We start from the raw sequence: 61575 nt of genomic DNA, 5'->3' as shown, positions 1-61575 counted from the left end.
CAGAGCCCCCCCACACACACACAGAGCCCCCCCCCCACACACACAGAGCCCCCCCCCACACACACAGAGCCCCCCACACACACACAGAGCCCCACACACACACAGAGCCCCCCACACACAGAGCCCCCCACACACAGAGCCCCCCACACAGAGAGCCCCCCACACAGAGAGCCCCCCACACAGAGAGCCCCCCACACACACAGAACCCCCCCACACACACAGAACCCCCCCACACACACAGAACCCCCCACACACACAGAACCCCCCACACACAGAGAGCCCCCCAAACACACAGAGAGCCCCCCAAACACACAGAGAGCCCCCCAAACACACAGAGAGCCCCCCCAAACACACGAAGAGCCCCCCCAAACACACAGAGCCCCCCAAACACACAAAGCCCCCCAAACACACAAAGCCCCCCAAACACACAGAGCCACACACACACACAGAGCCACACACACACACAGAGCCACACACACACACAGAGCCACACACACACACACACCCACCCACACACAGAGCCACAGAGCCACACACACACACACACACACAGAGCCACACAGAGCCACACACACACACACACAGAGCCACACACACACACAGAGCCACACACACAGAGCCACACACACACAGAGCCACACACACACAGAGCCACACACACACAGAGCCACACACACAGAGCCACCCACAGAGCCACACACACACAGAGCCACACACACACACAGAGCCACACACACACAGAGCCACACACACACACAGAGCCACACACACACACAGAGCCACACACACACACAGAGCCACACACACACACAGAGCCACACACACACACAGAGCCACACACACACACAGAGCCACACACACACACAGAGCCACACACACACACAGAGCCACACACACACACACACACACACACAGCCACACACACAGCCACACACACAGCCACACACACACACAGAGCCACACACACACACACAGAGCCACACACACACAGAGCCACACACACACAGAGCCACACACACACAGAGCCACACACACACAGAGCCACACACACACACAGAGCCACACACACACACACACACACACACACACACACACACACACAAAGAGAGCCACACACAGGGAACAGAGGCCAGAAAAAACGATCACAACGAGGGAACAGAGGCCAGAAAAACAGATCACAACGAGGGAACAGAGGGCAGAAAAATAGATCACAACGAGGGAACAGAGCGCAGAAAAACACATCACAACGAGGGAACAGAGCGCAGAAAAACACATCACAACGAGGGAACAGAGGGCAGAAAAACAATCACAATGAGGGAACAGAGGCAAGAAGAGGCCAGAAAAAACTATCACAACGAGAGAACAGAGGGCAGAAAAACAGATCACAACTAGGGAACAGAGGGCAGAAAAACAATGACAATGAGGGAACAGAGGGCAGAAAAACAATCACAACGATTCTTAGCTTTGATAAGGCTTAATATCTTGTCCATTTCTAGCATCCCCTGGTTCCCGGATGCCAGGGCGTAGTCATTGCCTGACACGGTTTCCTCTAATGGCGTGATATTTGCTTTGTGGGTATCGACTCTGGCCTTCACTTGGTCAAGCCTTTCTGTCAGCTGATTGAACTTGGAGTCGATTGTGTATAAGGCTTTTACATGCAGGAGGAGTGTCCATAGGTCATCTTTGATGGATGCTCCGACGTCCTTTTGCATAGCCTGCTCCCACGCCTCTGACGCAGTCTCTCCCTGCCTAGTGTGTCGCTTACTTTCAAACGTTAATTTGGGCTGTTTGCCATCAGTCTTGCCCATATTGATACAGGGGGGAGGGGGGCTCAGCCAGGATACTCCAGAGACTAGTCCAGTGCTCCTAGCGTCAGGGCAGGCAATAGGCCAAGGTCTCCCCCACACACAGTAGGCCACCCCCCCCCCCCTGTCAGCAGCGGTGTGCGACCCAGGCCCAGTCCCCCTGGGCGAAATAGACGGGAGGAGAGGGGGCCCAGAGCAGAGGAAGAGCCTCCCGGCCCACACGAGGACTCAACTCCGGGGGAAGAGGGGTCACAGCAGACAATCGGCAGAGGCCTTCCCAGGTATGGGCCAGCAACTCCGCCGACCACCAGTCGCAGCCCATTTTTACCTTCCTGATGCGGCTCGCAGGGCTGGCCCGCCGCAGGTGGGCAGCGAGTGATGCCGGGGGGCACCGCAGGCCCTAACGCAATGCCCCTCACCGGGCCCAGCGAGGGGCAGGGATCTGGCCTCCACACCCAGGGCCCGGTCAGATCCAAAGTGTGGCCTTCACGGCAGCAGCGTCGCCGCCCTACACCGCCCTCCGCCACCTCACCAGCCCGCTTACCTGGGGGAGAGAGTCAATGGAGTCCCGCTGTCCAAGGCAGGCGCCCCGCGTCCAGCAACTTCCACGCTCACACCGGCTGGTACGCAGGCCCCGCTCCGCTCTCCCAGCCGCAATCTCCGGCGCTCCTTTCCCTCAAGATGTCTCGTCCGTGCAGAGACTCCGGAGCCCGACAGCTCCCTGTGTGTGTGCAAGGCCCGATAGGCCCAAAATTCAGCTCCGGCAGACCGGACCCTCTACTGCGTTGTGGTAAGGGTCTCCAGCCGCCTCAGGCTGCAGCGCCGCACGCTCTCTGGGCCCATAGGTTGATTATTGTACGGGGATGTCCCGGAGAGCAACAGCCCTTTCTCGGTGCGCGAGGTCCGCCAGGCCACAGTTCCACCCTGCAAGCCACCCGCCCTGGGGATGAAGCCGCCGCCAATGTTCCTCCAGAAGTAATCCCGCAGCTCTGGGGAACAGATCCAGTCGATCTTTCTACTCTAGAAGCAATGCTGGGTGGGGGCCCTGCCCTAGGAGGTTGTCATGCCTGTCCCAAAGAGTGGATCGCTTGCTCTTGCTGCTCCGGGAGACCTGCTTCCTGGGGGGGTGACACTTCTGCGCCTCCAACGAGTCCACCCACCTACCCAAACGAGAGGGGACGTCTCGGTTGTTCCTGGGAGGAACAACCGGGAGGTCTGGCCCCAGTAGCAGCAAAGCGAGCTCCGGCAGGAATGCGGACCACGCCATGCACAACACCATGTTTCTCCGAGGTGAAGCAGAAATGCCTCGGAGAAATGCAGCCTCATTTTCGGACTGGGGGGTGTGTTTGTCTTTCTCTCCTCTTCCCATTGGCTGGAATGTAAAATTTCAGCCAATGGGAAGAGGAGAGAAAAACTAAAAAACACACCCCTCAATCCGAAAAAGACGGGGCTTAAACGGAAAGACTCCAGTCTTGTCCAATGGCTGGCCTCCGTTTAGGAAGCCAGCCAATGGAGAAGAGAGGCGGGTTTAAGCCCCATACTCTAAAACATAAAATCTCAGCAGTGAGACTGCGCAAGCGCAGCCTACGCAGGCCGAGACCTAAAAATCAAAAGGCATCCACAGCAAAATCCATGTAAGTAAGTACATGTGGTTGATAATATCAGTTGAAGGATGAGAAACACCAAAAATATTTTCCACCTTGAGTGTCAATCTTTAAGAGGTCTATTCAAGGCAAACTGCACATGTGAAGATGGCTGTCAGTGTACTAATAATGACATTTTACAGGGCACAAAATTCAAACCAAACTCTTTTGGCATTTAATAGGTACTTCCCACCTCAAAGGTACTAAATATATCAAACTCAAAAGAACAAATGTGTGCTTGCTTAAAGATATTCAATGTAACGCACCTGCAGAAATCCAGGCCCGATGCATTTCTTTTTTGTTTCCTGGATTAATCACTTCATTTTTACATAAGATGCCTTTCAGATATTTTCATCACCTCAAACTAGACTCAATTAACCTACATTTCGCAGCATGCCTCAATGGCGTGAAGAAACTAACCCAGATAACTACCACACTACTGTGATTATACTGACTGGCTGCCCATACCAGCCCGCACCCCTCTAGAGCACCTACATCATCTGATCTGTAAAACGTTTACGAATGGCATCCCTTACTATTTATTTGCAGCCATGAAACTATCAGACTAGAGACAAAGAAATGTAAAAAATAAAACACCAAGAAACAGCCCTTCTCCAGTTTTTTACCCAGGATCTGGAATACCATCCCCGTGTACATCAGTATCACCCCAACCTTCTTTCAATCCAGGAATTTACCAAAGAGACACCTTTTCATTACATCCAACTGACTTACAAAACCGCCTATCCCCATCTAATTCCAGCAATATCACTCCTCTACACCCAGCAAACAATCACTATGGAGAAGTGTGGCTCAGGGGTTAGAGGCGGCAGACCTGGAGCTTGAGTTTCGGCCCTGGACCAGGGTTCAATTCCCCGCCTCGGCGGGTCTTGGGCTCAATAATCCCACGGACTCGATAATTCTTGCTCCGGTGCCTTCTCGACTCACGGGTTCACACTCTGCGACTCTGGGCAATAGCTTGCTTAATCTCCACATTGGCCCTTCGCGGCGGGATGCCTGGCTTTCACCTTGTGGATACCCTTCCAGGGCTATCTCACAGGGGAATACCAGGACGGGTTCCCTAAGCAAGCGCGGAGATGCCCCAGGGTAAGTCCTGCGCTATATAAGTTTCATACATTTACACATTTACATTTACATATTTGTACTTCTTAACTTTTGCCTCCAGAATGCTCTGTTGTTCCTGGCTATCTTTGTGCTATACTACAGTGGCAGTAGCCACTGTGCAGTTATATTTCAGTTGTTCTTTCTATTGAAAAGGCATTTCAAATGTTCATATAACTTTCGATGCAGCGGATGAATCGCCACAAAAACTTGTAAGTGCTTAGCATAGTAAACTAAGTTCAAGAAACTAAGTGCCATCTTGCCGATTTTTATTAAACTCCGTTCACGGGAAAACAAATTAAATAGAGGTGAGTGAATCAAAAAAGTTGAATTTCCCTATTATAGCTCTCAAAGGAACTTTTGCTCGCACCCACAGCAAACACAGCTGAACGGATTTGTACCAGCCTTCGCATTAAAGTACAACTGTACTCAGAAAGTGTACTTTAATTGGTTTGGAGACATTTTGTTCAGTAGCGAGGGTTGGACTCTCATGCAGATTGGTGCTGGGCTGGAACAAATGTTAGGCATTGTGGCCAAACGTGCGTGTGTGCGCATTTCACAAAAATCCTAGAAATTCACTGCGGAAACAGAGTTATGGTTTTGGCTCAAATATGGATGGCCTTGATTAAAGTTTTGGTGATACTTATAAGAATTGGGGCATCCCAAAGTCCACACCCCAGCAATGGTTCTGATTGCCCTTTTTCTCAACAGCAGTCTCAAAATATTTGAGACGTCTAACATTCTTACAGTGTGTACCTTTCATCAAACAGTTACGTTCAAATGCTTCCACCTGCAAAGTTTGTGTATATCAGCAATAATAAGTAAAAAAATGTGTACATTTTTCCACCCAAACACCTATACTGCTGAACTACCTATTTGGCATCCCACTCAGTGCATTATTGATTTTACGGCACGTGCAAACACCATAAATATTCAAGAGCTGCAGCAAAGCCAAATGCATCCTTATAGTATCCGCCATTTAAATGAAAATGTCATTAGCAAACAGCAATATTTATTCTCTATAATAAACACCTCCTTACCTCCTAATTTTGACTAACAATGGAACTAGAGCCAGATTAAAAAGGAAAGCGAAACCAAACTTAACAGCCACATTATATACCGCAACCAAACTCCATGGAAAATAAGAATTAGGAGCTCTTGCCTGAGAATACAACGCAAGAAGGAGTCCTAAGAAATAAGAAATAATCCTCAAATGTAAATTTCTAATTAGACACAATTAACAGGGTTGAAGGCTTTCTCAGTGTCTATGTTTATGGAAGTTATTGGTTCCAGTTTCACTCTACATAATGTAATGGTGTGCATACATTTGTGTAGATTATCACTGCTGGGCATCCACGCTGTAAACCTAGCTTGAGAAGGGTTCATCAAAGTTCACATAACTTTTTCCAGTCTAATAGCAAACATATTTGCTAACACCAGTACAGTAACATTAGGCAAATAGACAAGTCTGTAACTTCTTGGCTGATAGTTTCCAAGTTTTTGGCATAAGAGCACTTAACACAACCCCAGTGGGATCTGCAACAGTTTCTTACAGAAGAGAACCATTCGATAGATATACTAAAAGAAGAAAAAAGAAATGCTAGAAACCAATTGAGGCATGGCAATTTACCCTCTTTAAATTATTGATGTCAGCTACAACTTCTTTACAAATAATGAGATCAATCCTTAGTCCATATTTGTCAAACAAGGAAATTCAGTAGTCCCATAAAACGGGAGAATACTTTCAGCCATCAACCACTGATTCTTCAGCATATAAACTGTAATACAGATTAAAGGCTACATCAATGATGTCATCATTCAAAGATATACCCTTCTTCCTTTTGTCCATGTGGATTCCATTTTGCCTACTAAATTAGCCAAGAAGTGTCCACTTCCCTTGCTCTGCCCCTTCAAAATTCTGGACCTAATGTCCATGTGGCCACAATGCTCAAAAGTAAATGAGATAATACATTTTCAAAACAGGTATAAGTCACGTTCTCACTGACAAAATGTGGTTACGTCAGATATATTCAATGACTGATCATTTTTAGGCTGCATCGGACTCCAATCAGAATGTGGAAATATGCAATGCAAGACTCAGATGTTTTTTCAGGACCGTGGGAAAGTAAGTGAATCTCCAAGACATCCTTTATGGTGCTGTGATACATGTTAAAAACCTGCTGACTGGATGTATTTGGTAGATGGGAGCTTGTAAATGAAACTTACCTTTCTAGGAATCCAAGAGCCGCCATCTTTCCTCAATCTTGCATTCTACTACCTCTTATGCACAGATGTACAAAGTATACGCTAGCAACAGTGGGAATCTTAAAGACGTGAAGAGTACAATAAACCAGACTGAGTTTTGTATAGAGCATCTGGTGCACAGATCCATTCGTGAGGAAATTCAGGCTGGGTGAATGGTTAATATGATTTCATATAATGCACTATAGTTGCCATTTCATTATCTGAATATGTAGTCCGGCTAAAAATAAAGTTCATTGACTATTGTTGTGGTTGCACTGAAAGTTGATTTTTTTATTGCTTCTTGTCATTCAAATGTAACATTTTTCTTCAAATTGAGATGCAGTGGGAATGTATAATGCCTCAACATTATAAAGGATTTTAGTGTAATCATATACCCCTATTTGGCTTAAGGTCAGCTGATGTATTACCCAAGGTTTCTGCTGATCTGACCACAGTCTTGCCACAGACCTGAGAGTATGAAGGCACTTTTCTGATCACTGGCAGATGCAGATTAAACCTGCATAATCCAACCTGGATCGAATTAAGGCCAAGATATAAACATCTCCTTTACAGAATGGTATGATGTGGAGGCACATACACAGAGTCTAAGCTTGCGATGTGAGGCATCAATCATGGCGTGGACTTAGGAAAGGATCTGCATCCAATAAAGACAGCATCTTGATACTTGTTTTTAGGCGAAACTGGATGCTTCAATTCAGTGGTGGGTGTGTAATATGAAGGACAGTGAGGTGAGTATTGTACAATTGAAGAAAATGAAGTCAATGTTTATGTTATTTATTAGTTGAGTAATGGAGAAAACTTGAGGCAGGTGTTAGGTCTATGAAGGCAAGGACTAAAAAGAGGCTCTAAAAAGGCACTAACTACTACAAAATCTACTTGTACTGTTAACACTGAGCAGAAAGCTTCAGACAACCCAACTAAGAATAGTTAAAAATAAACAGAAAATCAGGAAACATCACACACTACTTATGGGGGAGGGGGTGATACTAATAATGGGAAACAAATGTAAATAATACTAGTTGGGAGGGGCCTATGTGTAGCCTACCATATTTCTTCCTTTAGTTCCTTTAGATCTTTAAATTACTTACACGACTACTGACAATTGCTGCCCTAGGCACAAAATCACAGGGTGAGAGAGAGGAGGAACTAACACAAAGGCAAGCATAAATGTTTACTCCCAATGTGAGCAAAAAATGCTGTTTTTATTACCTATTCGGCAAGTCTCAAAACTACTTTTATTGAATATATTGTCACAGGGAGCCAATCTGTAAATGTCAATTCTTTTATGTGAACAACACTAATGTTTAAGTACTCTAGAGTGAGCCATTCGAGGAAACAGACCAATATCTATAAGGTAAACGGTCCATGTTAAAACTCAGGACCTTGAATGACAACACCGGGCTATAATTTTACAGCCAACAAATTAGCATTTGAAGGACACCGACACCGAGCTCCAAGAGCACATTAAACAGAACCACTAGACAATCCAGTATTGGCTTCTAGGATAACTAACATGTTGACAGATTTACTAATGATAATTTGTGAGTGTACCGTCCTAATCAAATTCAGAAGTATACAAATTAACACTTGAGACTACATAGCACAAAGACGGATGTGGCCAGACTAAATGAAATGACATTCTGCAGGAGTATTCTGTAAAATTAATCACTGACTCAATAAGTCTCAAACGAACTACTTTTTTAGTTCATTATTGTGCAGAATTACACCGAATGGAAGTCAAACGCACTTGGAACACATTGTCATGTATCTACAATGAGCTAATACCTATCTTGGAACGTATTTATTTAATTTTTTTCACATTAATAGAAGCTACTGCTGATCTATGAGTGGAATTTAAAAAAGTTAATGCATACCCATGTAATCACCGTACGTTCCATAGGCAAAGACTGTTAGAAGCCGGAAGGTGGCAGCGTGATCCCCAGATGCCAGCTGCAAAAAGTCAACAAAAGCATGAAAATTATTCCAGAGCATTGAAAATAATAACAGAGTGGCGCTGGTGTACTGGAATAGCAAACACTGTTAGAATTTAGGAAGGAGTTGCATTGGCCCAGCTATAGGTCTCTCTATAAAAAACCATGGAGCTACAAGTTGGGATTGAGGTGCACAGACTTAAGTCTCGTTTAGTGTGCAATATTGTAAATGAAGGAGTGTTATAGGTCACAACTATGGACTTTTGGCAAACCTGTGTGTTGCTTCTCCACAGTGGGATAGCAGGAAATGTTACAGGCGAGGGTCGAGGTGCTCTAGCAGCAATGTATAGTACTGGAACAGCAGAGCGCCTCCTCACCTCTTTCACATTTTGCATGTCAAGAAGCTCTCCAAAAACATAGACCCCAGGCGCCTCCAAGACCTGCGAGATGAGGGCAGCTAGGGCGGACCCCTTTGCAGACTTGGCCAGCAGAAGGAATTGCTCTTGGTTCGTATTGGTCACCCTCACCTCAGTTGTCATTTCTTCCATCATGCCAAGACTATCAGGAGGAGATGAAAGGAAAGGTTAGACCAATGGGACAAAAATCACACATATGCAGATTAGAACACTTTTAAAAAGTCACAAAATCGAACAGTTCTGTGAACGCAAACCATGTCAAAAGTGAACTAAAGCTGCCACTTGGCAATAAAGATGCTTCAATAACGTATCCGGCAAACTGATTAGAAGGATTGCAACAATAATAATCATTTACTTTCCAAATAAATGTGAAGTGATTTACAATGATATGCTTTCATTTTCATTTAAAGAGAATTGATACTATCTTTCAAGTACAATTGTTAGTACAGGGAGATTTATGCGAGAAGGGAACCAGTTAGGCTGAATATTTCGGTAAACTCCTGAACAGAATTTTATAATAAAGGCAAAAGCCAAACACCATTTAACTGACGAAGTTGTTAAACATTTTTTCCCGCAGTTTTGATGATGCAAGTGTCCTTAGGTGAAGGATATTTAAAATATGGTTACATTACCACCAAACAGTTTCTCGGTGCTAGCAGACAAATCCCTTTCGTTGAATAATACAATTACATTTCTGGACTTGTGTGACAAACGTAAACCGATTTGAAAATAAATATCTGATAGGTAACAACATATTGAGAATGAAAGAATTCAAGTACTTGTCTCACTGTGTCTTCCAGCAGTTATCCTGAATCTTACTGTGCAACGGTGCAGTGTGCGTACACCGGGAAGCATACTGCAGTGCCTGTATGGCATCAGGGGGTGCTCTTAAACTTTCTTTTAAATGGGGGGTGACACACTAAAAAGCCAATCAGCTGCTCCTTTTGTCTGACATTGCTGAGAGGAGTGGTATGCAGTGGCGGCTGGTATTTGAATGCGGTGAGGAGTCGGGTCGTGGGGGTGGGGGGGGGGGGAGGAATGAAATAAAAAAATACACACTTACATGTCTGTCACCCGCCGTCGCCGCCTCCTCCTCCACCTCCTCTCAGTCCTCTTCCCCGCTTTCAGGGCAGGAAGCAGGACGCCCCCGGCTCCAAACCTCCCGATAGCCAATCACAAAGCTGCAGTGCAGCGTTTTATTTGCTCTGAGCGCCATGGATCGCGCTCAGCCAGAGAATGGGAGGCTGGGCATGTTCTCCATGTAGGCTGTAATACCGCCTGCATGGAGCACATGCAAAGTGCGCATGAATGTTTGGCCAGCCCCAGAGGGCCAGCCAAACATTCACTTTAGGGAGTGCAAACCACTTCTCCTCGCATCTGTCAGCAGAGCAGCCCCACCACATCTTGCTCGCAAAGCTGCCGCAAACAAGGGAAAAATAGAATGATAATAACTTAAAGTTATAATCATTTTAATTTTCCTTTAGTGACACTGCTTGAAAACTGTGGGGCGACGCTCCTCCGCCTTAGCGGAGGAGACCCGACTCTTGTCAAGAGATCACAGATGGAACCAGAGCTAGAACCGGAAAAACATAACACTGCAAACCCTCAAATAGAGAGACATTGGAGGCAGGATTAAAAGTGAAAGTCCATGGGGCAGAGCAGCAAGGCGGCGGGGGTCAAACAGGACAGAGTCAGAATGGTTGCATTAAGTGACAGCCAGTCTAACCTCTATGGTCTGCCAGTACATATAATGAAAAACTCGGAGGCGAGGATTTTGCCTTCTTTCTTCACTTTATTCGTGCACAGCCATTCAAAACAACAACATCAAGACTATGATTCCCATGAACCCTAGGGAAATAAGTAGTCAACAAAAACTGTCCAATCAAGCATAGTCCTGGGTCCAACAATCAGGTGCCTCCAGTGTCCACATAGCCTGCTCTCATTGGCCCTTCTTCCTCTTTCTTTGCGAGAAGTCACCCAGTAACCACTCCTCAGGTGTCTTATTTACTCGCATCTGAACCTACGAGGACAAAGATAACATACATTTGCGAACTGAAAATGATGTACGCAGCCATAACACCATAAGGTAGACAATCTAAATCATGAATCCAATGACAAAGCAGTTAGAACTCAAATAGAGAACAGAACCAGCAAATAGTAGCATCATTGGTATTGGCTACAGAGGGAAATTATAGATCCAAAATACTCAAACAGATTTACTTACTGAAGTACGGGGAGGGGTCTCCTCTGGCTAACCCTAGGGCGGGATAATCCTCCGAGTCCTGAATAGAATTGAAACTTTCCGTTACGATAGCTAGGACATTTTTCATTCTAGGTCATGACCGGAGGCGAGGAATATGCTAGTTTAAAGCTTGCTCACAATGAGGTGAGCCATATCGAGCACTGGCTTGAAGTAGAACCTCTCAAAGGTAGAGTCCCAAGACCAGTCAGCCGCGTTCAGAATATCCTCCAAACGGGCACCCAAGCCAAAAGCCTTTGAGGCCATTGCACCGCGAGCAGAAAGTGCTCCAAAATCTCTGAGGCTTATGCCGGCTTCCTGCATGACCCACCTAACCCACCAGGCAATGGTAGGGGAGGAGACAGCCATGAAAGGTTTCCAAAGGGCAATAAGAAGCCGACGCTCCCCCGGAGGTCTGAATTCCTCCGTCATTTCTTCATAAGCCTTTAAGCAACAAACTACACACAACTTTGGAGAATCAGGGAACTATGGATAAGAGATCACTCGTGTGACACTTGGGCCACCTAAGCAACGTGAAAGTCACTCTCGAGGGCGTATATATCCTGGAGGTGATGTCCAGGGCCCTAACATCTGACACCCGTCAACACGAAATCAGGCAAAGTAACATCGCCAGCTTAGCTGACAGTTCTTACCGTGACAAGAACTGATTAGGTTGCCAGGACAAAAACAAATTCAGTACCTGGTTTACATCCCATAGTGCTGAGTAACGAGGTTCAGGAGGCAAAGAGGCGAATGCCCCGAAGAAGTTTGCAGACAAGGGGTGTTCACCGGCAGGGACGTTATTAATCAGCAAGTGTCCCGCTGAAATAGCAGATCGAAAGGTATTGATAGACCTATAAGCCAAGCCAGAAGATGCCAAAAGGGCCATTAAATTCAGAATGTACACATCATCAGCGTCCAAGGGATCCACACCCCGTCGCAGAGACCAACGGGACCTTCTGCCCCATGTGGATCTATAACGTTTCACCGTACTGTCCGCCCATGCCTTAAACATGAGTTCCTCAGCCTTTGCCGAAAAGCCTGGGACTTCCCAGCTACTCCTGTATTCCGCCATGCCACTAGCCGTAACGAGTTCTGCAGGACTAGAGGATGAGGAGAGAGGTGTGGGTCCAGAAGGAGCTCCGGAAACAGGGGGAGAAAGTTGGAGAATCCCAGGAAAGTTCCAGCCCCGGAAACCACACTTGAGATCTCTCACAAGGGGGAGAGACCCACCAACTCCGCCTTCTGCCTCCTGACCGGAGCCGTCAGACGAGAGAGCATTGCAAAGGGGGGAAACGCGTACCCACTCTCCAGGCTTTAATCTTGGAGAAAGGCATCCGTGGCCACTGCTAGGAGATTCGGCCTCCAGCTGAAAAATCAAGGAAGCTGGTGATAGAGTCTCGAGGCAAACAGGTCTATTGAAAACGGACCCCAAATGTCGTTCAGCTCTGAAAAACTGTGGGATCCAACTTCCACTGACTCGAATCCGCAAAGATGTGAGACTGAAAATACGCCACCAAGTTCTCTCGCCTGGGAGGTACTCGGCAGTCACCGACACGTGGTGATCCAGGCAGTATTGCCAAAAACCAGCGGCCAAATCGGAGAGAGCTTTGGACCTTGTGCCTCCCAAGTGATTGATGTAGCGGACTGCGGATATGTTGTCCATCTTCAAAAGCACTGAGGACTGAATGGAATCTCTCGTCCAACAGCGTACTGAGAAGGAGCCTACCAGGAGCTCCAGACAATTGATATGTATTCTGCGTTCGTCTGGAGACAACAATCTTCCTGTGGAAAACTCTCTGCATCTTATTATTATTATTATTAATAGTGTTTTGTTAAGCGCAGACAACCCTGAGGCCTCTTAGCGCTATATTGTCTGAGTCAAGAGAGGGCCAGAGAGCCAAGTTAGATAAAGAGGAGCGTTTTCAAATGTTTCCGGAACTTCAGCAGGTTAGATTCGCCGCGAAGGGTATCAGGCAGGGAGTTCCAAGCCTTGGCGGCATTCCAAGAGAAGGATTGCCTGCCGCATCTGGCTCCCCAACCCACGGAGCTGGCATCTGATTCTATAATGAGGTCTGGAGCTGAGCCGAAAATCGCTCTGCCATTCCACGCTTCCTTGTTTTGAAGACACCAATGTATCCCTTCTCTGGCGTCTTCTGAAAGGACCACTTTGTGAGAGTATGGGATCCCCTTCCAGAGATAGAACGCCTTGAGGCGTTGTAACACGCGATAACGGAGGGGCCCCAGGAAGATCGCTTGAATAGAAGCGGAGAGCAGACCCACTAACCGGGCTAAATTTAGAAGGGAGACCTGACTCTTGGCGAGAGACCGCCGCAGCTCGTGCCGAATCTTCGCCATCTTCCTTGCCGGAAGGCTGAGAGTGGAGGACCTTGAGTCTATCACAAACCCGAGAAACGTCAGACATTGAGAAGGGGAAATCATTGACTTTGCCTCGTTGATGACAAACCCCATGCTCTGGAGGAGATCGACTGTAATCTGCAGATGCTGATGGAGCCAACGAGGACATGCATCCATAAGGAGGAGTTCGTCGAGGTAGACGATCAGCCGAACGCCCTGAGCTCTCAAACACTCTATCGCCGGTTTGAGAACCTTGGTAAAACACCAAGGGGCCGATGATAGGCTGAACGGGAGGGAGAAAAACTCAAAAACTTGATCGTGCGGAACAAACTGGAGGAAATGCTGGTGTGGAGAAAAGATCGGAAACACTAGATAAAGTGTCCTTCAAATCTAGACGGACCATCCAGTCTGCCAGACGCAGGATATCTCAGAGGAGATGGATACCTTCCATCTTGAAGTGGCAGTATACCAGCCACTCGTTGAACTTGCTCAGATTGATCACCGGGCGCTTGCCAGCATCCACCTTGTCCACCAGGAAGAGATTGCTGACGAAACCCTTTGGATGCAGAGAAGTGGGAACGATAGCCCCTTTGGCTAAGAGGGAGGAAACTTCCTCGTCTACCAGGAGAGAGTCCTGAACTGGATCGGGCGTGGTCTGACCCGTTGGCAGCGATTCCCCAGGAACTCTACATGGAAACCCTGAATGGTCTGCGCCCATCCAGAAAGGGGGTCAGGAGAGATGAGGGAACCAGACAACTTTGTTTCCTCTGCCAGGTCTAAAATTTTCGTTAGGGGGCCTAAAACGTCGAGGAGCTTATTCTGACAGGTCTGCCAGGATCAAACAATCCCCTTCTTGGGGTCCCTCATGAATTTCTGCAGGAAAGTCGCCATGTGGGCATCGATTTCTGGGGTAAGGACGACTGTGCCCTCTAAGGAAGGATGAGGGCATTCTGCCCGAGGACAGTTTCGAGCCTCTTTTTCTAAGGGTTTCCTGATACGCAAAGCTACATACTCCGCCACCTTATCCGCCGGGGCCCAATCGGAAGAACGTGGGTGTATTATGTCTTCCGGGTCAAACATATCCGACACATTGGGCTGTACATCAGGTTGAGAAGGGTTGGAAGGGCCAGAAGCGCTAGGGCCATGCGCTGCAGGGTCTTGGGAGAGGAGGGGGAACATCCCCCCCGTGGCAGGGAAGGCTGGGCAGCCAAAAAGGCTTGTCTGAGGCGTTCAATAGCACTGGAGTCCATACCTGCATCGCGAGCCCGCTTGGCAGGAGGAGGAGAGGGATCTTGGGCCGCCATCTATGAAGCAGGAACGAGTGGGGCCAAGGGGGGACTAGTGGTGAGGTATTGAAGAGCTTGATCTATTTTCTGCGTTAGCCACTCTTCCAGTGGAGATATAGCCTCACCCACAGCTCTGTAAATTGAGGGGTCAACCGGCTCGTAGAACTCATCGTCCCACTGGAGGTCGGTCAGGACATTGTCCCCTCCCTGGGAATCATCCTCATATTCAAACTCCATAGTGGAATGAGGGATGTAAGTAGTGATGAGCCTTAATTAAGGGGTCTGGGTGGCAGACCGGACTGTGATGGGCTGGGTGTCAGCCTGTGTGATGGGTGAAAAATCGCAATCAAGGTAAAGGTCAAGGCCCTGGGCACGTGTGTCTGGTGCCTAAAAGAGATACCGAGAGAAAACATCCAACTGGCCTTGTAAGTGCCCACTAAAGGAAGGACAGTAAATACGTGACCTCAATAGGCGTGAAATGAAATAATACAGACTCCGCTGTTAAGTGCCAAGCAGAGCGTGAAAACGCGATCAGCCTCTGAGCTTGTAACGGTCCGATCACGCTGACAAATACACCTTGGAAGAGGCGTTCACCTCCGGCTAGGGCTCGCCGCTACGGAGCGCCACACAAACCCTTCAGGGTTTGAATGAGCGCGCTGTAATGAAACAAAGTAGAGATCTCACACGCCCCGACGGTGGGAGGTCGTGAGCGCACCAGACATGCCGCGTAGCAGGAGAAACCTCCTGCAGCTCCACAACAATGGACGCGGCACTCGTCCACAAAGAAAAAAACAATTAAGAAGGAACAAGCGGGAGCGAAGCCCGCAAAGAAAACCAGAAATGCCACACCGCAGTGAAATAGCCGCAAACAAGCATGCAGACACCACAAAGGTAATAAAACCTGTATCGTAAGGAAACACGCAACAGTCAAGTTAGTGCGACCATGTACAGGAAGAAAACAAGTATTAAACACTAGTATAGCAGTGTACAATAAAGCTAGTATAACTCGTATAGCAGTGTACAATAAAGCTAGTATAACTAGTATAGCATAACCATGAACATTTAACAAGGAAACACAGAAAGCACTTATCTGGGCTGCGCAGCAACGAAGAAAGAGGAAGAAGGACCAGTGAGAGCAGGCTATGTGGATGCTGGAGGGACCTGATTGGTGAACCCAGGACTGTGCTTAAATGGAAAGTTTTTGTTAACTACTTATTTCCCTGGGATTCATGGGAATCGTAATCTTGTTGTTTTGAATGACTGTGCAAGAATAAAGTGAAAAAAGTAGGCATAATCCTTGCCTCCGTTCCAGACATAGAATTTTTATTATAAAATACGTTCCAAAAGAAACTGACAAGTATAAATACAATGTTAAAGCTATATTGGCATACTGTATTTGTGTCATATGGACTACATTTTACAAACCCCACTTAGTTCCACTTTGCCAGCAAGGTGAACAAGAACCAGTGAAGTAGTGTGGCTCACTGGTTAGAGGCGGCAGACCCGAGAGCAGAGGACGGCCCGGGACCAGGGTTCGATTCCCGGCGCGGCAGGTTTCTGGACCAGGGTCAGCGGACTCGATAATTCTCTCGCCTCGGTGCCCACTCTGATCAGCGATCACACTCGGCAACTCTGGGCATTAGCTTGCCTCATCTTCACTAACGGCCCCACCAGACCACCGGGGATGCCTGGTCTCACCCTGGAGATACCCATTAAGGGACCATCTCTCAGGGAAGCCAGGAAGGGTTTCGCAGCGGTCGAAGCGCCTTGGGACCCTCCGGGTAAGTAGTGCGCTATATAAATGCCTATACATTTACATTTAACCAGGGGGCAAATTTACAAAGAATTCATGCAACGCAGATCAACAACCAAAGTTATGTGTAAGGGAGAGGGCAGAACAGCACCATATCCAAGTTATGGAGCTGTTTTTCTCTCTCCCTGAGACAGCTGGCACACTTTAGCTAACATACAAGCTCTAGCACTATAATGTCAAACATAGGTTTTGTACTTCAGTACAAGTTATGATGCTTCAACATAGTTTAACACTTTTCTAACTTCTTACGTGTGCTGTACAGTACAGTATACATGCAAAATTAGAAAAAGTTTTGATTAAAGAAAACCTTTCTCCAATGTTATCCCTGCCTCAAGGTGGTGTACGTTCTTGGTGCTGATTAGAAAAAGTTTTGATTAAAGAAAACCTTTTCCTAATGTTATCCCTGCCTCCAGGTGGTCGAGGTGCTGATGGCTGTTTTCCAATGTCAGTAGATAGGGATTTACATCACAATCCATGGGTGCCTGCATAGCACAGCCCAAGTATAATCCCTGGCAAGAAGCTCTACTTTTTTTTACTCTGGGGGCTACTTTTCAGCGCAACACATAAGTCAATTCCAAATTCAATACTTTGTACAGGTTTGCATCACTTCAGTGAAGAGGTGTAGTGCAGCGGCCAGGGTGCCTGGCTCCGGATCACAGGGTCCACGGTTCGATCCCCGGTGCCAGCGGCAGGTTATCCCAGAACCATGTGAGTATGGGCAATAGCTCGCTTAATCTTCCCGATGGCCCCCCAGCGCCTTGACACCCTCTGGTAATTGTGCGCTTTACAAATACTGGATTTCATTTCACTTCATGTAACCCCAGTGCAAAGTGTTGATAATTGGACCCCAGATGTTGCATTGCTAAGTTAAACTCCAACTAGACTTGGGTATAAATGTAAATGCCGGCATTTGTAGAGCGCACAGCTACCTCCAACTGAAGTGTCCCGGCGCTGTCCGTATACCGCTTAGGAACCCTTCCTTGTTTTTCCCTGCGAAATGTCCACTCCTGGGCACCCCAAGGTTGTTGGGGCCGTTGTGGAGATTAAGCAAGCTATTGCCCAGAGTTGCAGAGTGGGACCCATGATTAGAATAGGAACCGAGGCGAGAATTATTAGGTCCGAGGAAATTGAGCCCAAGACCCGCTGAGACGGGGAATTGAACCCTGGTCCCGGGCCAGACGTCTGCTTCAGGGTCTGCCGCTCTAACCAGTGAGCTACACTTCTCCAAAAGGTATACAAGGTCTTTCCAGGTCAACTGCCTAATCTACAACAGAAAAAATCTTGAAACAAAATACTACTATGTAATATATTATTTGTTATAGTGCCTTGTCGGGGTAATAAGCAATATGTCAATAAATGACACTACGTGCGTCAGGTTCCCACGCCATTCCTGCAGTGGATGGAATGTAATATCTTGATGCTAAACTCAGACAGATGCCTATCACATCCAGAAGAAGGACATGCAGCATGTCACTCCACAAGTTGTAACAAGCACTGGAAATGCAATAGGGCTCGCATTTGCTTGAATTAAAGCTATTGGCGTTGTAAATGACAATGTTGTTTACCCATGTGTACGGGAATGTATGTATGTGGTATGCAGTGGAATTATGTGGGTTGGTTGGAATTGTTAGTTGACCAGCTTTCGGAACAAGGAAGCAGAGTGAGAATAGAGCACTGTCAGTCACAGGAGGCAAGGTGAAGAGCAGCTTTAGGAACAAGGAAGGAGAGTGAGGAAAATAACAGCTTTAGAAACAAGGAAGGAGAGTAAGGAGAAGATCAGGATGAGGCACAAGGGAGCAGAGTGCGGAAAGGAGCAGCATGAAGCATTAGGAAAGAGTGAGGAGGAGAAGAGCAGTGTGACGCACAAGTAAGGAGAGTAATGAGAAGAGCAGCGTGAGGCACAAGGAAGGAGAGTGAGGAGAAGAACAGCGTGAGGCACAAGGAAGAAGAGCAGGAGGAGGCATAAGGAAGGAGAGTAATGAGAAGAGCAGCGTGAGGCACAAGGAAGGAGAGTGAGGAGAAGAACAGCGTGAGGCACAAGGAAGAAGAGCAGGAGGAGGCACAAGGAAGGAGAGTAATGAGAAGAGCAGCATGAGGCACAAGGAAGGAGAGTGAGTACGAGAAGAGCAGCATGATGCACAAGGAAGAAGAGTGAGGAGGAGAAGAGCAGCATGAGGCACAAGGGAGCAGAGTGCGGAAAGGAGCAGCATGAAGCATTAGGAAAGAGTGAGGAGGAGAAGAGCAGTGTGACGCACAAGGAAGGAGAGTGAGTAGGAGAAGAGCAGCGTGAGGAACAAGGAAGAAGAGTGAGGAGGAGAAGAGCAGCATGAGGCACAAGGGAGCAGAGTGCGGAAAGGAGCAGCATGAAGCATTAGGAAAGAGTGAGGAGGAGAAGAGCAGTGTGACGCACAAGTAAGGAGAGTAATGAGAAGAGCAGCGTGAGGCACAAGGAAGGAGAGCAGGAGGAGGAACAAGGAAGGAGAGTAATGAGAAGAGCAGCATGAGGCACAAGGAAGGAGAGTGAGGAGAAGAGCAGCGTGAGGCACAAGGAAGAAGAGTGAAGAGAAGAGCAGGAGGAGGTACAAGGAAAGAGTGAAGAAAGGAGCAGCATGAGGCACAAGGAAGGAAAGTGAGTAGGAGAGCACCAGGAGATACAAGGAGGAGTAAGGAGTAGAGCAGCATGAGGCAGAAGGACAGGGTGAGGAGGAAAAGAGCAGCAAAAGGCACAATGAAAGAGCAGAAAGTGAGCAGCATGAGGCCCAAGGGAGAAGAGTGTGGAGAACAGGGGCGTGAGGCAAAAGGAAGGAGAGTGAGAAGAACAGCAGGAGGCAGAAGGACAGGGTGAGGAGGAAAAGAGCAGCAAAAGGCACAAGGAAAGAGCAGAAAGTGAGTAGCATGAGGCACAAGGAAGAAGAGTGCGGAGTGAGGAGAAGAGGGGCGTGAGGCAAAAGGAAGGAGAGTGAGAAGAGCAGCAGGAGGCAGAAGGACAGGGTGAAGAGGAGAAGAGCAGCATAAGGCACAAGGAAAGAGTGCAGAAAGGAGCAGCCTGAGGCACAAGAAAGGAGAGAGAGGCGGAGAAGACGGCCTGAGGAACAAGGAAGGAGAGTGAGGAGAAGAGCAGCGTAAGGCACAAGGAAGAAGAGTGAGAAGAAGAGCAGCGTGAGGCACAAGGAAGGAGAGTGAGAAGAGCAGCATGAGGCACAAGGAAGGAGAGTGAGAAGAGCAGCATGAGGCACAAGGAAGAAGAGTGACGATAAGAGGGGCGGGAGGCACAAGGAAGGAGCATGAGGAGGAGAAGAGCAGCCTGAGGCACAAGGAAGGAGAGTGAGGAGGAGAAGATGGCCTGAGGCACAAGGAAGGAGAGAGAGGAGGAGAAGAAGACGGCCTGAGGAACAAGGAAGGAGAGTGAGGAGAAGAGCAGCGTGAGGCACAAGGAAGGAGAGTGAGAAGAGCAGCATGAGGCATTAGGACAGAGTGAGGAGGGGAAGAGCAGCGTGAGGCACAAGGAAGGAGTGTGAAGAGAAGAGCAGCGTGAGGCACAAGGGCAGACAGTGAAGAGAAGAGCAGCGTGAGGCACAGGGAAGGAGAGTGAGAAGAGCAGCATGAGGCATTAGGATAGAGTGAGGAGGGGAAGAGCAGCGTGAGGCACAAGGAAGGAGTATGAGGAGGAGAAGAGCAGCGCGAGAAGAGCACATGAGGCACAAGGAAGGAGAGTGAGGAGAAGAGCAGCTTGAGGCAGAAGGACAGAGAGTGAGGAGGAGAGGAACAGCATGAGGCACAAGGAAGGAGAGTGAGAAGAGCAGCGTGAGGCAATAGGACAGAGTGAGGAGGGGAAGAGCAGCGTGAGGCACAAGGAAGGACAGTGAGAAGAGAAGCGTGAGGCACAAGGAAGGAGATTGAGGTGAAGAGAAATATGAGGCACAAGGAACGAGAGTGGAGGAGGAGAAGGGCAGCGTAAGGCACAAGGATGGAGAGCGAGGAGCAGAAGAAGGAAGGAGAGCGATGAGAGAAATGAAGAATTACACACAATCAATCACAGAATTTATATAGCGCACTGCTCACCCGGTAGGGTCTCAAGGCGCTGGGGGAGGGGTCCGTTACTGCTCGAAAATCCAGGTCTTGAGTTGCTTCCTGAAGGTTAGATGATCCTGTGTCAGCCGAAGGTGGATGGGGAAGGAGTTCCATGTCTTGACTGCCAGGTAGGAGAAGGATCTTCCTCCGGCGGTGGCTCTGCGAATGCGTTGATCGTAGCTGGCGGGTGGTCGTGGAGAAAGTCAGGCGGTTGTTGAGGTATTTGGGGCCTAGGTCCTGAGAGACTTGTGTGCGTGGGTGAGGAGTCTGAACGTGATCCTCTTGCTGACAGGGAGCCAGTGTAGGTCTTTCAGGTGGCCGGAGATGTGGTTGTGTCGGGGGATGTCCAGGACGAGTCGTGCGGATGCTTTCTGTATGCGCTGGAGTCTTTTCTGAAGTTTGGCTGTGGTTCCGGCGTAGAGGGTGTTTCCGTAGTCCAGACGGCTGGTGACGAGTGCCTGGGTGACCGTTTTCCTGGTTTCGGCGGGGATCCATCGGAAGATCTTACGGAGCATGCGCAGGGTGTTGAAGCAAGATGATGAGAGGGCGTTGACTTGTCTGGTCATCGAGAGGGAGGAGTCCAGGATGAAGCCCAGGTTACGGGCGTGGTCCGTTGGCTTGGGAGTGGTGCCCAGGGCAGGGGGTCACCAGGAGTCGTCCCAGGCGGAGGGCGATGATCCCAGGATGAGGACTTCCGTCTTGTCTGAGTTCAGTTTCAGGCGATTGTTCATCATCCACTCAGCGACGTCTTTCATCCCTTCGTGTAGGCTGGCTCTGGCGGTGGCGGGGTCATTGGTGAGGGAGAGGATCAGCTGGGTGTCGTCGGTGTAGGAGATGATGTTGAGGTTGTGTTGGCGTGCAATGGCTGCGAGAAGGCTCATGTAGACGTTGAAGAGGGTTGGGCTGAGTGATGATCCTTGGGGTACGCCGCAGATGACTTCGGTGGCCTCGGATCTGAACGGGGGGAGGCGGACTCTCTGGGTTCTTCCGGCGAGGAACGAGATGATCCACTCCTGTGCCTTCTCTTGGATTCCATTGTTGCTGAGGCGCTGTACTAGGGTGCGGTGGCAGACGGTGTCGAACGCCACAGAGGGGTCCAGGACGATGAGGGCCGCTGTTTCCCCGTTGTCGAGCAGGGATCTGATGTCATCGGTGGCTGCGATCAGGGCGGTCTCGGTGCTGTGGTTGTCTCGGAAGCCGGACTGCGAGGGGTCGAGGGATCCGTTTGTCTTGAGGAAGGCGGCGAGCTGTCTGTTGACGGTCTTCTCGATGACTTTGGCAGGGAAAGGGAGGAGCGAGATGGGCGGAAGTTCTTGAGGTCGGTGGGGTCCGCTGTTGGTTTCTTCAGGAGGGCGCTTAGTTCGTCACACAGGAAGCAGAAAGAAAGAGAGCAGTGCTCGCTCAAGAAAGCACAGTGAACAGCCAAAGATGAACAGACCACATACTCGAGAAGGGGATGGAAGGAGTAAAAACACAAGCACTATGAGGAGGGTGGTGGTAATTGTACCATATAGGAACTAGAACGGCTCACTAATTATACGACAGAATACCGGACGAAGTGGGCAGAATTTAGGCTGGGGCTAAAAGGAGACGCTAACTCAAAGAATCGATTATCAAAGAGGGAGCAGAAGATAGGACAGGAGGGGGTCGGAGGGGGCAATTAAGCAAAATCAAATCTGGAGTAGAGCAGAATGGCCAACAGTAGAGGAGGAGCACTAGTCATATCTGAGTAGGAGAAGGGTGAAAGTAAAGATCGCATTATTTTCACTGGAGCACAGTAAGGGGGAACAGGGCATCGGTAATGGTGCAGCAGATGAGAGAGGTTCCGTAGAAGTGTTACGTTCCAACACAAGCCCATCTCCAGCAGGCTGCTGAAATGTGAGTTCGTGAGATTCAAATAAAACTTCCAGACGGACCCCTAGGGCTCACAAGAGAACTTTGCCAGCAAGCTTTGGACTGCTATACGCAGTAATGAGCTCTATGCGTGGTGAACTCATAGTGGTGGTTGTCTCCAAGTGCATTCATAAACAAAGCTTACGTGCTTTCATAAACAAAGCTGAAACCAGTGCCAGTTTCTTAGGCCATGTGGATATTGGAGCATCACAAAAAACAAACACAACAGGCAGGCTGAAGACTCTGGCGCCCATAGACCAGGTGGCTTTTGTTGTTTTCAGGGCCTGTAATTGTTGATTAGCCCAGGATGGCAGCTAATTCTTTCCTGCTGCGCCCATAGAAACAACCCCTCAACACTCCTAGTGTTTGCTGAATGTGTGGCTGTCGACTGCAACAGCAGGTACAAGATGTTTTCACTGCTAGGGGATTGGTTTCCCCTCTAGATTACCAACGTCTAGTACACCTGACACTTCGGGAGATGCAGAGTCATTATTGCGTCGAGAGTCAGCTTGTTAAAGTGCCCCACCTGCCCTTCAGTCCAGAGACCCCATATGGTCCGGCAGATGTCATGGCTGCACACGTAAAAGAGCAGCCAGGCTCAGGCTCCCAGACTCCTCTGTCGACCACCCTGCCAGAGCGGCCCAGCTCGCAGCAGCACAGAGGCACACAACTTCCTGAGCAACAGAGCGGTTCATACCAACAGGTGGCCAAGCACTGTGAAAGTGATCCAGAGCGGGTGCCCAGACATCTTGCTGCCTTACTCCATGCGCACTGAAAGGGAGGGAAAACGCTGTGTTTGTGCTCAGAGACTGGGGGGAGGGCTCCTAAGGCGTAGCAGGAGGGAGGAAAACAATAGAAAAACAAGCATTGGAAATGCAAAGGTCTCGCACCATTAGAGTTAGTGCTTTTTTGAATTGTTTATGGGTTTTTTTTGTAAATGTTTAGCATTTTTGTTTCCTGTAGCCAATGCTAAAGAATTACAAATAAAAAAAAGCCATAAATATTTCTAAAAGCTGTAACTGAAATGGTCTGAGAGGTATTGCACTGTGTGAGGGTGAGGTGTTGAGGGTGAGTGAAGGTGAGCGTGAGGGTGGGTGAGGGTGAGTGAGGGTGAGGTGTGGAGGGTGAGTGAGGGTGAGTGAGGGTGAGGTGTTGAGGGTGAGGGGGGAGTAGTTGATGCTGAGTTAGGGTGAGTGAGAGTGAGTGTGAGTGAGGTGTTGAGGGTGAAAGTTTGAGGGTGAGTATTTTTTTTTTTTTTAAATTGCGAAAATGTATGTCACCACTTATTTATTTTATTTTATGTAGTTTGTACCTAAAGCATCAGAAGTTTGAGGTATTTATTTTATTTTATGTAGTTTGTACCTAAAGCATCAGAAGTTTGAGGTTCCCTTGCTCCCCCTCCCCCGGTTCCTGTCCTTCACCTTTGGATTTAGATCAACCTCATGAGTTTTCACAATGGCCATGTCTCTAATGATGGGCCCCGTGTTTGTGAGGAAGGATGATGATGCCTTCATTTCTAGACAAAATGATGGTAAGTACGGACTCTCTTTCCCTTGCCTCAGGCTCACATAAGAAGGGTGAACAGGGTTCTCCATATCTTTGGTTGAAATATGAATCAAAAAATCAAACATAGTGTAGTATTCCAGACTCCACACACCTGCTCGTGACAGCGTGAATGTCAAAGTTCTATAGAGTGTCGGTTCAGGCAGTCAAAGCACTTGAGAGTCCGAGGCTGGCGGTGCTTGGGCGCTCAGCAGCTCGGGTGGTTTTTCTCTAAAATAAATGATTACATTCATGAACCTGGTTATGTCGGTGTCCTTACCACATAATTTGTGGCTGCGACTTATACAGAAACCTCTCCACGATAGAAATAACACGTACCTGAATGAACATATGCAGCTTTCTTCAGCCGGATAATCATATGATTTCTGCTGATGGTTATCTTGCCCTGCTGACCTGTTCATCATGCAAGTCGCATGGTGTCAGAAGGAGAGACCTGAAGACTTCTGGCATTGATGTAGTATCCGCAGACGTACGGAGCAATTTTTGCCCTCATGCTAATCCTCAACTTATCGGAAGCTGAATACAGTTTGGAGGCGTGTGGAAGGAGTGGCGCACATCGCACCAGTTGACAGTTGTTGAGCGCTGTCGTGCGTGGGTAGATTCAGTGCAGCAGGCGAGGTTTCCCCTGATTAAACCTTATGGGGTGGTCGGGGGGTTCTTGCAGGGCGGAGTATTAGGTCGAAGACGGACGGAGGAGAGGGGAGGGGGGATGAGAAATGCGAACGAGACGGAGGGAAGAGAGGGGAGGGGGGAGGAGAAATGCGACACGGCGGGAAGGGGAGGGGGCGGAGCGGGTTAAATTAAACAAAGAAGACGGACGGAGGAGAGGGGAGGGGGGATGAGAAATGCGACACGGCGGGAAGGGGAGGGGGCGGAGCGGAGCGGGTAAAACAAGACGGACGTGCACGCGCTTTTAAGCTCAATGCGCATGCGCATTGAGCTTAAAAGTCACGGGCACTGCAAGGAATCGCCACGATTCCTTGCAAGTTGGGAAAAGAGTGGATAAGTCCCAATACTCTCGCTTGCTCGATGCGCATGCGCATCGACAGGCGAGACCTAACAAGGATGTTTCAAAAGATCAAACAAGTAGATAAAGAGCGGAGCTCCTGAAACAGGCACAGCGCTGAGTGATAATTTAAAGTATTAAAAATAGAGGTGAGTGAGCCACGTTGTGCAGAACAAAAGAAAGGCGCGTCCGCCATACTTAAAGATAAAGTGCAGCATGCTGTGCTTATCAGACAACAACCAAAGTTGCAACAACAGCTAAATAATTTGTTTAAAGAGTGAGCTGAAACTAAACACAAGCCGATAGTGAAAGGATCCATGTAGCAGGGGCAATCTCCAGGCCGGGAACAAAACTGACAAAAGGTGGGACAAATAGAAACATTCACCAACAACAGCCAAAGGAAACAACCAATTAGAATCACTGGGTGTGTTCAAAGCCCATAGAGTGATTAACGCATGTCTAGGCGTGACTTAAAAATACAAACTACGATTTGTGTCTTGGTCCCTCAAGCTCTGCGTGCAAGAAGTATAGGTCTTTATAGACTGTGTAACAATGTAAGGTGTGTCTAAATATTTAATTACAAAAATAACCTTTTATTTAGCACTGAGTAGCAAACGTTTATATTTACCAAGTTGAATCACTTTAACAACATTGCATTAATAACAGATTAAAAAAAACTATGTTCAAGTTTCTCAGCATATGGTCTACAAGTTACATGTAGCTCTTTAATGGTGGTATCTCAGCAGCAAACGCATTAATGTACTGAGCTATTCTACAAATCTGTGACCTAAATGTTAAATGTACAAACAAGCAAATTTACCGTCTACGCTATTTTACAAGGCTTCTAGACTCTGCACAGAGAATGCACACATGTTGCTCCAGAAAATGAATTAACCATGAAAGTCAACATGACGCAGCAATACCCTGAGACTTTCTGAACTCTTGGCCTTGCTTTTAAGATCTTTCCTTTGGTTCAGGTGACCACTGGTTTACCTATGGAGTGAGATGCCGCTTAGTGCCAGGAATTCCAAGAATGCTACTTCATGGAGCATTGAAAGCAAAATCAGGTCTCAACTGAGAAAATATGTGTAACCACACCCTTTATGAGAATACTTGATTATAGACAGCTATGAAACCATGAAAAGACAATGGGGGAATTAAAAGAAACGGAGTACGGTGACAAAGAACGCCATCAGAACAGAGGAGGTCACAATCCTGAAAACTGCTGGTCTTATCACAAGCAGCAAGGTAGAGATTGTGACAATGTGTCCTAGATATGGAGAAGAGATGTGCCACTTTGGAGGATCAGCATAATAGGTAAGAGAATCAGTGCTCCCCTTCGAAAAAACAACCAGGGACATTGCGGACATAAAATGGCCAATGTGGTCTGCTGGAAGAGGACAGTGTATACCAGAGGACATAAAACGAGGATCATGTCCTCTTGGCAAGGTGTCAGCCTGTCTAGCGGAGGCACAAGTATTATCACAAATAAACTCACTATTCCTTTATGGCAGTAGACTGTGAACTAAACCCAACAGCAATTAAATAAAACTCAAAGGAGCCCACACAGTGGTTGAGATCTACTTACCATTGTCATTTTACGAGTTAAGCCAGCTTTGGACTAACTGTGCCTGTACTGTGAGGATACCCACGTATTCAAAGTGTATTCCAAAGGCAAGGGCTGAAGGATAGGTGGGCAGCAGATGCTAGCAGGATATCATCGTTAATTAGGTTAGCTAATTGCATAAACAGCAACTAGGGAAAGGGGGAAGAACTGTCACCAAGCAAGTCCCTGAAAAGCCAGAAGTACCAGGGAAACATCAGTAACATATCAGGCTAATTAAGCCACACTATGACCAGCCTTTCAGCTGGTAGGCAGTTATGAAAGAGGGGAAGTGGCAGGGGAGATGTTAGTGCAAGGAATGATAGCAACTGAAACATCTGGAGGAGCTTGAGAATAAAGAGGGCTTACTTAAAAAGGGATGTGAGAGTAAGGGGGCAGTAATTGGAGAGAATTACTTAGAAACATTGAATTACACAGTCAAAGGAAACATTGAAAAAGATTTGATGTGTAATAAGTGATGTAGGATTGTGAGTGATACAATAAGAGAGCTTTGAGAATATAGAGTGTGACAAGTGTGCACTGATGGGAAAAACAAACAACAAGAAGGAAGGTAAGCAATGATTGGAAAAAAGAAGTCATGTGAGAGAGGGGCTTGCAAGGAAAATGGGCATTGATGACAGAGGGAGCAAGCAACAGGAAACCAAGGCTCTAACTGGAAAAAGTGGCCAGCAATGTGAAAGAACAGGGTTAAGCAATGCAAGATAAAGGGTGGATCTGCAACATGAGAGAAATGGGGGTCAGCTGTAGAAATGGGGTACCTGATCCCCTCCAACTAAATCTTCAAAGGTGAGCCCCTCCAGTGTTAGACCAGAGGTTTGTGGTCCCTCCTTTGTTCCAGTAGGCATGGGCTACCCCCGCCGAGGTGCCGTGTGATAAACAAGCTAATTATCAGATTCAGATTTCCTCCCCGCCCCTTCTTTTCTGAGGGACTGGGTCATTCACTGTTCATTGCCATTTTGTGTGGGGAGTTACTTTGATACCTCTACTGGGGAACAGGCTAATTAACTTCGCCCACTAAAGCGGACAAAGCCCTGGAATTTGATTATGAGCCAAGGAAAAATTACATATCTCGAAGTCCTATAAGATGCGGATGTGGGTTACTGGTCACTGCACATTCAAACTTTGTGTTCGTTTTACCCCAGTTTAATACCTTGCGGGACCCTGTGAGCCTAAGTGGTGCAAAACTGTACTGCGGGACAGATTTTGCCTATAATGGAAAATACAGTGAAGCGCCAAAGATTTTTCAGTAAGTCCTACACTATGAATGCCCACTCAGATTATAAGGACTACGCCAGGTCAGTACCAATACTTGAGGACTCTTCTAAGACAGGCTACCCATGCCCAGATAATGGACGGCGCATGACGGTAGTCTCACACTTGCCCATACATGTGTGCTCATGTGTAACCAGCCCAATGTTCTTACCTAGCTACGCAGCAGCAGCCTGATCTTAACAGACGAACACTGGCAGCTAACACACACAGTCTAATTACAGTGAATTTACCGTGAGTGAGACTTAATCACAGAAAAAGTCCAAAAACCGGGCAGTTGCTTGTGAAAAAATCCTGGTGGACTAAATAGGTGGAACTCATTTGCTCGTTCAGTGATGTCCGAACAAGACTGACAGCTTTCAAAGACTTGGAACAGTGTAGGACAAAAGACTGGTGCCCTCATCACCAAGATCATTGTCAGTGTGGGATGGAAAAGATGTCAGTATTTTCTTTATCAGGATTTCACTGTTAAGTGAGCTATTCACTTGAATAGCATTAATTCAGCACGGACTGAGGCATTAGTTATGCACTGTTTTGTTGCTTATATGTGCAACTGAATAAAGTTTTTGGGAAGAACATAATAGTTTGATCACCGGGTTCACTATGAATGTCAAAGGAATAGTAATGTGTCAGTCATTTCCTTCAATGATTTTCAGATGTTGCTTTCTCTTAAAGGTAAGATAAAGTTTGCATGACTCTCACAGGACAGGCCTTGTGCATGCTGTTGCATAAACATGAAATGTGAATCATTACCCCAGCAAAATAACACCAACCAGAAGGAAACTCTGCCTCAGGCTAGTTCTCTTCTGTCCATCACATGAAGGTGGATGGAAAAAAATAACCTACGAATTCAGACAAGACAAAGCTTACTGTTACCTCCTAGAGGTAACATCAGAGGACGTCGGTTGGACTTCTTGTATGGGGTTTCTTCCCAAACCAGCTACTTTTGTTCACAATCTAGAGATTCTTATAGACTGTAAACTGTCCTTAAATACGCATCAAGTGACTATATTAAAAACCTGTTTTATCATTTGAAGATGCAATGTCAGATGTTTACTTTTCTTGACTCAGAACTTAAAATTCCGACAGTTGATGCCATTATTCAATCTTAGCTGGATTATACAATATGGTTCTCTTGGCAGCACCAAATAAACATATTTTACAATTGAAACTAATACAGGATAAACCAGCTTAACTCATTTGTAACCACAGCAAATTTGACTCGCTCTGCAATGCTAAAAAAAAGAAAATCTGGGATTGGCTGGCAGCCAATAAGGAGAACAAATTTCAAATCCATTACAATAGTACGTAAAGCCATGTTGGGTCCTTCTCTATCTGTTATGGCCCAAAATTCTACTTGCATGGACCCTAGGGAGCAGTACAATCGGCACAGCAATTTTTGTTAAAGTTCCCCAAAGCGTGCACCACCAGAATTGGGCACAGCGCATTCTCAATTGCTGCAGCAAGATGTTAGAATTCTTTACCATTTAACCTTGGAAGCCTTGCTTCTCGCCCCTAAATTAGAACGGCCTTACAAGCTTTTCTTTTACATTTATAGGTCAACAGGACAATTAATACTTTTTTAACGCCAATAAATCCTTCCCAAGTGCAGGTTGTGCTCTATAAATACTTACTAATACTGATCTGTTACATGACTCAAAAACTTTGCTTGGAGCCTTTCTATATGTTACAGGTTGAACATGGTTTTGAGATTTGCCTCCTGATGCTACATAACATACAATCTTTACAAATGAAAAATAACGTACGACTCCTTTATCTGCAGAACCCATCTGCAGAACAGGGAGGACTGTACACACACATCCCATAACCATGCATGGTCACAGATGCAAAGGCTTAAATGAGCCCACAGCTGACACAGACTCTTTTCACAGCATGTGTTTCTTACACAACCTAAATGGAGGTCTGGATCAAAGTTAGTTTAACGAGCAAAGTAGCAGGCAGTATCATTAACAGCCAACTGAGCCCACCAGCGCCCACTCAAAAAGTAAATACAAATTACTGCTGTAAATAAAATAAAATATTATCAAAAATTCAGCTTGGAAAAGCAATATGGGTGCACATGGGGTCCTATTGCAACATCAACAAACAGGGACGCGACAGCCTTCAACCTGAGACATCACTCATGACCTTAGTTTCAGAGCCAAGACCAGGTGTAACCTGCTCTGTCTCTTGTAGCATGGCGGTAGTAGTGTTTTCCATGGGGCCTGCATGGATCAGCTGTTCCCATCACACAGATGCCACAGGTATAGGTGTTTTAAATCAATGGGCACCAAAGCTCTCCGTAGTCCAAACCATAAAAAATGTAATAATTATGACAGATTATTAACTTTGCCAGTGCCAGGCAAAAGACCTTAGAAAGTGGAACCATATCTGTTTATTACAAACAGGGAAACAGGGCAGATGATGACAAGGATGCCAATGTGTGTTGACTATGTTAACTCATTGCACAGTAGTTGTAATCACCGTTGCTGCTTACTGATTTTTTTAACTAAAAGTTTCTGCCCACCGAGCACCTGCGCTGGCCGCAGGAGCTGCATTCATTCATCCTCACTACAATGATACTGAGACTAAGGCAAAGAATAACAGACCTGTTAGTCTGCTACCTTAAGAAACTCACCTCTAAAAAGACAAGCTTTTGCAATGCAATAGGTCTCGTATTTCTGAAAGCTTGAGCTATTAGCGTTGCTAAGATTACTGCAATGCCAATAGCTCAAACTTTTAGTAATGCAGGACCTATTGTATCGCAAATGCTTGTTTTTCTTTTTTTTTTACTATTAAAGCAATCGTGTCATGTCGCGATTGTAACAAAAGTAAAGAAATTGAAAAAAAGCGTCTGCACACCTTTTTTTCTATTTATGAACTTTGGTAGCAATCGTGGTACCTCCGCTTTAGCTTAAGATGTTTGAAGCTAAAGCGCGGGTGCCGTCATTGCTACAAAAGTAAACAAATGGAAAAGAAATGGCGGACGCACATTTTTTTTCTATTTATTTACTTTTCTTACAATCTCAGCACCCGCTGTTTAGCGTAAGAAGTTTAAAGCTAAACTGCAGATGCCGCAATTGTAACAAAAGTAAATAGGGAAAAAAAGGCATGACAAAAGGCTCTCGTCTGCACTTCATGCTTTAAAGCTCTTGTGTGATTTTATCAACATGTAGGTAAAGCTTGCCTCCTCCAAAGGAAACCTGTTTTCAATCTAGAAGGGGTGTTATGCTAGCAGCAAATGTATGGTGTATATCTGTCATTACTAGGTACTGTGAAGGCTGGGCAACAGTGTGCATTACGGTAGCATAGTAGCCGCTGGACGTGTATTATTTCATAAATGTAGAGACTGTAAAAATGTGCGAAACACTGTGGTAATTAAGCATATTGTGTGTATATATATATATATATATATATATATATATATATATATATATATAGTGCTTGGCTACTACCATAGATTATGGGGCCTTCTGCAGACAAGAACGAAGCACACCTTTGCCGCGCGGCTGCAATTGTTTAAGATTAAGGGCGTGCCATGCTACTTAGAGTTGGGTGAGCCGCCCAGAAGAAAAGCAACGTGCGGTCACCTATGTTGCTGAATAGAAGCCGCGCTGCTTAAAAAATGAATAATGACAAAATAGAGGGTCGAGTCACATGGCTGCGATTGTTTAAGATTAAGGACGTGCTGCACTACTTAAACAAATATATATTAAAAAATCGATTTTGGCAAGCTGCGCGCAAGAAAAAAAAAAGGAGCATCTGCCATTGTCAAAGATGATGGATTGCGTACATTTTTACCATGCAGTTAAATCGCAGGCTGGGCTGCAGAAGTGGGGGGGCGTGTCCTGCCTGCAACAGCAGCTAGGAGAAAGTCAGAACTAAAATAGTGCTCAGAAGCTGTAATTAAAACATCTAGAGTAACAACACATGTAAAAGGGGTAGTCCTCATGAGAGGTTACAAGAGATATGGCGGTACTAAGGAGGGACTACTAAGCCTATTGACCAATGAGAAGCCCCATTCACAAAGACAGTAACAGGAGCCAAATAAAAAAAATGGGCTGAAACTGGGCGGAGCCTAATGCCCATATTCTGACTACAGCATGTCTCAAAGAGGCAGTTCTAGCGCTGCATAGGTGAAACCTAAAAAAGAATATAATCTAATTTATAGTGTTATCCAAAAATGGCAAAGTCAAAAGGTCTGACCTAGGCAAGCTGCTGCAAAGGTTAATTTTCTGAAAATGCTTATTGCTAACATATTCCACAAATATAAAAAGAAGATGCTAAAAGACGACATGCTGCTGTCCAAACATAGCAGCCAAATGTTTGCAATAAAATGTTATCTAAAATAAAAAAGCAACCATCTCATATAATGCTAACATATCAGTGCCTCCTGGTGGGCACGTGTACTTTGAACCGGTTTAGAAACTCTTTTAGCTTTAACACACCTCACAGTAAAATATGGTTATTCAAAACACTCTACCAAATCACTTCAATATGTTTTCAAAGTGTACATCTAAAGAAAATGTATCACAGTGCTATAGAATGGTTTGCCATGATCACAAACTGCAGTGAGTTGGAGAAATTGACCCGGGAACAGGTAGAAGGGTCCAACTCTGACATGCAAATGATAATTCCATTCCTCTAGTTGTGTAGGCGTAGCCAACGATCTCCACACAGTTCCCATTCAAGGGCTAAATTAGTACAGAGTGCTCAATGATACTCGCTTGCAACATTTGCAAATCACAACAGCTCGGCCTAACACTAAAGAAGATTTTTTTTCTAGAAACAAAGTAAGGAAACCAAATGTGATTAAATCACAAAAGGTGCCAGAGCACATAAAAAAGCATTAATTAAACTGAATTGGTTAATCAGTTTGATGTAAGTAGTGCTGAGAATCTTAAGGAAAAATTGTAGTTTGAGAACTCAAAATGCATTGGTTAAGAGACCTTGGGTTTCTTTCCTTCGTATGAGCTTGCATTATCACTAAAAGATAGGCAGAATAAACTGCTGTTGTATGTTAACCAATGGGAATACCAATATTGCTACTTGTGCCTATCTGCATTAATGCCCCGGTTACTTACCGGTAATCTTCATTACTCCGAGTCCATGTCTTCCTCGCCACAGTAATCTACATATGAGCCTCCGGCTCCACACAGAACTCCAAGTAAAATTAAAAGAGCAGCGCTCTAGTCTCCCCTCCCTCCTCCAATATGGCCCCCGAGGCTTCCACCAATCCCATAAAGGGACACATATCCAGCAACTCAGCCTGAAAACCAAGCCGCAGACATGAAGCCACCACCAGGGCCGGGAGGGAAGGGAAACTATACTGTGGCGAGGAAGACATGGACTCGGAGTAATGAAGATTACCGGTAAGTAACCGGGGCATTACCTCCTCGTCCTGTCTTCCTCGCCACAGTAATCTACATATGAGCCGATACCAAAGCAATCAGCTTCATGTAAGGAAAACAGACCACCACATCAGTGCAGTGAAACATATTTTAATATACATAGGCACAACAACCCAAAATGGACAACCTCTTAAGGCACCCCAGCAGTCAAAACCGAAGAGGCAAACGAAACAGAACCCCCACCCCCAATCTGGAGGCGGTAATGGGACATGAAGGTATGCGGAGAAGACCACGTAGCAGCCCTGCAAACATCCTCCATAGACACCCCTTTGAAAGAAGCCCAGGATACAGCAACAGACCTGGTGGAACGACCCTGAACAGGAAGAGATGGAACCACCGACACCGAAGCATAGGCCAAAAGAATGGCCTCCTTAATCCACCGACTGATCGTGGACAGGGAGGGCTTCATACCCTGACGCGACAAACCATAATTTACAAACAAGCAGTCAACCTTACAAAAGGGAGAAGTGCGAGAAATGTAAATCAGTAAGGCACGCCGAACATCTAAGAGGTGCAAAAGGGACTCCTCAGCCGAGGAGGGATCAGGACACAGAACCGGAAGAACCACCTCGGCAGACCGGTGAAAAAAAGAAGCCACTTTAGGAACAAAGGTGGGATGAGGGCGCAAGACCACACGGTCCGCCAAAACCAACAAAAACGGGGCAGAACGAAGGAAAGCACCCAACTCACCCACACGCCTGGCAGATGCAATCGCCACCAGAAACACCACCTTGAGAGTCAAAAACTTCAGGTCCACAGACTCCAAAGGCTCGAACGGAGCCAACTGCAAGGAACGCAAAACTAAAGGAAGGTCCCAAGGAGGAGGACGCATAATAGGACGAGGCCGCTGGAAAGAAAGAGACTTAAAAAGTCGAGCAACCAACGGAGAAATGGACACCAAAGGCAGGACATGAAAAGCCCGAATGGCGGCCCACTGAGCCCGAAGGGTCGAGATGGCCAAACCCAACACAAACCCATTGTTCAGAAAGTCCAGAATGCGAGCTGGATCCAAAGAATCCAACGTCAGCCCACGATCAACACACCAAGAAGCAAAATGATCCCAATGCTTGGCGTAAGACTTAAGCGTAGAAGGCCGCCGTGACTGCTGAATGACACCAGCCACAGTCACCGAACAACCGCCACGTATCAGAGACTCCCTCTCAAGAGCCAGGCCCGCAGACCCAGGGAACGGAACACCGGCAGTGGAAGATGAGGACCCATTAGAGGATACGGCACGAACGGCAAGGGCCACCCCGGAGACACCGTCAATTCCCTCAGAAGGGGAAACCAAGGGCGACGCTTCCAACAAGGCGCAATCAGAAGCACCAACGACCCCTCCCTCTTGATTTTCTGTAGCACAGCCGGAAGCAGGGGAACAGGAGGAAAGGCATACAGCAGACCCTCCGGCCAAGGGAACGAAAGGGCGTCCACCCTCCAGGCGTCCCGGCAAGGCATAATCGTGCAAAAACAACGGGTCTGGGCATTGTCCTGGGAGGCAAACAGGTCCACAATCGGACAACCAAACATCATCCGCAACCTCCTGAACATCCACCTCGTGAGAGACAAGGAACCCATGGAAGGAAACACCCGGCTCAGACCATCCGCCACTGTGTTCTCCGCCCCAGGTAGGTAGATGGCAGACAGGGACAACAGATGCACCTCCGCCCAAGAACCAATCCGACGAGCCAGGCAACTGAGGGAGCGAACCCTGCACCCCCCTTGATGGTTCACATACGACATCACAACCTGATTGTCCGTCCGGATCTGCACGTGGTGACCCTGAACAAGAGCCGAGAATTCCAACAGACCCAGAAGGACGGCCTTCAGTTCCTTGAAGTTGGAGGAACATGACAAAACCGACTGAGGCCAAATCCCTTGAGCCGCCGAAACCCCCAGAGTAGCACCCCATCCCAGCAGGCTGGCATCGGTAGTGACCACGCGGGTGGGAACAATCAGAAAAGGGCGGCCTTTGGACAGATGACCCTCGTCCAACCACCAACCCAGGACCACCCGAACCTCCTCCGACATAGGAACCAGAACATCCATATCGAGGGAACAGGGGTCCCAATGCGATAAAATGTGGGACACCACCGGGTACATATGAAGGCGAGCCCATGGCACCGTCAACAAGGAAGCCGACATCAGACCCTGAACTCGCAACCACAGGCTCACAGGATGAGAAACCCCCACCAACAGGGAGCGAACAGCAGACATCAGGGACAAAACACGGGGAGGGGGCAGGAACACCATCCCCAACTGAGTCTTGAACAGAGCCCCAATGAAAGTCAATTCTTGTGCAGGAACCAGGGAGGATTTCGGCACATTCACTAGGAACCCATGATGCGTCAGGACCTGGCACACCTTCTGGACATGCAACTCCGCCTTAGGAAGAGAAGAAGCAGAAATTAGAATGTCGTCCAGATAAGGAAAAACACTAACCCCCTCTCCATGTAAATGTCCAATAAGAGGAGCCAGAATCTTAGTAAAGATCCGTGGAGCAGAGCAGAGTCCAAAAGGTAATACCTGGAATTGGTAATGACGCCCCTGCACACAAAACCGGAAAAACTTCTGAAACTCCGGATGAAGAGGAACATGAAGGTAAGCATCCCTCAGGTCGATCGAAGCAAGGAAATCCCCCTGAGAGATCAGAGGAAGGATCAAAGGCAGGGAAACCATCTTGAACCCTTGGTGAGGGACGAAAGTATTCACCCACTTCAGGTCCATCACAGGTCGAAGATCCCCCGTGCGCTTGGACACCAGAAAAAGAATGGAGTACACCCCCTTCCCCACTTGGTCGCAGGGCACAGGAATCACCGCCTTTTTGACCACCATGGAAGCGATGCCGTCCAAAAGCGCCAACCGTTTCACCGGATCTCCGGGACAAGGAGTGGCCTTGAAATAGTCTGGGGGCGTCTGGGCAAATCCAATGCGCAACCCCTCCGAAATCACGCGAAGCACCCATTGGTCTGACACAGTCTCGCGCCAAGAGTTCATGAAGCAAGAAAGTCGACCCCCAACCGGACCGACACCAGGAGCGATCCAGTCAGGATTTGGAAGCAGGAGCGGAGGAGGCAGAAGCGCCGGAGAACCGGGACTTATCAAAGGAGGGAGCACCCCGGCCACGCCCCCGTCCACGAAAGGGCTGACCAGCCCGACCCCTCTTCGAGGTACCAAAAGACCGCTGGGAACCAAAAGCACGGAATCTGCCAGGACGGTCAGGAGCAAGCAGTTTACGGTCCTCTGCCGTCTTCTTCACCATGTCGTCAAGAGACGAACCAAAAAGTCTAACTCCAGAGAAAGGGATTTTCATAAGCAAGTTTTTCTGAGCAGCATCAGCTTTCCAGGAACGGAGCCACAACTGACGCCTCGCAGCCACAGAGGATCCGGCCGCAGAAGCAGCAGCCCCCAGCGAATCAAAGGAGACATCCGACAGCAGACGGACCTGCTGCTCCATCATCGCCAGGGTAGAAGAAACATCCTCCCCTTGGTCCAACAACTCCGACAGAGACTGGAAATCCTTGAGCAATGACTGGATAGTGTAAGAGGAATAGGCCGCCGCCCGGATAGAAAAATTTGCAGCCGCAAAAGTGCGTTTCACAGCACCATCCACCTTACGGTCAACCGGGTCCGCAGGAGAAGAGTCCTCCGAGACAACGGACCCATGTGAAGACATGCTCGCCAACAAAGAGTCAACCTTCACGGAGGCAGGGTATTTCACCGCAAAATCCTGAAGAGGGTACCTCCTACTCAAGAAACGAGGAAAAGAACCTTTGTCCACATCCTTCCATTCATTCTCCAGGACCTTCAAGACCGAGGAATGGAGAGGCAAAGAATCAGGCTCGGGACGACGATATTGCGAGAACAGATCGTCTTCCAGAGGCACCGCAGAAGCAGGGAACACCAAGTTTTCGCGAATGTGGGCCAGCACCTCCTTCAGGTCGGCACCTTGCACAAAGCGACCCCTGACATCAACCTCCTCCTCATTCGCGGAATCAGCATCAGCAGCATCGTCCTCAACCCTCGCCTTCTTAGGAGGAGGGACAGGAACATGACCCCGCAAAGCAGCAGAAACCGCAGTATTTATCATCTGCTGTAAAACTTCCATAGAGGGAACATGCACCCCTGAACCGGAAGCCACGGCCAAAGTATCAGGATCATCCACGTTAGAAGAATCCATGACCGACAGCCAAGTGAAAGTAAACAAACACAGGCATAACGAAGAACAGCCCGGTAAAATAGGACCCCAGGTTGCTAGGCAACCCAACAAACTCCACCCGGACCGAAGCCGAAGGAAATAAAACATCCGGAAGAGCCGCGCGCCGCAGCAGGAAGACGCCCAGACCGCAGCGCGCCAAGCCCAAACAGCCCCAAACGCGCCTCCCGCTCTGCAGGAAACGAGGAGGCATGAAACGCCGCCGGCGCGAAAACCGGCAGCAGGTAAGGCCGTAGACCGGCAAAAGCACCCACGGAAGCCCTCGGCTCCCAGAGACCCCGCACCCGGCCGTGTAACGTCCGCTCAGCAGGACGCGCGGCCGGGAAAGGAAAGCAAATTTGCCAATCAGCCTACCCACCAAACCCCGGAAGTCCGCTGAAGCAGGACACGAGGCAACCAGGCAACAGAAGGGGGAAACAAAACATTAAGCAAACGCAGGTGCAACACCCCGCATAAGGCAACATGCAGCAAACTAACTTCCCCCCAACCATATACCACAGGACAAGGGGAACCGCTAAGGCAGGAACCCCGTCCCACTCACCTGACCAGCAGGGAAACCACAGCACTCGGAGAAGTGCAGAAAAAAAGAACAGGCTGAGTTGCTGGATATGTGTCCCTTTATGGGATTGGTGGAAGCCTCGGGGGCCATATTGGAGGAGGGAGGGGAGACTAGAGCGCTGCTCTTTTAATTTTACTTGGAGTTCTGTGTGGAGCCGGAGGCTCATATGTAGATTACTGTGGCGAGGAAGACAGGACGAGGAGGTAATGCAACAGGAACTGCTGAGGGTCCATGAAGAACTGCTGATCGTTTATGTGGTTGTCGCAGAGAGGAAAGTCACTGGCCCTTGCTAATTGCCTAGCCCTCTATTACCTCTGCCCTTTCGGGTTGTTATAAATATAGGATTGATATCGTAATTTGATTTTACTTGCTGTTTTGCAAATTAAGTAGATTAACATTTAATTTTAATGTTCGATTTTAATATAATTGAAAGGCAATTTTGCTGAAACAATAAAGAATTTAATGTATAACAAACAGCATAGGTTAAAAAAAATACAATGTTTTCACCTACTGCAAAATTAAGGCAGCTGAAAGCACTAGAGTCATGGGTAAATATCATTCAGCTACTTTGACTTAAATAACACAACTATTTGAAAAAAAAATCCAACTTCAGTAAAGGAATTAATATGACAACGAGGTACTGAAAAGCATGGTCAGATTCAGGTTACGCTTCCTCAAGAAATTCAGCTGAGAAGCAAAACATTACTTCATTTTCTCGTACTGTGTTCGTTTATTGTTTTTCTTTCATTTGAAAAACGGAGACCGCGGGACACTGCTTCAATTCCTCTGTGTCCCTTTATTCATATACAAGCTCTAGCTGAACCACAGCCATATATCTGGCCCCCCACACTATAGTTTCAATCTTCAGATTATGGTGTGTGAAAAGTGGTGAAGTCAGCTGTATTGTCACATATGTCACTTGGACACTGGCGATCAATATGACACCACAGATGCACTGTGTAAATGCTGTTACAGTCACTTGTACGCCAGACATTGAGGAAATTATGTTATAGCTGGGACTTCGGACTTGTCACAACAGTAAGGATAGGAAGTGACTTCACAACAGCCAGTGGTGCAGGCAAAGCGTCCCAAACAACATAATTAAGAGGCACCACAACAGTCACAGCAGACGGTAGGACACCAAGGGGCGTCAAAGCAATCACAGGAACAGGATTTGACTGTCGCAGGGGCACATTTCACAGAGATCACCCAGACTAGAAACGACTTCACAGTTGTTAGTGTGCAGGCTGTGGTCAGTCAGCGGATTAATGCGACCACAGTCGGTCAGTTTAGCAAAATGCATGTGAAAGCAGGCTACGGGGCAGGGGATTGTGCGACACACCGTGAGCATACATACCAACCCTCGCCATTGAGGCCTTACCTAACGCCACCTGACAGCAGACCGTAAACATTCAGTCAGCTCCCCCCGTGCCAAGCCAGCGAGAAAACTACAGTGATGGACAGGCTAAGGGGCGGTACGAGGAAAGGCTCACAACCTTACAAGCCCTGCGATTGGTTACTAGAACAACGCACCCGGAAAAGACTTCCCGTTCGGTTGGAGCCTCCCTGCTGTCCCGGAAGAGACTGCGCGTTTTCTCCGGAAGTGATCGTTCAGCCGCCCAGGCAATGCCCTTCGGAACTTTGTTCTATTGGACACTACGGGAGGCTGCACCGTAGCCCCGCCCACTCAACGGGGGGTGCGGAAACCATCCACCTGCCTCGCAAAAGAGTATTTTTATTTGTATTTTATGCGTTTTAATATAGCCCGGACTTTACCCGAAGGTGTCAGAGCGCTTCACAATAGGAACAGTAGTGAAACAGGAGGAAAAATTACAAAAATGTTACAAGAGCAAACGTTACTTTACATAAGGCATTAGTGACAATTGTGCATGTATCAAAAGCAAACAAAATACAAGAGGTAGCAAATGATACGTTGCAAGAGTAAAAAAGTGACGTGTGTATGTTACAAAAGTGCACAAAGTACAAATAGAGGTATAATACTGCACTAAATGGCAGATACTCAAAACACAAGAACAAACGTTATGTTACATGAGGCAATGGTGGTAATTGTGCATGTATCAAAAGCAAACAAAATACAAGAGGTAGCAAACGATACATTTCAAGAGGGAAAGTGACGTGTGCATGTTACAAAGGTGTACACAATACAAGTAGAAGTGTAATACTGCAATAAATGGCAGACTCTCAAACCACAAGAACACATTGGGAAGGCACGTCCGGTACTATGAACTGAGTCGTTTAAAAAAAAAATATATACCCCTTTCTCATCGGCTGTGTGAGCAACTGAATTATTCTTCTGTCACAAAGATTAGTTCTCAAACGCTGTTAGTATGAGGCCAGGCACCCTGTTACACTATTGTGTATTCTATGCCTGTGCAAGTGTCGTCCCAGTGTGTTTTTGAGTGACTGCCATCGATTGATGTATTGTACCTCTTTTTGTATCTCATTTGCTTCTGTACCATGTATATTTGTAACATTTTCCTCTTGTAACGTAACTGGTTCTATTGTGAAGCGCTCTGACACCTTTGGGTAAAGTCCACGCTATATTAAAATGTATAAATAAATAAATAAACGGATGTGCTATGGTTGCTTTATTAGCCACGGACCTGGCAGGGGGTTTTGGGGTTCTGGTCAACTAAAGGGGGCGAGGCTATCCTTAGAATCAATATAAGAAAATCGGGTGATACATTATATCAGGACTGGAGGCTCTGATTATGCTTTTCTTTTCCGTTAATTTTCAGCAGCCAATCACATCCAAATAAACAAAAACTACTTTACCCATGTAACCCAAATATGTCCCATATTACATGCCCCAATCACTATCATCTCTGGCAAGGTTTCAGATTGCTATGTTTGACATTTCCTATGAGTGATATTTCAACGACTTGGGAGAGAATGTGGTCTGACGGCAAGACTGCCGACTTTGGAGCTGGGAAACCAAGGTTCGACCCTCGGGGTTGCATCCACATCCTGTGATTCGGGGCAAATCACTAAATCTCCCAGTGCCTACACAAAAAAAACCAAAATGAATGTGTCCTTGTGTAACATAACCGGTGGTCATGTAAAGCGCTCCAATACTTTTGGGTCGAGTTCGCGCTATATAAATCTGCAATAAAAAAGAATTAAAAAAACAATGGGTGAAAATTTCTCGCGAGCAAAATCAAGCAATGAAGACGAGGGAAACATGCATTTCGCAAATTACGCCCATTTGAGCAACAAGAAACAGTGTCGCCTTAGAGTAACTGTGTTGCAATGTGACAAACACTGTACAACCTGCACCCACTGACTGCTGTCAGCTGCCTGATCGCGCGCTGCCAAGAAATTTGTTAATTGACACACACACTTGGCTGCAGGTGGCCTAGTGCACTGAATACTGTCTCACTACTTACTTCAACTTTGCTGTAGCGACTGTCTGCAAGGCCCAGGCCATGAGCCACCTCTGCAATTGAGGGTTTGCCTCCTGAGTAGTCCTGACTTCTCCACAGTTCAGTGACAAAGTCCTTGCCACTGCAACAATCTCCCTCAGCAATTGAATTCGCCAGAGGTCATATACTGCATCTCAAGCTGAGCAGCCATGCTGACAGCTGAGCCACGACACCACGACGGAAGGTGCAAGCACTCAGGCAGCGCTGCAAGCAACATGATTGCTGCAAACATGTAGCCAGCCAGGAGCTGCCCCTCCAACAACAAACTTACTCTGGCAGCAGTGTGTGAGGTCCCCACGGCGCCAGAGGCTGTTGTATCACACAACTGGCTGACTGGGCTGTGTCATGTCTCGGTAGTAGTCATTGGGCACTACCTCGATATGATGTCCGGCTGAGAGCCACTCCGCGATAATCAGTATAGTTCTGATACATTGTAGCAGCCTGCCAACAGCCTCAGCTGCCAACCAAGCCACAGTAGTAGTGCTCGCACGCCACATTGCGCTGCCACTCCAGTAACAGTTTAATTTAGGCAGTACTAATGGCTTCATGGTGGTATCATTTTGTGTGACAATGCATTTCAGTGTGGTGATGCAGAGCACCACGCTGAAATGAGTTAGTCTAACGCCTGATTCGTGGTACTTGGCAGGACTGCATAATAGAGCACTTCATGTAAGAACTGACAATTACATTTTGTGCTCTCTTTCTTTGCTGCTTCGGAGCCAGATAAGTACATTGATTCGCTTAGTTAAAAATTGGATATGTGTATTTGCTGTTACTGTGCATCGCTGTTCCCTGCTTTTTACTGTTGATGCCTGTCACTCATGACTGTTTCGAGATTCGCGTTGGTTACACTGTTTTTCCTTCATTTTATTGTATGTTTGATAGTCCTATTTGGGCCTGTTGTGGCGCGATCTTTATTGTTTATGTTGTCTTTCCCCGATGCCGACTTTGCCACGTGGGGAGGGGATTGGGGCTGTCTGTGTGTGTGACTGATGTAGTCCTATTTCTGTTTCCATAGTCGTCACCATGAGGCCAATGCGCACAAGCAGGTTTTTCCCCATGATGCTTGGAAAAGCTGACAGAGTTTTAGCAATCAGCCTGCTGACAGTGCTTTTCAATTCCGCTTGTGTGGTAGCCCTCAATTTTTTCCCCCTACACTCTGACTGCTAAAAACTGTGTAGGGTTATTAATAATAGACGCAGGCGTGGCCTAGAGCATTTCCAGGCTGCTCCCTCCACATTTTAATTGAGGAACCGTATTTGCCTGGCTGGGGCCACATCCCCCTTCTATCTTGAATAACCCATTGACTAAGAAAGATATCAAGAGAATGGCACAGAGGGAGTCTTATAAGGAGGTCTTCCATGATGATAATGATGACCGTTTAAGCTGGACTTGGTGGACGCACTTGATTACAGTGTGCAGCAATCAGTTAATAAGTCCCTAGTCTGGGCTTTGGGTCCCATTACTCATAATTTACGCGACTGTATGCATCAACAGGGCTGGCAGCCCTTGATCCCTTCGACAGGAAGCAATGCTGCCCTTACAGAAAAGGGCAAGGCGAAAGCAAAGACCCAGGTTGAGGTGTATGCAGAAGCATTTGAGAAACTGCAACGTAAAAGAGACACTGAACATGACTATAGCACCTCCCCTCAGGGAGGGGCCTCTCACAACTCGCCAGACTGCGCCTTCTCAGAGAGGAAGATGCACCTGGTTCTAGCAAGAAGAAAGACCCTTCTTTATCCAAGAACCCTTGGGTCCTTACCTTTGAGCTGCCCGAGATTATACATCCCAGGGCTTCAAATTAGGCTCCTCCTCAAGAAGTTGCGGATTATGTCCAGTCGCACCTCAGGCAGGACTTCGATAAGGAAGTCCGTGCTCACTTTCAAGAAGAATGCTCTCCCCCAGCTCTGGTAGGTAAAGCTGCCGATACCCTGAGGTGGGCTCTACCATGGTCACATTTATGAGAAAGTATGCAAAGGACCCTAAGAAGGGCTTAGACCGAGCTTGGCGTAATTGCCAGGACAAGCTCCTGGACATGTCAAGGCCCATTGACAAATATATTCGAGTTGGCTCTCCATGCCAACGAATCGAACTCCCTAGTGGATCCGGTTGTTCTAGTGGGTTGACCGCCGAGGGGCCTTTTGGCAACTGTGAAACACCAACAGCCCTATTTCAACAGAATGATGGATATCTATTCTCATGCAAATAGACCCGAAGCTTAATGATTTAGCCACCTATAAAGCCGGCCCAGTGGTAGAGGAGTTTGGGTGTCCATTGGTTAAAGAACTCGCCAGATTCTGCTCCACATATTCAACACTGGACAAGGCCCAAATGTCACTTGAAAAAGTGTTTCTAAGGAGTCTTTTTAGCATGGCCTTGTGCTTTGTAGAGCGTGCGTCAGGTCGTGGATCCTATATAGGCTCTCAACAAGGATTCTGTCCCAGAGACAGGGTTGGATGGTATGCGGAACCAGCAGAGCCCACCTCCTATCCTTCCCATCCCTGAGGAGGGCGTCCACGCTCCTGCCATGGCAAGTGCAGAGGAGCACAAGGAATGATTCAAGATGCTGAATATTGCGGTGACAATTAACCCTTTTACAGAGATAACCTTGAGGGGAAGAGCGGGATTGCTCCCTGACAATTGAAGGCAGATTATCCAGGATCAGTGGGCCCTAGAGACCATTCTAGGCTTCAAACTAAGATTCTATGGCACGCCAGTCCAATCATGTCCTCCAAAATAAATGTATTTTTCCCAGAAAGAACTGTCTTCTATACACTGAGAAATTCATACGTTGTTGGATAAAGGGCCACTAAGTTTTTTCTGTACCTCGCCCCAAGGGGTTTATAAGTCAATTTTCCTGGTCGAAAAGAAGGGGGGTGGCTACCATTTAGTTCTAAATTTGAAAGATTTCCACGTCTGGATATCATACAGGCATTTCTAAATGGAGGGCAGTCATTTGCTAAGAGATATCCTTCAGAAATGCAATTGGATGGTCCGACTGGTCCTGAAGCATGCCTACCTATCGATTCCCATCTACCCGCCTCACAGGAAATTTCTATAATTCCTGTGGGGGAGTCAATAGTGGAATTCACATTCCTTCCTTTTAATCTCTCATCAGCCCCCTGGTGCTTCACCAACCTGATGAGACCATTGCTGGAGTCGCTGTGAGCTGGGGGAGTCCGTCTGATCACGTATCTTGATGGCACAAGATCCTCAGACGCTCAGGACTCATCTTTCATGGACCATTCAGCTTCTGCAGAGTTTTGGGTTTTATAGTCAACTCGCAGAAGTCAGTGTTGTCCCCAGCACAACAGATGGAATAGATTTGGTCCGTACCCAATTGATCCTTCCATCCCAGAAGGTTCGCAACATCATGAGAGAATTGAAGTCTGCATTGTGCAGCCAGACTGTATTGTTGAGGTTGATTGCCAGGATTGTGGGTCTGCTAGCCTCTTCAGTCTTGGATATTTTTTCAGCTACTTTCACTGCAGAGCTCCTCTAACTTTAAAAATTCAATATTTGAGGAAGCGTCTCTCCTATTCAGAACAGATTCCTTTCGGATAAAGCCAGAACAGAGTTGACATGGTGGTTGGATCACATGGAATCCTGGAATGGCAAGGCTATTTCCGGCACCTCCCCAGAAATGATGATACAATAGGATGCCAGCTGTTGAGGCTGGGAAGCAAGGTGCAGATCCCTTTCAATGGGTAGGGGGGGTTGGTGTCGTTGGTCAGAAGCGAAGCTGAGTCTCCATTTAAATTGCCTGGAACTCATGGCGGGGTCCTTCACCACCAGGAATCTCTCTCCTGCAAAGACAGGTTGTTGCAGCTTCTGAGAAAGGAGTCAGGAAGCATCCCAGATGTTCGATATATCAACAACCTGGGAGGGGGGACAGAACGAAGTCCCATCTCCTCGCAGAGATTGCTGATTGGAATTCCTGTCACATAAGGGATTTCAGTGCTTGGACCCTGAATCCCACTGTATTTCAGGGCCTTCACAACCTGTGGGCTCCATGCAGAGCAGACTTGTTTGTATACCGGCTCAATCGCCAGCGACCAAAGTTCTTGAGTTGGCGCCTGATCCGGAAGCCCAGGCTTCAGATGCATTTCTCCAGGACTGGTCTCAGTTTCACGGTTATGTTTTCCCCCTTTCTTCATGATGCCCTGAGTCCTGGCACAAGTCAGAGGCCAGAGATAATTCTCGTGACTCCGTCTGGAGGGTTCCAACCTTGGTTCCCCAATAGCCCTAGCTCTTGAGAGCGCCCCTCCAGTTAAATTGCTGTTCTGTCCGGATCTACTATTGGATTCATAGGGTCACCCTCAGCCTTTGGTCTTGTCTGATCAACTTAAGTTGATGGCTTTGATGGTTTCAGGGAAAGATGGTATACCCTAGGCATTTAGCAACAAGGTGCTGTTTTCATTAGGCAGGCATGAGCAGACAGCACTCACAAACCTTAGGCCTCAGCTTGGAGGAGATGGTGTGTTCGTCCAACACATGGAGTGTTGATCTCGTTGGGGGAGTGTTGAATGGTAATACATTTTCTTTCGAATCTGGCATCTTCTGGTTTGGCATACAGAACTGTGAATAAGTTCGAGTCTGCATTTAACGCAGGACATCTACCTTTCAAAGGTAGCTGGTGGGTGAACACCCCTTGATCTGCAAACGAATGAGGGGCATTCGTATGTCCATCTTATGGTGCCTAAGTACTCATCTCTGTGGGATGTGTATGTTGTTCTCAGGTGCCTGGAGTGATGGCCGGCAAACAAATATTTGTCACAAAAGCAGCTTTTGGCTAAGCTCACTGTGCTGTTATGCTTAATTTCGTGTAAAAGGGTATGTATGTATGTATGTATGTATAGGCATTTATATAGTGCTCTACTTACCCGGAGGGTCCCAAGGCGCTTCGACCGCTGCGAAACCCTTCCTGGCTTCCCTGAGAGATGGTCCCTTAATGGGTATCTCCAGGGTGAGACCAGGCATCCCCAGCGGTCTGGTGGGGCCGTTAGTGAAGATGAGGCAAGCTAGTGCCCAGAGTTGCCGAGTGTGATCGCTGATCAGAGTGGGCACCGAGGCGAGAGAATTATCGAGTCCGCTGACCCTGGTCCAGAAACCTGCCGCGCCGGCAATCGAACCCTGGTCCCGGGCCGTCCTCTGCTCTCGGGTCTGCCGCCAACCAGGAAGGGTCTTTTCCACAGAGAGAGCTCCTTTAATTATCACTCGTCGTACTAAAACAAATTCAAGGTTGGTATCCTACTCGGCTTTTCCGGGTAATTCTCAGTTGTGTGTTGTTCAATGTTTGAAAGAATATGAGCTTCTAGTGAACTGAGACAGGAATCTGATGGCCATGCACATTGCTTTACAAAAGCCTTTTAGACCGGTGTCCTCAGCTACGTTAGCCAGGTGGATGAGATGGTTGCTGGCGGAAGCAGGTATTGACATCTCCGCTGTTTGAGTTCATTCCACTTAGGGGGCCAGGACATCAAAATCAGATGTTTTAGGCTCCCTCATAGAGGACATTATGAGGACAGCAGATTGGTCTACCAAATCTACTTTTCGAAGGTTTTACTATAAGCCTATTTAGAATGTTGGATCTGTTGTGGTAACGCAGCTTTGAGCAAGCATAATCGGAGCCTCCGGGCCTGACATAGAATAAAACAGTTTCCAGCTTAGCCATTAAGACTTTTCAATTCTATTAAGGACACATAGGCGAGGATTATCCCACCCAATGTATGCTGTTACTGTATTTATATATATTTCATTGATTTTAAATAATGATGTTTTAAAACTCTGGTGATTTCTTCTCTCAAACTGTGATTTTTGAAGTACTTTGTATTGCCTATAACCATTTACCGGCTTTATGGTTGCTATTTTGCGTTTCAGGAAATGAACAGATGAATGGTGGAGACAGTGATTCCAGCTCTAATCGCTGTTCACTTATGAGAAGGAGTCGAGTACGGCTTTTTTTGTCTTCTATACTACTTTGGCTCCACTTTAGATGTCTGCGTATAGCCCGGTTTCGGTTGTTCAACATCCCCGTTGGATCATCTGGGGCTGTTGGATCCACGTTTGGATTGCTTTTGACGTTTGATGACTATTATGATGTTTTCATGTTGGAGACTTCTGTACTTTTGACGGTATATTCTAAAAAAAGAGGAAACAAAATATAGTTGTCTTTACTTATATGCGTTGCTCTATAGTGAATAGGGCATGTGAAACATGACGTATTTGCGTTACATGGGTAATGTAGTTTTTATTTGAATGTGATTGATTTCTGAAAATTTACAGTAAAGAAAAAGAGAAGCATAATCCTCACCTCCGTGTCCATAATATAAATTAAAATTCTTGACGAATAAGCTTAAAAAATGTTTCATTGTTCATTTTAAACATATTTTTCAAACCAAATATGATGACAAAAACATGTTTTTGTAGAGTTGTCAAAGTTTTTAAGCTACTGGCAGAGATATTTATAAAAGGGAAGGAGTGATTGTATAACTGAAAAACAGCTTCTACTTACTTCAGTATAAACCAGTTTTTAGAAAACTGGTTCAAGACAATTACATTTTTTAACAATTCTTCAAAGCTCCCCTCGATAAAATGACAATAAACTCATGAAATATTTATAATCCAGTCTTCAGAAAGGCACTATTACTTGGCTGTTGACCAAAGGATCGTTTACATTCTGCTCATTGGGATGTGGCAAAATATGCTTGTTGAGACCGAACACATGTAATTGTCTAGGAATATTAAACTTGCTTATTTTGGGATGTGACTTACAAGTTTGATTTGTGATGTATTTTCCATTCCTCTTGAGATAGGTTAAGTGAGTACCAACCAATTGGCAATATTACTGACTATAAATTACTGTGCTACAAATCTGAGCTATTCTAAATCAAAATAAGTATTTTAATTAGTTAGGTCAGACGGAGGAAGCATCCCTTATCGGATACACAAGACCTCCCCCACCAAAGTGGCATGCTTCATCATTGGGCCTTACTCCTCGCCGGGCAGGCGCTGCAATGCCCAGCGGGCCCCAAGATGGGGGCTCTTTGCTGGAGATCTTTTCCTTACCCAAATTTGCCTTGAAAAGTAATGACCTTTACCTACCTTGGAGAGGGGATAGAAGGTAAGATGGTATATTGGGGGATAAGTGAGATTAAAATTGGCCATGAGTTATCAATAAAATACTTGTTATGCATGCTGAGAACCCATGCCAAAATTAAAATCAGATGTAGAACCTAGAAGGATACCAATGAATCCCAGGTTTAGAAGGAGGTCAGCATGTTTCTTTCCTGAGCCTGCTAACAAAAGAGTAAATTGTAATTTGTCAGGAGGGACTAACCGACCCCTAATTTACCTATTTGGCAGTGCTAATCATGTCGCGTATAAATCCTGTTTTAGGTGAAACAAAGACATTTAGGGAGTAGGTCTCACAATGTGGGTCTTCTCTGTATGACCCGTTAACCGAAATTAACACGCCCCTTGGAATGCCACTGAAGCGCTTCCGGATCTCCCAACTGGGGGTCATCGGACAGTGTGGTAGAAAACCGACCTGCTCACCGTTATTCTGAAGATAATATGCAATGACCTGCAAAGAGTTCACTCCAACAGAAATAGTGCCTCTTAATAGCATAAGTTATAATAACCAACCATGCTTTCAATTAATTTCTGAAGCCTCCAGCACAGACAGTGCCAAATCTAGTAAAATATCAATGTTGTTTTTGAATCCTGAGGGGGCAATGCACATTATAAAATGCATCATTTGTTACAAATGTCTTCACTTTTCCTTTAAAAAGAATTACCATTTTTTTTATAACTGTTGTTTCTAAATGTTTAAATGTTGTTTCTAATTATAGCAATTAGCCTACCAGGGAAGCAAAAAGGCCATCCTTGAAAGTGGCACATGAGAGACAGCAGACAAAAAACATGGTTACTAGCAACAGTAGTGCACAAAGTGTTTTTTATGTCGAAGCCTAGCAGACAACTGTTGCAAAGATGAATGGTAGAAACTTGGTGGGGCTGGCCAGTATGCTTGTGAAACAAAAGTAAAAGTTTGTTACCTTATAGATGCAGGAAGGTCCTTGAAGAAACAGGTACCTTGCAATTTCTTGAAATACGGTCCTTGTAGAAGCAGGTTGAAGTAGGTGATGAAAGGTTCATTTCAGAAGGAAACCATCGACTTTTTTGTTATGAATTCAAATATCTTTACCTCAGATGCCAGTACACACAGGGTTTTTTTTATCCAGATCATTGCCAATGTTACAAAGATGAGTGGTAGGAACTCCAGACGTAGTCATGAGGTAAGTTTCATGTAGAGGTTTATTCAAGCTGAGATGGAAGATGGTATATTCAAGTCTAATTCAAGGCCCCACCCGGGGCGGGTTTTTTGCTGCTCAGCCCTCAGTCTCCAACTGTCTTTTCTCTCACAACCAGGCACACCAACATTCTGCTCACACATCAACATTCTGCTCTCACACCAACATTCTGCTCACACATCAACATTCTAACATCCCAGTACACATTCATACAGGCTGAGCAGCAAGAAAAGGAGATCAAAATACAACAACAACACAGCTGTCTGGTTGCAAAGTCATATTGGGGATATTCTAAAAGCTGACCTCGGAATGCTTTCCACCCACTGCTTACCCGTGGGTTTTTGTTTTGCCAGTCACGGTTGATTTCTTTCTGTTCGCCAGCTCTGTTTGTTTTAGCCTGGCCATCTTGTCTTAATCCCTCCCGTGAAGCATAGGCTTTTAACCACCTTTCTGATTGGCACCTTCCGTCTTCTAGGAGTACTTGTTTATCAGGAACTTTTTTTTTCTTTTCCCTAAAGTACTTTGTGAGGGAACAAGTTTTATTGAGTGGTCTCCTTCTCTCCCGCCCCCTCCCAAGAACAGTGTGCTTTAGAGCAGGAATCCCTATACCCACGTTAGTGTTTCACACCACTCTCTTCTGTTTTGATTATATACCTAGCGGGAACTCGGACGCAGGGGATTGGGAGAACTTTAAATTGAGCAACAGTCAAATTAAGCATGGTAATATTCATTCGTTAGGAGATACTAAGTGATTTGCCCAGAATACCAGGATGTTGAGCTAACACCAGGACTGTAAGGTAACATCCACCACTCTTGTAAACAAACATTGAAGGTTTTAAATTCTAATAAGGCAGTGCCAGAGCCTAATAGGCAGGGCTGGAGTTTTGGGGTGGGGAGGGTGGAGGAGGGGGGGGGGATGTCAAGGGTTTGGGGTGTTACACCACCCTAAAAAATGTATCCTGTAATAAATAGTAGGGTACAGGTGCTTTTAGTCGGGTATGGTGGGGTGTCTGTCGGATTTCACCCTGGACCTTTACATGCCCACACTGACAAAAGCACACTTATACACATCATATACGCACACACTATCTCGTCTCTGCCTTAAAACTTGGTTAGTTTGAAAACAATTGTGTTTTAAGTACCCCAAACAATCCTCACACCTCTCTCTTTCCACTGCCTCTTAAGCAGCCGTCATGTCCTGCTTCTCATAATGTATTTTGACAAGATATGCTAGTGTGATCGTTGGGAAATCTGAAGCTTTCACCCCCGTCAGTCTTACTGACCAAGCTACGTCCCTGCAAGTGGGGGCAGCTTCTTTGAAGTGCGCTTGCAGATGAACACTTGAGTAGAGTTCTTGTTTCTTCTGCTGTGTTGAAGATGTTTTGTTATCCAAGGAGGCATTGCTGATGGATCCTAATGAAGAGATTGCATAGCAGAAGTGTTCAGGCCACACCTTGTGCACCGAGGCAGATTCCTTGGTTTTCAGGACAACATTGAATGAGGACCATGGCATAATGGAAGTTATTTCTGACATAAGACATTTGAAAAAAATCAGATTTACTCCTAAAAAAAGCCAGTCTTCCTTGGTGCACCTTGAAAGTACTGGAATCTTTTATGAATGCCCCATAAGGGTCTGCCACATTTTAGAAATTTGATCCCAAAAATTTTAAAACATTCTCAGGGAAGAAGTCAACTCTCCCTTAAATCTTCAACAAGAAGTCTGGTAAATTGTTTTGCTTGCTGCAATTTGGGGGAAGTATCCCACCCCACCACTTACATGGATCTTTTTCCTCATTGAACGGCTATGAGGTTAGCTCTGACCCCATTTCTGGCAATGCTTGTCCTGCCCCATTGCTGGGAGCATGACCTACGTTAGGGCGGTGCGACCTGTTGCAGCCGCACCTAGCGTTGACTTTAGTGAGGGACACAGAGTTTAAAAATACTTTTTGGTTTAAAAGCAAATGAACTTCCTTGTGGTCAGGCAGTTTTCAGACAATAAAAATGTCAAGATAACTCTAGTGATCCTACTAGTGAGAGTTCAAATTTTGTCTAATAAAAGTTTTGGCTCATCATAAAGTAGCGCGGAGGGTTAATGTGCCTGCTGCAAAGAACATGTACCATGCAGATCACAGAACTTAGTGAACTATGAGTAGCACTATAAACATATACATGATTTTTCCACATTTGGTCCCCCCCCAGAAATGTAGAATATCCTACGCCCCTGCAACATTCTACACAGCTTTAACAACCCCAGGCAGCTGCACATTCATTAGACCGAGGCCAGCACATGGGCAAGTCTCTGGCCTGTGGGTTTTTATTTGTGCAGCATGCCATATCTCTAATCGGCTAACAAAGAGATCCGTCATAATCCGCTTGAATAATGGCAAACCACTATAGACAGTATATTGTACAAAATGCTTGAAAGGCTGAAAGTTAAAGTAGATTTGGCTCCTTTCCCTGCTTAGAGCTCGATATTTGCCACTCCTCCTACCCTCTCCCTCATCCTTATTAAGGATATAGCTGGCTGATGGTGGTCACTGTTCTCAGGAACATCACACCCTGCTTTTTTTCCAAGAGGTTTGATTTTTGCACACATACTTTCTGCCAGAGTTTTTTTTTACCCAGTCAGTTTTTGATGTGTTTTCGACGTGTTCTTTGTAGTGTCCCAGCACTACTCTGCGCAACAGGAAATTTACCCGCAAAGCCCTAAATGCCCCTGGAAATTCCTGTCCTCAGAGCAGTGGCGGCTGGGGGCAGAAAAGATTACTTGCCTGCCGGCTGCCACTTCTCCTCTGTCTCTTCTGTTCCTGTCGACTTCCGGCAGCACACAAGCTCCCAGACTCGCCTAAGCCAATCACGACATTGCTGTCATGCTGGTAATACTAATAGTATTATCAGCATGACAGCAGCGTTGTGATTGGTCTGAGCAGCCTGGTTTGTTGCTCAGACAGTGCCTAGGACTGTTCTCCACCCTGCTGTGCAAGACAGCCGGGTGGAGAAATGCTAAGTGCACTTATCAGTTTGGCCATCCTAAGATGGCCAACCAAACCGTCAAGCGCACTTATGGTGCCCACCACTCCTCCTCCCTGCACAGGGTGAGAGGTCGTGAGGGAAATTGTGTGTCCCCGCTGGTGAGGCCACCACGACGCGTCCGGTGTGGCAAAGAGGCAGAGAAAATGGCGAGGGGGACTTAAGTACCCCCTCGCCCTGCCTGCTGTACCGGACGTGACCTCACAGCCCCCTCCCACGCTCCCTTCAGGAATCCTCCTGCCCGCGAGAGGAGTGGGTACCAGGGGGGTGGGGGGGGGGTGGGGGAAACCCTCTGTGACTAGAGGGCCACCCCCCAGCTCCGGTCTTTACTCGTTTTCTGCACACTTACTTTGTCCCATAATGTATAATCTTTTTTCAATTTGACTCCTAGTTCAGATAAATGATAAAGATAAAAGGTATACCGTTCAAGACAACGGACCACCCTATCCAATGCTCGCTCTCTCAGACATGCTCTGCTGTCTCCCCTAACCCTGCAAACTAAAATCATTATGGGGTGCAGCTGAGCAACCCCCACCTCCGACATTTTGTGAGTTGAACACCATGTTGGAAGTGAAATGAGTAGTTAATCCCACCCCCCGGCCTTTGAGTATGTAGTTGTTACTTTGGCTCCCAAAATTGAATTCTGACTGTCACCAGTCTGCTATGGGTGAGAACTATAACCTCTGAGCCACATTGCTACTTTGTGCAATTACTTTCGCCTCTGCTTATTTATATGCCATGTTTATTCCCAAGTTTATATGTGTGCTTTTGTTATAAATAACAAAGCGGTTCATATCTATGCTTTACTACACAAAAGAACAGCAACACAGAACATGACCTTCCATAATAACTTACTTGACAAGTACACACAGACTGTGCACTTGAGGGATCACATCAGAAAGGGCGGATTGGTGCAGGGTTCTGCAGGGGGCCAATGATGTTCATTCACAGGTTTTGGCGGGGCTCCAAACTCAGTGAATGAATGCATGCAACGTTTGGATAGTGGTGTCTCCACACAGCTGCATTTCCTGGTAGCTGCAATCCTGGCATTGTGAATGGGTTACTGCTCTGGGGCTCAGAGCAGACTCTCCGTCTCCTCTCTGGCCCAAAGGCACATTTCACTTCTAACACACAAAAGGTGATGGGAGGAATACTTGCAATAAGTCTAACCACTGACAAGTGCTCGGGATAACATTCCAACCCATTGTTCTTTTGCCAACCTTACCACCCCAGTTTGGACCCAAACATATGCAAATTCGTCTTGATACAGCTCCATTAGGAACCGTCCAGCCCGAGCTGCCTTGATCGCTGTGCCACTTGAGCCGAGCTGCATCCGACTGACGAGCCGAAATAAGGGAGAAACCAGTCTTGGTTTGCTTGTGTTCCAGTTTCGGGAGGACCTGGCCTGGCAGTTTGGGTTGATGACTGTGCTTCTTTCAATATCCAACAAACAGTGGCAAAGCTAGGAGGTCCTGCCCATGTAAGCTATTGGGTTTGTCACAGATTTTATCCATATTGCACAGTGCTGGCCACGTCATAGCCTTTTAAAAAAAATTGCTTGCAGGAGAGAGGGCATGAGGCATCTCAGAGGTAGTAAGGGTATGCAACACCGAGGTTGTAGATGCCTCACACCCCGTTCCCCCAAGATTTAAAAAAAGAGCTATGATGCGGCCAGTGCTGCCTGCATTATAGTACCTTTTTTAAAAAACGTTTAGCCATGCTGCTGTGCAACATGGCTATACACATTGACAAATCCAATACGTTGCATAGGCGAGGCCTATTGGCTTTGCCAATACTTGATGCTTGTTTCATTGTGCCATGCTTTTACTGCTAACTGAGACTGTTGGTTGCTCCTAACTGCCTTATCCACCGTGATGCTCCTCATGCACACACATTCTGAAGTCCTCGACACTGGGTATGTCACATAATAATCTTCAGTGATGCCAACTGTGTAGAGTGGCGGTGGGTAGCCAAATCGGCTGGTCATTTAAGTTGTATTGTTTAAAAGATATTTGTGTCATTACTGTCAAAATGTATGAATCTGTCTGCACTGCCACAGGCACTTAGCCCAGCAATCTGCCTTTGTCCTCCTGCCACAACATGTTTACCATGAGGTCTTGTTTAGACTCTGTCATTGCTTGTATCAAACTAGTTTACACTGATCATTGAAGGCATTATTGTTGTATTGTAGAATGTAAAACTTCAATAAACAGATTCAAACAAAAAACAATTAGGCATAAGTTGCTTTTGACAGAACCAGGCTTAGCCTGGCAGCAGAAGAAGGTTTCACTACCACTTTGCTGACAAACTTCGCTAGTTAAAAGGTTATGACATAGTGATGCAATGCTTACAAAAGGGGGGTAGAGGTATATTGCCTCTGCATAGACCCCCTTCCAGAGGAAAAAACACACAAGGCATATGTTAAAACAAATTCTGCATCCCTTACTATGCACTCTGAGAATATGCTATAGAGGTATTTGCTTTAGGCTGCAGAGGTGTGACTCTGTTCAAACCTACATTTCATGTTCAGGTTTCATGTATCTGATCTATCTTGCAGTCTACTCATCGGTCAGGCCTGAGCTATCCCTAAGGTGATATCACCAAAGGACAAGATGCACAACCCATCCTTTGTGCTCAATTTCTTTTAAAATTTCCAGTGACTCTGAGTTTAGTGCCTGAGGTTAGACACATACAGGCACATGCATCAAAGGCTTTAGCGATCACAAACGGTGAGATTCGCAAAAATCGGCCGTTTGCGATCGCAAAATGAGCTTTTCCGATGCATCAAGTCTCAAGGCCCTCGCAATTTGAGAATTCGCAATTAATTGCGAGTTCTCAAATTGCGATTGCATTTAAGGAATCGCATTTTGCGATTCCTTAAATGCAATGCAAGACCCACTTTGAAGTAGCGATTTCGCTACTAGGGGTCGCAAATTACCATGAAGTTGAACTTCATGGTAATTCGCTAAAACTTTGAAAAATGCACTAAAGTGCATTTTTCAAAGTTCCATTTTACACACACACATGCCCTTAGGGCATGTGTGTGTGCAAGATGTACTCATATGCAGATTTCAGGGGTGCAGCAGGGTGTCCTAGTTGAACCCCGGCACCCTTGAAATTGCCTTCTCAATTTGCGATTCTGTAATTGAGAATCGCAAATTGAGAATGTCTTCCCATTCATTCGTATAGGCCCATATGCATGAATGCGGAGGTATTCCTTAATTGCGACTCGTAATTTGCGAGTCGCAATTAAGGAATGCTTAGAAATCGCAAATATTTAAGCGATTTCTACATGCATAGGCTTTTGCGATTCCTTAATTGCGATTCCTTAAAAATCGCGATTAAGAAATCGCAAAAGCCAACATTGATGCATGTGCCCGTAAATGTATTGAAAGCCTATACATGCAAGATATGAGTTGAGGTGTTTGTAAAGGGCAATGAATGCCCTAAGGCTTTTTAGTGCTGAAAAAACATCAGAAAAGACATGAAGTTAATCAATAAGTAGATTAATGTTAAGAGCTAATTTGCATTGGCCAATATGAAGTGCTTTCCAAGTAGAGGAAGAAACAAAAGAGAGAGAGATGATGCCCCTCATACGCCCCACCTCCCTGGAGCCTTTACAAACTGAGACTGATAGCAGGGGTCGAGAGCCAAAATGTAGGGATCTCTTAGACTTGAAAGCAAACACTTAAGCTGCACAAGCTGGTTCCTAATAACCTCTGTAGACAAAATAGAGCACCTTACGATGGATCCTTCTAGAAACAGGCAATCACTAGAACCTACGGCAAACCTCTGAGAACATATCAAAGTTACTGAAATGCATGACAAGTCACCTTGCAATATTCTGACAGCAGAAAGCTTATAAATAGGTGAATCAGGTCAAGTAAGCAGGTTTTCTCAATTCAGAAATGAAGGTACCAGTAACAACACAAGCTTTCAACTAGCACAGAATAGAAAGGAGGGTTTTCTTCAAGATCCTTGCTTGTAGAGGATGACACAACTGCAACAGCAGGACGAGACAGGTGGAAATGTCATCATTGTAATCTTGTCTGACATCATGCAATGCAGCCATGGGGCACTCTTAGAGCCTAAACCAGGCTGAAAATCACCCCTCTACTAACTGGTGCTCTTCAAGCTGTCTAGGATCCTTGTGAGCCAGAACCTCTCTCCAATGTATTTGCGTACTGTCAAATGAATGACGCGCCTATAGTTAGCTTCTGCCCACTGGTCCAAGTCTGCCTTCTTCAACAGGAGTTTGGCACCCCCTTTCTTGGATCCACTAGTGACAGTACCAGAGGATAAGAGGCATTAAGGATGAAGCATGCCCACAGAAAAAGATTTTAGAGTCCTGACTGGGCATACATCATCGGGCCTTTAGAGGCTATGAAGTTACAGTAGGTAGAAAAATTGACAAACTAGGTGGGCTTGGTGACCCCAAACTAATATATTGAAAGCTATGCACCTGTATGGACATTCTTATGATAGAGGCACAAAGACAGATGTGGAGACTAGGGCTATGTAGAATGTGGATGCTAATTAGTGCACATGTGATGTGACTCTGTTGATCTATCCCCAGTCAGTTTAAATAGCCCACCATGGCCCTGATTAGAAGTTGATGGTACTGGCAGAGTGCACCAGTCATTACCAGAACTGTGCTGTAACAGCCCTCCAGTACCATCCAATTATGAGTTAAACCCCAAGGAATAGGGAATTCCTAAACCTGGATTTACCCTGCCTTGTTCTGTGTGTTATTCCTTTTCCCTGGGGTTTGATATACACACATTTGCCACCTGCTCTGAGCAGGTGGTAAAAGTGTGTAGGTGGCAGTGGTAAAAGTGTGCAGGGTGCTGTTGTGAGATGGGCTAGGGTGAGGAGGGTGAAAGGAGTGGAGAATGTTGTATGAAAGTGTCCGCTTGTAATGCTCCCTCTGTGCCTTTTTGTGAGGGTTGAGCAGGGATCAGGGAAGGGGCCTGGGCTCATTGCAGACTTTTCTCAGGGTGATTTATGTGCTGAATGTTCCTGCTGGTGAAAATGGGTTCTTTCTTCAGCCTCCTGTAAAGCTGGCTGCAGGAACACTGGGCCTATTATAATTGTCTGCAATTCCACACTGGAATGCTTCTCTGCACAGTTTCCATTCAGTGCCCATTTCTTTTATAGGCACCTTGCAAGTGGGCTGATTAGGCAGAAAGAAAGCGCGCCACCATAAGGCACTAGAAGCAATAAACAAATCAAATATAGTCTCCTCTACCTGTAAATGGCTTTTGGATGGCCTCAGGGCTTGAAGTGTGCGGGATTTACTTGGAACTACATTCTCAATCTTTTTTGTTAAAAAACTACAGGACCTTCGGGTGCCTCTGGTTGGAAGTCTGTTCTGTTCAGCCAGTGAAAGGGGAAACAAACTTTGCCAGGGTGCCTGCCACCTGAAGAAATGTAAGTGTTTGGGTTAATCAGTAAATCGAAAGGCTGCTTGGGAAGCCAGTATATGGGTTTAAAAGAAGAGTCATTTGAGGATTCCTGGTGACTAAGATTTATTCGTTTTTAGAGGCAGTATACTGATGGCAGTGAGTTCTGGGTTGTGTGTTTCTAATCGAAACTTATAAAAGAGGTTTGCACTACAGACATTCTGATTGTGTTTTACTGAAATATGGATATATTTATTACCCATGTTTTATCTTAAGCACATTTTGGTTTGCACATTTTGCAGTAGCCTATCTTAAACTGTGTGTAATGCAATATAAAAATAATGGCTTGTTTATTTGGGGTGCCTTTCTTTGCAGGGTGGGACTTTATAGCATTACTAATACATTTCACTATTCCACCGTCCACCAACCAGGATTCAGTTCTGTGACTGACATATGCACACACAGATATAGCAGGCATACACGCAGACGTACGCAGTGATTGCATGAACCAACTGAGCTTTAATAACATAAAATAATATATTTCCACCATTTTCTTTATTCTGCATTATTTTTTTAGATAAGCTTATACCTTAAACGTTGTATGTATTTACCTGGAGGTGAAAAGCTAACAAAATAGTTGTAGAATATTTTCTTTTTAGCTAGATCTTGACCCTGTCCCCATTGCAGCCAGGATTGCAGTTCCCATACTTTTTAGGCACCTGCCTGCCTGTCCATCACTTTCTTCCAGGAGGGCGGAAAGCAAGAAATGGCAGCGATCACAATGTAAAGCTCCAGTAGGGAGCTGCCACTATTGGCACACCCTACAACTGCTTTCATGCACTCTATGTAAGACATTGGCGGTGAATCTACACCTATGCAGGCAGCCTGCAACATAGCTGGTAACTGTACTTAATTTGAGCCGGTGGTTTCTGGTGCTCAGCATCGGCACTTAATTGCCAACACCGGCGCTTGGGACAGTTTGCCACAAGGTGGCGCTATCTGGAATTACCACAATAACAGTCAATTATTAATTCAATCTACATTAAAAATAACTCTTACCTGCCGCCCAAGCCATTCTTATAGCTTTGGGGGCCTTGAATAGCCCGAATTGTCACACTTACAGGAGTGTGATGGTTAGTACTTGTGATGTTAATATCATTGGCAGCATGGTAGAGGCAATGCGTGGTGCAGGCTGCAGAGGCCTCCTCGCGAGAGCCCTGGCACTTACCTTTTTTTGCAAATTAAGCACTAACTGGTAAGAACTATATGAGGATGAACCCAGCTGATAGGGCATATCGCCCCCTGATCTCGCACCCAGGTCTCCCAGATTCCACAAAGTCAGACCTCGTAAGTTTTTCTTTATGGAGGAAGTGTACTACTGTTTTTAAAACACCTTTTCCTGCTGCAGGGCCTCCTCCCTGAACCTAACCCCCTCCTCCCTTATGCTGGTACCATGGTCCAGCTGGGCTCCTTCTGCTCTGCTTGAATGAAGCTGATGCAGCATCAGGATTAATAATCTCTATTTCATACTACAGAGGCACATGTGGAAGTGAGAGATAATGCAATAATTCAAATGCTCTCTCTACCTTCTAAAAAAAGTGATGTGATTAAAATTGCTAAAAGTGTTGAGACACCTGGACAGACTTTTCAAAACCGTGAGACTGTCCAGGGAACTCCAGGATGTCAGATCACCCCACACTGTGCCCCCACATTCTGTGCTTGCCATTCCCCTGAGCTTTGTGCCCCACGTTCTAGGCTTTTAGCTTTCAGCCCCTGTCCCTCCATTAAGGGTGGGCAAGCATCTGCTTGGAGTTCCACCAGGTGATCTTTCACCTCTGTTGCAACCTTTTCCAATCTACTTCTAGGTAAGTGTCTTTTGATAAAACCTTTCACTGTCTCCTTCCAGACAAGCATCTGCTTCCAGCCCAGGAATGGGGATCAGTATATTTGGATGGATGTTTTCACCTTTCCTTTTCCAGGTGGCCCACCACCTCAGGTCTAAATTCTTCTGGGCCATAATCTTCGCGGGGGAGTGTTTCCTTCTGGTTCAATGTTCTAGACCATTATAGTAACCTGCCAGGACCCCCTCAGTTCTGATTTGTCCCCGGCAGGTGTGTTCCCTTTCGACTGCATGTCTATCCCATTTAGACACCCTCATATCCCTAAACCCAGTGGGACTGCCTTGTAAGTCCCCTATGCCCCTGCACAAAGAATTCCACAGTACACCAAAGCCCTAATCCCCATATTCCATGGGATGTGTGTATTGTCCTTTTCAAGCAGGTGCCTCAAGTTAAATACACCCTCCTACACACCTAGGCCACATTACGCAGACAAATTTATGACTGGAACTGGCTCATTGTCCAGCTATGTGGACCACGTACCTTCCCTGAAACCTTCTACTCATTACCCTTGCCCAGTGTGGGCTCTTCTCTCTGGGGGTGGCCTCCAATAAGGCCCTTGGCACAGCCATATCCGCACCCCTTTGAGAAGGGGCTGGACTGAGGGGCAGAAAAATATTTTCTCGTACCCAAAATGCTGGAAAAGGGACTTTTGGTGCATGGTTGGGGAGACTTGTGTTAATATGTGCTGAAGGAGAGGAACAATCAGTGCCTAATTTCAGCCAGTAGTTTCCGGTGCTGGCACCAGCACTTAATTGTCAGAACCTGCACTTATGACAGTTGCCACTTGGTGGCGCTGTTTGTGCAATTTAAAGACGAGCAGGAAAACAGTTGTGGGTTAATTTCAGTATACATTAAAAACAACTAATACCTGCCTCCCAAGCCATTCTTATAGCTTTGGCGACCTTGAATGGCCTGAATTGTCACACTTGTAGCAGGTGGTTAGTAGTTGCCTCTACTGAGCGATATTTACACCAGCACGGACGACGGATCCACATACATCAGA

The 61575-nt window shown here is 46.5% G+C and overlaps 1 long non-coding RNA gene across 1 annotated transcript; it reads right to left on the bottom strand.

The window, feature by feature from the left end:
• Positions 1 to 7107: 7107 nt before the first annotated feature.
• On the bottom strand, positions 7108 to 40002 carry LOC147706414 (uncharacterized). Its single transcript, XR_015297352.1, has 3 exons — positions 39866 to 40002; positions 9141 to 9321; positions 7108 to 8782 (listed from the first exon to the last, which is right to left on the bottom strand). It is a non-coding gene; the product is annotated as an uncharacterized LOC147706414 (long non-coding RNA).
• Between the last annotated feature and the right edge of the window lie 21573 nt (positions 40003 to 61575).

The sequence above is a fragment of the Lissotriton vulgaris genome, chromosome 7 (genome assembly GCF_964263255.1).
Source record: "Lissotriton vulgaris chromosome 7, aLisVul1.2, whole genome shotgun sequence".
NCBI lineage: Eukaryota > Metazoa > Chordata > Amphibia > Caudata > Salamandridae > Lissotriton > Lissotriton vulgaris.
This window is presented reverse-complemented; position numbering and strand designations above follow the sequence as displayed.